The 71,298-nt window shown below is 41.3% G+C and overlaps 1 protein-coding gene and 4 long non-coding RNA genes across 5 annotated transcripts; all 5 read right to left on the bottom strand.

The window, feature by feature from the left end:
- Window positions 1-19,172: 19,172 nt before the first annotated feature.
- LOC108094563 lies at window positions 19,173-23,369 on the bottom strand. Its single transcript, XR_001771561.2, has 7 exons — window positions 22,842-23,369; window positions 22,545-22,779; window positions 21,271-22,484; window positions 20,578-21,208; window positions 20,275-20,509; window positions 20,169-20,213; window positions 19,173-20,064 (listed from the first exon to the last, which is right to left on the bottom strand). It is a non-coding gene; the product is annotated as an uncharacterized LOC108094563 (long non-coding RNA).
- Window positions 23,370-23,463: 94 nt separating this feature from the next.
- On the bottom strand, window positions 23,464-24,469 carry LOC108094562. The gene is made up of 6 exons (XM_017195175.1): window positions 24,386-24,469; window positions 24,244-24,329; window positions 24,170-24,185; window positions 24,044-24,116; window positions 23,675-23,931; window positions 23,464-23,609 (listed from the first exon to the last, which is right to left on the bottom strand). The coding sequence occupies exons 1-5, from the start codon at window positions 24,429-24,431 to the stop codon at window positions 23,712-23,714; spliced, it is 441 nt and encodes a 146-aa protein (XP_017050664.1). The 5' UTR covers window positions 24,432-24,469; the 3' UTR covers window positions 23,464-23,609; window positions 23,675-23,711.
- A 5,952-nt stretch (window positions 24,470-30,421) lies between these two features.
- LOC122319776 lies at window positions 30,422-31,125 on the bottom strand. Its single transcript, XR_006245323.1, has 2 exons — window positions 31,063-31,125; window positions 30,422-30,464 (listed from the first exon to the last, which is right to left on the bottom strand). It is a non-coding gene; the product is annotated as an uncharacterized LOC122319776 (long non-coding RNA).
- A 2,885-nt stretch (window positions 31,126-34,010) lies between these two features.
- LOC122319774 lies at window positions 34,011-35,103 on the bottom strand. Its single transcript, XR_006245321.1, has 2 exons — window positions 35,041-35,103; window positions 34,011-34,053 (listed from the first exon to the last, which is right to left on the bottom strand). It is a non-coding gene; the product is annotated as an uncharacterized LOC122319774 (long non-coding RNA).
- Window positions 35,104-36,264: 1,161 nt separating this feature from the next.
- Window positions 36,265-37,893, bottom strand: LOC122319775. The gene is made up of 2 exons (XR_006245322.1): window positions 37,831-37,893; window positions 36,265-36,307 (listed from the first exon to the last, which is right to left on the bottom strand). It is a non-coding gene; the product is annotated as an uncharacterized LOC122319775 (long non-coding RNA).
- Window positions 37,894-71,298: the final 33,405 nt, after the last annotated feature.

The following is a 71,298-nucleotide window of genomic DNA, read 5'->3' as shown; positions in this document are numbered from 1 at the left end:
CAGTCCAACTACTACTATTTCTGGCCATAGAAGTTAACAACAAGCTGACAGACGAGAACTTGAAGCGTTCTCCTGATCTGCCTGGATTACTGCACTAGCGCATGCACTTGGATAACCCAGCCAAAACTAGCTGGCTGCTCCCTGCTGCCCACTGGCTGCACTTTCCTGTGCCAGCATTTGCAAGACTTCAACCTGTGCCACCGCCCTGGACTGCTGCTACCCTAAGACCAGTGAGTCCAATATATTGTATAAACAATTTGCCGCCTGCCACACCTGTTACCACGCCCTAGAGGCTGTACTGTTTGCTACTGGCTGCGTGAATGTATTACGGGCACGCACATTACTATCCAATTTTTAAATGTTTTTAAAAAATGTTTTATGTAACAGTGACGCGCACGTATTAGTGCAAGTGTTTCCTGTCCCGTGTACATGTGATTGTCTACACTGACACAGGCATCATTGCTAGAAAATTACTCCTATACAACCCACGCATACAAGAATTTCTGGTGCCAATTGGAATCTTCATGTTTATTGACTCACACTCACATGAACAAGACGAACTGTTCCCAGTCTTAATGTGAGAGCTTTTTCCACAAGAATTGGCATAAAATTCTCACACCAGCTCATTCTACAAAACCTATACTCAAGTTATACAACGTTACGACATAACCAAACTCCTAAAGTGCAAAATCCTTATTAAGATGAATACAGAAGCTGATACTGTTTGTGGACAACGCCACTCTTCCTTGAGTCCAACTTTGACCGGAGCCGGCAAGGAAAAAGATTACAATAACAGCGGACGTACATTTACCACGTTGTGAAAACATAGAAAAATACTTAGACGAAAAAGTGAATACCGGCTGTAAAAACAAAAATAAAATGGATGATAAAATGGAACTTGATACTACTGATTGCGAACCTCATGAACCCCCTAATAAACCCCCACCTGCCCCTAAGAAAAAAGCTACTGTCAAACTAGTTATTTCCAAAGCTAAACCGGGACTACTTTCTAGTAGGAAAAGAAAAATTTTGCCGATAACTCGCAACAAGAGAAAACGTTTTAGGATGAACACCACTGCTCAGGAAAGTGAAAACACCAACCTGAACTGTGAGGAAGACAACTCTGAAATTACCACCTTGATTGAAGACGATGACATACAAACATGCTATGAAAGTGATGAAGAAGTGATTCCAGAAACACCCAAACAACCGTGCACTGATGCACAAACCTCTAATGTTTCAAACCTAATTGTTCCTTCACAAGCAAGTAAACCCCAGCTAATTCCTAAAGTGAGTAATAAAATCCCTGCTATCTTTCTGAATGATATCACCAACCTACAACCAATAATTGACTCCTTAAATATCATTGAGGGTCTTAACCAAAAATACTCAATTTCCTGCCTTAGCGGAAACCGAATTAAAATCCTATGTAAGGACTACTCCTCCCACAAACAGATACTCTCTGTACTACAGACAGATAAGTGGCAAAGCCACACCTTTCAGAAACGATCTGAACGAGGTTACAGATTTGTTATTCGACAGCTACATCATTCCACACCCTGTGAGAAAATCCGGGATCAACTAAATTATTTAGGGTTTTCTATCCGATATTTGAGCAATATTAAACACAGACGCAGTGGGAAACCACTAGATATGTTTGAGGGTGAACTGGCCCCCTCTCTTGATCACCAAAATGATAGAATCCTGAAAATTAATTCCTTGCTAAATCAGACAGTTAAAATTGAGAGGCAACTTAGGCGTATTGAACCTGCGATGTGCCACCGATGCCAAAAATATGGGCATACCAAAAATCATTGCCGACGAGAGTTTGCCTGCCTAAAATGCGCAGGAAACCATGCGACTACAAACTGCTCGCAAACAAAAATTCCAAACCCAAAATGTGCAAACTGTGGTCTTGGTCACATAGCCAGCTATAAAGGTTGTATAGAATATAAAAAAGCTGAAGCGCATCTTTTGTCATATAGAACACATATGGCCACGAAAAAGAGAGCCGGAAAGCAATCTAATCAGAAAAATTTTCAGCCTCCTCCAACGTCAACTAAAAAGCTACCACCTGCCATACCAAATTCGCCTGTTATAAAACCAGCGACTACTCACCCTGACAAATCCCTTTGGAATCTACGTGTTGATCAGAAATCTAACACTATTCAGCCAAGACAAATCTTTACTAATTCTAATCCTAATCCTATTCTCATAAATAAAAGCAACCAACAAATACAGACTCTTTCTAGAGAGATACCACAGCAGGACAAGAGCCTGGAAAAATCCTCAAAATTACTACAGGATGGTAAGCCCACTCATGAACACTGTCTCTCCTCGGAAGACTTGACGATTAGAGTGCAACAGAATACGGAAATCGTAAGTGAGATAGACAGGAAAATAAACCTGATAGTGGACTTACTACACCTACTTATTTCAAATCACAAAATCAAAATAACTCCTATAACTAATGCCTAATAAAAACAATAATAATAATAAACTCCTATAACTGATGCTTAATTAAAACAATAATAAAAAGAATAAACTAACTAAGTAAGCTAACTCGGAACTTTCAAAGATTTGACCACGGATAACCCCCAACATTTATCAACCCTCACTATCACTACCCAAGGCTAACTCACAGGACAAAACCCTAAAACACACATTAATCTAATGGTTCTCATGATTAAACTACTAAATTGGACATTTATTCCTAAAAAATGTGAACATGCCTCCTCCTAATAGGAGCATTGCTAACAACAAAATAAATGGTTAACGATCCGCACATGGCATAGAATTTGCCTGGATAAGCCAGAAAAACTATGGCTTCTCCAATGCTCATCTCCTCTTATTTTCACAGATTTCATGCTCACCGACTACAAAAACTGACCGCTGCCTGCCACTCTGGCTGCCGGCTACCCCACTGGCTCCATCTGCCCGGGCTGGCCGCTGCGTGACTTCACCCCGAGCTACTGCTCTGATCTGTCGCTAGCGGAGAATCTCCAACTCTTATGTAAAAATCCAGCTAATACAAAACTGCCTATTGCCTGCCAAATTGGCTGCCGACTGCCTCATAGGCTGTGGCGGTATTTCCTGGCTGTTGCACGGCTACATCCAGAGCTACTGCTCTGGATCGTAGCCCTTGCAGCCTGCTATAACTTTCAACCACTACGTAAATGGCTGCCACCTGCCGTACTACCAAACAAAGGTGCTCCTCTGCCAGTGGCAGTTGATTGGGCGATACCTGACGCATTTCTGGATGACCCAGCTACAGCAGGGACTGGCTGCTACCTACCACACTGGCCACCGACTGCCCTACTGGCCGCGACTGTTGGTGTCGGCTGATGTGCGACTGGATCCACTGCTGCTCTGGCTTGCTGCCCACTGCAGCGGGCCTGAGATTTTTTTACTACTGCATTGGCGAGGGAAGACCACCCCAAGCTGCTGCTCCTAATACCCACAGTGTCACAAATCTGTCCACACCGAACACCCACTGCTGTACCTGCCAGTGGCGGTCGATTGGATGGAACCTTGACGTATTTTCCTGGCCCTATGGGATGACCACACTGGCCAACGCACCGGGATAACCCAGCTACAGCAAGGACTGGCTGCTGCCTACCACCCTGGCCACCGACTGCCCTACTGGCCGCGACTGTTGGTGTCGGCCGATGTGCGATTGGATCCACAGCTGCTCTGACTTGCTGCCCACTGCAGCAGGCCTGAGACAACTACTACTGCATTGGCGAGCGGAGACCACCCCAAGCTGCTGCTCCTACTACTCACAGTTTTTCACCAATCTGTCCACACCGACTGCCCGCTGCTGCACCTGCCAGTGGCGGTCGATTGGATGGAACCTTGGCGTATTTTCCTGGCCCTCTGGGATAAACACACTGACCAACTCATCGGGATAACCCAGCTACAGCAAGGATTTGCTGCTGCCTACCACACTGGACACCGACTGCCCTACTGGCTGCGACTGTTGGTGTTGGCTGATGTGCGACTTGATTCACTGCCACTCTGGCCTGCTGCTCACTGCAGCGGACCTGAGACTCCTACTACTGCATCGGCGAGTGGAGGCCACCCTAGGCTCCCGCTCCAAAACTTACGGCATCACTGATCTGTCCACACCGGCTGCCCACTGATACACACCAGGATCTGCAATTATAACCTACCCATACTACTGTCTCTGCCCATCAGACTGGCCACGTTGATTTGCTGCTGCCTACCACACTGGACAGGCTGTTGCACGGCTACATCCAGAGCTACTGCTCTGGATCGTAGCCCTTTGCAGCCTGCTATAACTTTCAACCACTACGTAAATGGCTGCCACCTGCCGTACTACCATACAAAGGTGCTCCTCTGCCAGTGGCAGTTGATTGGGCGATACCTGACGCATTTCTGGATGACCCAGCTACAGCAGGGACTGGCTGCTACCTACCACACTGGCCACTGACTGCCCTACTGGCCGCGACTGTTGGTGTCGGCTGATGTGCGACTGGATCCACTGCTGCTCTGGCTTGCTGCCCACTGCAGCGGGCCTGAGATTTTTTCACTACTGCATTGGCGAGGGAAGACCATCCCAAGCTGCTGCTCCTAATACCCACAGTGTCACAAATCTGTCCACACCGAACACCCACTGCTGTACCTGCCAGTGGCGGTCGATTGGATGGAACCTTGACGTATTTTCCTGGCCCTATGGGATGACCACACTGGCCAACGCACCGGGATAACCCAGCTACAGCAAGGACTGGCTGCTGCCTACCACCCTGGCCACCGACTGCCCTACTGGCCGCGACTGTTGGTGTCGGCCGATGTGCGATTGGATCCACAGCTGCTCTGACTTGCTGCCCACTGCAGCAGGCCTGAGACAACTACTACTGCATTGGCGAGCGGAGACCACCCCAAGCTGCTGCTCCTACTACTCACAGTTTTTCACCAATCTGTCCACACCGACTGCCCGCTGCTGCACCTGCCAGTGGCGGTCGATTGGATGGAACCTTGGCGTATTTTCCTGGCCCTCTGGGATAAACACACTGACCAACTCATCGGGATAACCCAGCTACAGCAAGGATTTGCTGCTGCCTACCACACTGGACACCGACTGCCCTACTGGCTGCGACTGTTGGTGTTGGCTGATGTGCGACTTGATTCACTGCCACTCTGGCCTGCTGCTCACTGCAGCGGACCTGAGACTCCTACTACTGCATCGGCGAGTGGAGGCCACCCTAGGCTCCCGCTCCAAAACTTACGGCATCACTGATCTGTCCACACCGGCTGCCCACTGATACACACCAGGATCTGCAATTATAACCTACCCATACTACTGTCTCTGCCCATCAGACTGGCCATGTTGATTTGCTGCTGCCTACCACACTGGACACCGACTGCCCTACTGGCTGCGACTGTTGGTGTTGGCTGATGTGCGACTTGATTCACTGCCACTCTGGCTTGCTGCTCACTGCAGCGGACCTGAGACTCCTACTACTGCATCGGCGAGTGGAGGCCACCCTAGGCTCCCGCTCCAAAACTTACGGCATCACTGATCTGTCCACACCGGCTGCCCACTGATACACACCAGGATCTGCAATTATAACCTACCCATACTACTGTCTCTGCCCATCAGACTGGCCACGTTGGTCGGCGCATCTGGAGGCTCCAATGGAGCGGGACCTAGCTGCTGCCCACCAAAATTGGCTGCTGTCTGCCCTACCGGCAGCACCTGCCTCCGCAGGCCATTGCGTGGCTACATTAAATGCCGCTGCCCTGGATCGCTGCCACCAGCTGAATAGGGAGCCAATACTGCATAACGTCTGCACACTTGTAGACTTGTGCCATAGGTCCGCCATTCATAGGACTCCTAAATGCCTGCACCGACGTTCTGGATTCTGGGTGCCCCCACCCCGGGGCTTCCGATCCAGACTAGCCCCCTGCCACCGATCCTACAAAATTACTTACCAATGACCCGGACCAAATCTGGATAAAAAACAATTTAAAGTATGTCTAAATAAACTTTTATTTTTGATCACGTATTAAAACGCTACACAATGTAAACGGGTTTACGAAGTTAACACTTAAATTAAATAATTAACTTATCCTGTAAATTAAAAAACATTTCTAAACGTAACAAATAACCCTGAATATGTTAACCTATTACTAATAAGAAATTATGTAAATTCAACTAATGCTAAAGACATAGACTACTTAAATTACACTACCTAAATTAATCTAAATTAATCTAAATCAATTGATGCTTAAACGTAGACTATATAGTTACAGAAAAATCCCAACAATTCATAACTAACAGAACACAAAACGTACTACACAATTACTTTGATAATCTATATTCTTTATTTTGTATAATTTGTCTTATTCAAACTTTATGAGCAAATGTAAACATCTTAGCCAGTTATAATCATCGGCAACTAATTCCAATCTCTATGTGCAAATAAGCCGTTAAGTAAGGTTCCCGCAAAAGCTCTTAGACATATTTCATAAACATCTACATGTATGCTAGAAGTAAAGGAATAAAGAATAGCTGGCCGTCTTGTCAGTCTTATTAGTGCTCGCTTCCGTACGACACACACCTCACCTCACTCCACCGAAAAAATCAGCCACAGTTGAACACTCTAGTGAGGACAACCCACCTGACCCTCACTAACCCCCATACCACTTTTTTCTCATTAAGATAATCACCCCCCTGGGGAATCCTGCCTAAGGAAACCTGCTACTTTTCTGGCCTCCAACTACGTACTGCACTGGCTGACACATTTGGAAAACCCAGCTGCAACTCAAGTTGGCTCTTGCTTGCCATATTGGATGGCTACATCTAGGGCTGCTGCTCTGGATCGCTGCCTTCCACAGCCTGCCAAAGCATACAACCACTACATAAATGGCTGCTACCTGCCGTACCACCAAACAAAGATGACCCAGCTTCAGCAGGGATTGGCTGCTGCCTACCACACTGGCCACCGCCTGCCTAGCTGGCCGCGACTGCTAGCGTCGGCTGATGCACAACTGCATCTAGCTGGTGCTCTGGTCTGCTGCTCACTGCAACAGGCCTGAGACATTTTTACCACTACATCGCGGTTGACTGGATGGAACCTTGACGTATTCTCCAGGCCCTCTGGGATGACCACACTGGCCAACGCACTGGGGTAACCCAGCTACAGCGAGGACTGGCTGCTGCCCACCACACTGGCCACCGACCGCCCTACTGTCTGCAACTGCTGGTGTCGGCTGACGTACTACTGGATCCACTGCTGCCCTGGCTTGCTGCTTACTGCAGCGGGCCTGAGAACTCTTACTACTGCATCGTTGAGTTGAGGCCACCCCAGGCTCCTACTCCAAAACTTACGGCGTCACTGATCTGTCCACACAGGCTGCCCACTACTGCACACCAGGATCCGCAACTGCAATCTACCCACGCAATTGTCCCAGCCTATCAGACTGGCTACATTGGCCGGCACACCTGGAGGCTCCAATGGACTGGGACCTAGCTGCTGCCCACCAAAATTGGCCGCTGTCTGCCCTACCGGTAGCACCTACTTCCGCAGGCTATTGTGTGGCTACATCAAATGCCGCTGCCCTGGATCGCTCCCACCAGCTGAACAGGGAGCCAATACTGCATAAACGTCTGCACAAGAACCTGGAAAATTTCCTCAAAGTTACTACAGGATGACTTCATGCTCACCGACTACAAAAACTGGTCGCTGCCTGCCACACTGGCTGCCGACTACCCCACTGGCTCTATCTGCCTGGGCTGGCCGCTGCCTAGCTCCACCCTGAGCTGCTGCTCTGATCTGTCGCTAGCGGAGAATCTCCAACTTTTGTGTAAATGACCACTGACTGTCACACCTATTGTTTTGCCTCGCTCTAGCGGCTGTACTACTTGCCAATGGACGTTGTGCTTGTACAGTGCACCGCTGTGCCGCTAAAAATCCAGCTAATACAAAACTGCCTATTGCCTACCAAATTGGCTGCCGACTGCCCCATTGGCTGTGGCTGCATCCAGAGCTGCTGCTCTGGATCGCTGCCCTTTGCAGTCTGCCAAAACATTCAACCACTACGTAAATGCTGCCAACTACCGTACCATCAAACAAAGGTGCTCCTCTGCCAGTGGCAGCTGATTGGATGGAACCTGACGCGTCCCTCTGGCCCCCTGGGATGACCACGCTAACCAACGTATCTGGATCACCCAGCTACAGCAGGGACTGGCTGCTGCCTACCACACTGCCCTACTGGCCGCGACTGCTGGTTGTCGGCTGCCGTACGACTGCATCCGGCTGCCGCCCTGGCTTGCTGCTCGCTGCAGCAGGCCTGAGACATTTACTACTGCATCGGCGAGCGGAGACCACCCCAAGCTGCTGCTACTACTACCCTCAGTGTCACCAATCCGTCCGCACCGACTGCCCACTGCTGCACTTGCCAGTGGCGGTCGATTGGATGGAACCCTGGCATATTTTTCCTGGCCCTCTGGGATGACCACGCTGGCCAACGCAACGGGAAAACCCAGCTACAGTTAGGTCTGGCTACTGCCTACCACACTGGCCATCGACTCCCCTACTGGCCGCGACTGTTGGTGTTGACCGACGAGCAACTGGATCCACTGCTGCTCCGACTTGCTGCTCACTGCAGCGGGCCTGAGACTCCTACTACTGCATCGGCGAGTGGAGGCCGCTGCAGGCTCCCGCTCCAAAACTTACAGCGTCTATGATCTTTCCACACTGGCTGCCCACTGCTGCACACCAAGATTGGCAAATATTACCTACCCATGCAGCTGTCTCTGCCCATCAGACTGGCTACATTAGCCGGCACATCTGGAAGCTCCAATGGAGCGGGACCTAGCTGCTGCCCACCAAAATTGGCCGCCGTCTGCCCTACCGGCAGCACCTGTTTCCGCAGGCCATTGCGTGGCTGCATTAAATGCCGCTGCCCTGGATCACTGCCACCAGCTGAACAAGGAGCCAATACTGCATAAACGTCTGCACACTTGTAGCCTTATGCCATAGGGCTCCCACTCGTAGGACTCCTGAATGCCTGCACCGACTTTCTGGATTCTGGGCGCCCCCATCCTGAGGCTCCTGATCCAGACTAGTCCCCTGCCACTGATCCTCCAAAACTACTTACCAAGGACCCGGACCAAATTTGATAAAAACAATTTAAAGTATGTCTGAACAAACTTTTATTTTTGATCACATGTTGAAACGCTACACAATGTAAACAAAATTAACTTAACAAATAACCTTGAATATGTTAACCTATTACCAAGAAGAAGTTATGTAAATTTAACAATTGCTACCACTAAAATTACACTACCTTAATTAATCTAAATTAATCTAAATTTACAGATGCTAAAACGTAGACTAAATAGTTACAGAAAAATCTCAACAATCCATAGTTAACAGAACACAAAACACAATTACTTCATAACCTATATTCTTTAATTTGTATAATTTGTCTTATTCAAACTTTGTGAGCAAATGTAAACATCTTAGCCAGTTATAATCATCGGCAACTAATTCCAATCTCTATGTGCAAATAAGCCGTTAAGTAAGGTTCCCGCAAAAGCTCTTAGACATATTTCATAAACATCTACATGTATGCTAGAAGTAAAGGAATAAAGAATAGCTGGCCGTCTTGTCAGTCTTATTAGTGCTCGCTTCCGTACGACACACACCTCAAAAAAAACAAAGCAAAAACAAAAACCTCAAAATGCTTTAAACAGCTAAAACAATTAATAAAAATTCGCAAAAACTATTTCTAATAGTTAATAAAATGAAGGCCTATCGGAAAAATATGAAGTTCACACACAGTTAATAATTCTTTAATAAAAATGAAACTAACCCCCAAATTCAGTGAATAGAGTGAAAAAAAATCAAAGTGCTGAAATTTGAAAGTGGATAAATACGTTTCGCTAAAGTTTATTCATGTATTAAAGCCAATATCAAAAATTGCCCTTAAATAATTTAAGGTTCAATGTTCGTGATTGCATAATTCCTTAAATGTCTTATGTAATACTCCGACACACACGTATATGTGCAAGTGTTTCTTGTTACGTGTATATGTATATATGTATGCCTACACTGATACAGGCAACTTCGAATATGAAAACTCATGTATGAGTAGAGCTTCTGACTTTGGCACCATATATGGTCATCTTTTCGCCAAGTCTCTCTATTCCTTAAATGGCAAACTGTTCCTATGCCTACGTGAGCGACTAATAAAAAGAAAAGTTATATATGTGTGTGTGCTGCAGAACGAGAGAACTTAAAAGATCACTACTGATACACATCACGTGATTTCTCCCCATGCTACATATACTATGGTCTTAACCAAATTTTAAATGTGTGCAACTTAACCTAAAACAGAAGCAAGCAAATTTTGCAAAGGCTGCATACAACAGATAAATCATAAAATATAAAAATTACACCTTATTCCTATTATCCTATGGAGACCTAATACAAATAACTTGGATTAATCTGCTAACACCGCACCACAAATAAAATTTCTACTACATTGTTTTCGTATTTTCCAAATTATAGCATTCAGTCCAACTACTACTATTTCTGGCCATAGAAGTTAACAACAAGCTGACAGACGAGAACTTGAAGCGTTTCTCCTGATCTGCCTGGATTACTGCACTAGCGCATGCACTTGGATAGCCCAGCCAAAACTAGCTGGCTGCTCCCTGCTGCCCGCTGGCTGCATTTCCCTGTGCCAGCATTTGAAAGACTTCAACCTGTGCCACCGCCCTGGATTGCTGCTACCATAAGACCAGTGAGTCCAATATATTGTATAAACAATTTGCCGCCTGCCACACCTGTTACCACGCCCTAGAGGCTGTACTGTTTGCTGCTGGCTGCGTGAATGTATTACGGGCACGCACATTACTATCCAATTTTTAAATGTTTTTAAAAAATGTTTTATGTAACAGTGACGCGCACGTATTAGTGCAAGTGTTTCCTGTCCCGTGTATATGTGATTGTCTACACTGACACAGGCATCATTGCTAGAAAATTACTCCTATACAACCCACGCATACAAGAATTTCTGGTGCCAATTGGAATCTTCATGTTTATTGACTCACACTCACATGAACAAGACGAACTGTTCCCAGTCTTAATGTGAGAGCTTTTTCCACAAGAATTGGCATAAAATTCTCACACCAGCTCATTCTACGAAACCTATACCCAAGTTATACAACGTTACGACATAACCAAACTCCTAAAGTGCAAAATCCTTATTAAGATGAATACAGAAGCTGATACTGTTTGTGGACAACGCCACTCTTCCTTGAGTCCAACTCTGACCGGAGCCGGCAAGGAAAAGATTACAATAACAGCGGACGTACATTTACCACGTTGTGAAAACATAGAAAAATACTTAGACGAAAAAGTGAATACCGGCTGTAAAAACAAAAATAAAATGGATGATAAAATGGAACTTGATACTACTGATTGCGAACCACATGAACCCCCTAATAAACCCCCACCTGCCCCTAAGAAAAAAGCTACTGTCAAACTAGTTATTTCCAAAGCTAAACCGGGACTACTTTCTAGTAGGAAAAGAAAAATTCTGCCGATAACTCGCAACAAGAGAAAACGCTTTAGGATGAACACCACTGCTCAGGAAAGTGAAAACACCAACCTGAACTGTGAGGAAGACAACTCTGAAATTACCACCTTGATTGAAGACGATGATATACAAACATGCTATGAAAGTGATGAAGAAGTGATTCCAGAAACACCCAAACAACCGTGCACTGATGCACAAACCTCTAATGTTTCAAACCTAATTGTTCCTTCACAAGCAAGTAAACCCCAGCTAATCCCTAAAGTGAGTAATAAAATCCCTGCTATCTTTCTGAATGATATCACCAACCTACAACCAATAATTGACTCCTTAAATATCATTGAGGGTCTTAACCAAAAATACTCAATTTCCTGCCTTAGCGGAAACCGAATTAAAATCCTATGTAAGGACTACTCCTCCCACAAACAGATACTCTCTGTACTACAGACAGATAAGTGGCAAAGCCACACCTTTCAGAAACGATCTGAACGAGGCTACAGATTTGTTATTCGACAGCTACATCATTCCACACCCTGTGAGAAAATCCGGGATCAACTAAATTATTTAGGGTTTTCTATCCGATATTTGAGCAATATTAAACACAGACGCAGTGGGAAACCACTAGACATGTTTGAGGGTGAACTGGCCCCCTCTCTTGATCACCAAAATGATAGAATCCTGAAAATTAATTCCTTGCTAAATCAAACAGTTAAAATTGAGAGACAACTTAGGCGTATTGAACCTGCGATGTGCCACCGATGCCAAAAATATGGGCATACCAAAAATCATTGCCGACGAGAGTTTGCCTGCCTAAAATGCGCAGGAAACCATGCGACTACAAACTGCTCGCAAACAAAAATTCCAAACCCAAAATGTGCAAACTGTGGTCTTGGTCACATAGCCAGCTATAAAGGTTGTATAGAATATAAAAAAGCTGAAGCGCATCTTTTGTCATATAGAACACATATGGCCACGAAAAAGAGAGCCGGAAAGCAATCTAATCAGAAAAATATTCAGCCTCCTCCAACGTCAACTAAAAAGCTACCACCTGCCATACCAAATTCGTCTGTTATAAAACCAGCGACTACTCACCCTGACAAATCCCTTTGGAATCTACGTGTTGATCAGAAATCTAACACTATTCAGCCAAGACAAATCTTTACTAATTCTAATCCTAATCCTATTCTCATAAATAAAAGCAACCAACAAATACAGACTCTTTCTAGAGAGATACCACAGCAGGACAAGAGCCTGGAAAAATCCTCAAAATTACTACAGGATGGTAAGCCCACTCATGAACACTGTCTCTCCTCGGAAGACTTGACGATTAGAGTGCAACAGAATACGGAAATCGTAAGTGAGATAGACAGGAAAATAAACCTGATAGTGGACTTACTACACCTACTTATTTCAAATCACAAAATCAAAATAACTCCTATAACTAATGCCTAATAAAAACAATAATAATAATAAACTCCTATAACTAATGCTTAATTAAAACAATAATAAAAAGAATAAACTAACTAAGTAAGCTAACTCGGAACTTTCAAAGATTTGACCACGGATAACCCCCAACATTTATCAACCCTCACTATCACTACCCAAGGCTAACTCACAGGACAAAACCCTAAAACACACATTAATCTAATGGTTCTCATGATTAAACTACTAAATTGGACATCTATTCCTAAAAAATGTGAACATGCCTCCTCCTAATAGGAGCATTGCTAATAACAAAATAAATGGTTAACGATCCGCACATGGCATAGAATTTGCCTGGATAAGCCAGAAAAACTATGGCTTCTCCAATGCTCATCTCCTCTTATTTTCACAGATTTCATGCTCACCGACTACAAAAACTGACCGCTGCCTGCCACTCTGGCTGCCGGCTACCCCACTGGCTCCATCTGCCCGGGCTGGCCGCTGCGTGACTTCACCCCGAGCTACTGCTCTGATCTGTCGCTAGCGGAGGATCTCCAACTTTTGTGTAAAAATCCAGCTAATACAAAACTGCCTATTGTCTGCCAAATTGGCTGCTGACTGCCTCATGGGCTGTGGCGGTATTTCCTGGCTGTTGCACGGTTACATCCAGAGCTACTGCTCTGGATCGTAGCCCTTTGCAGCCTGCCATAACTTTCAACCACTACGTAAATGGCTGCCACCTGCCGTACTACCAAACAAAGGTGCTCCTCTGCCAGTGGCAGTTGATTGGGTGATACCTGACGCATTTCTGGATGACCCAGCTACAGCAGGGACTGGCTGCTACCTACCACACTGGCCACCGACTGCCCTACTGGCCGCGACTGTTGGTGTCGGCTGATGTGCGACTGGATCCACTGCTGCTCTGACTTGCTGCCCACTGCAGCGGGCCTGAGATTTTTTTTTACTACTGCATTGGCGAGGGAAGACCACCCCAAGCTGCTGCTCCTACTACCCACAGTGTCACAAATCTGTCCACACCGAACACCCACTGCTGTACCTGCCAGTGGCGGTCGATTGGATGGAACCTTGACGTATTTTCCTGGCCCTATGGGATGACCACACTGGCCAACGCACCGGGATAACCCAGCTACAGCAAGGACTGGCTGCTGCCTACCACACTGGCCACCGACTGCCCTACTGGCCGCGACTTTTGGTGTCGGCCGATGTGCGATTGGATCCACAGCTGCTCTGACTTGCTGCCCACTGCAGCAGGCCTGAGACAACTACTACTGCATTGACGAGCGGAGACCACCCCAAGCTGCTGCTCCTACTACTCACAGTTTTTCACCAATCTGTCCACACCGACTGCCCGCTGCTGCACCTGCCAGTGGCGGTCGATTGGATGGAACCTTGGCGTATTTTCCTGGCCCTCTGGGATAAACACACTGACCAACTCATCGGGATAACCCAGCTACAGCAAGGATTTGCTGCTGCCTACCACACTGGACACCGACTGCCCTACTGGCTGCGACTGTTGGTGTTGGCTGATGTGCGACTTGATTCACTGCCACTCTGGCCTGCTGCTCACTGCAGCGGACCTGAGACTCCTACTACTGCATCGGCGAGTGGAGGCCACCCTAGGCTCCCGCTCCAAAACTTACGGCATCACTGATCTGTCCACACCGGCTGCCCACTGATACACACCAGGATCTGCAATTATAACCTACCCATACTACTGTCTCTGCCCATCAGACTGGCCACGTTGATTTGCTGCTGCCCACCAACTGGTCTACATCCAGAGCTACTGCTCTGGATCGTAGCCCTTGCAGCCTGCTATAACTTCAACCACTACGTAAATGGCTGCCACCTGCCGTACTACCATACAAAGGTGCTCCTCGCCAGTGGCAGTTGATTGGGCGATACCTGACGCATTTCTGGATGACCCAGCTACAGCAGGGACTGGCTGCTACCTACCACACTGGCCACGACTGCCCTACTGGCCGCGACTGTTGGTGTCGGCTGATGTGCGACTGGATCCACTGCTGCCTGGCTTGCTGCCCACTGCAGCGGGCCTGAGATTTTTCACTACTGCATTGGCGAGGAAGACCATCCCAAGCTGCTGCTCCTAATACCCACAGTGTCACAAATCTGTCCACACCGAACACCCACTGCTGTACCTGCCAGTGGCGGTCGATTGGATGGAACCTTGACGTATTTTCCTGGCCCTATGGGATGACCACACTGGCCAACGCACCGGGATAACCCAGCTACAGCAAGGACTGGCTGCTGCCTACCACCCTGGCCACCGACTGCCCTACTGGCCGCGACTTTTGGTGTCGGCCGATGTGCGATTGGATCCACAGCTGCTCTGACTTGCTGCCCACTGCAGCAGGCCTGAGACATCTACTACTGCATTGACGAGCGGAGACCACCCCAAGCTGCTGCTCCTACTACTCACAGTTTTTCACCAATCTGTCCACACCGACTGCCCGCTGCTGCACCTGCCAGTGGCGGTCGATTGGATGGAACCTTGGCGTATTTTCCTGGCCCTCTGGAATGAACACACTGGCTAACTCATCGGGATAACTCAGCTACAGCAAGGATTTGCTGCTGCCTACCACACTGGACACCGACTGCCCTACTGGCTGCGACTGTTGGTGTTGGCTGATGTGCGACTGGATCCACTGCCGCTCTGGCTTGCTGCTCACTGCAGCGGACCTGAGACTCCTACTACTGCATCGGCGAGTGGAGGCCACCCTAGGCTCCCGCTCCAAAACTTACGGCATCACTGATCTGTCCACACCGGCTGCCCACTGATACACACCAGGATCTGCAATTATAACCTACCCATACTACTGTCTCTGCCCATCAGACTGGCCACGTTGGTCGGCGCATCTGGAGGCTCCAATGGAGCGGGACCTAGCTGCTGCCCACCAAAATTGGCTGCTGTCTGCCCTACCGGCAGCACCTGCTTCCGCAGGCCATTGCGTGGCTGCATTAAATGCCGCTGCCCTGGATCGCTGCCACCAGCTGAACAGGGAGCCAATACTGCATAAACGTCTGCACACTTGTAGACTTGTGCCATAGGGCCGCCATTCATAGGACTCCTGAATGCCTGCACCGACGTTCTGGATTCTGGGCGCCCCCACCCCGGGACCTCCGATCCAGACTAGCCCCCTGCCACCGATCCTACAAAATTACCTACCAATGACCCGGACCATATCTGGATAAAAACAATTTAAAGTATGTCTAAATAAACTTTTATTTTTGATCACGTATTAAAACGCTACACAATGTAAACGGGTTTACGAAGTTAACACTTAAATTAAATAATTAACTTATCCTGTAAATTAAAACACACTTCTAAACGTAACAAATAACCCTGAATATGTTAACCTATTACTAATAAGAAATTATGTAAATTTAACTAATGCTAAAGACATAGACTACTTAAATTACACTACCTAAATTAATCTAAATTAATCTAATTCAATTGATGCTAAAACGTAGACTATATAGTTACAGAAAAATCCCAACAATTCATAACTAACAGAACACAAAACGTACTACACAATTACTTTGATAATCTATATTCTTTATTTTGTATAATTTGTCTTATTCAAACTTTATGAGCAAATGTAAACATCTTAGCCAGTCATAATCATCGGCAACTAAACTCCAATCTCTATGTGCAAATAAGCCGTTAAGTAAGGTTCCCGCAAAAGCTCTTAGACATATTTCATAAACATCTACATGTATACTAGAAGTAAAGGAATAAAGAATAGCTGGCCGTCTTGTCAGTCTTATTAGTGCTCGCTTCCGTACGACACACACCTCAAAAGTCTTGTCAGTCTTATTAGTGCTCGCTTCCGTACGACACACACCTCATTCACTAAAGATTGACGCAACTACAACTGACACTGAGAGGTCCTGGACAAGGACTTTGGAAGAGAAGGCCCAAACATTCGCTACACACCTCGAGTCACGGTTTATTCCAAATGAGAGGAACAATACTAATGACAGAAATTTGATACTCGACCAAATAAACAAATATCAAACTTTTAGGTCCTCAATTAAAAATAAAAAAGCCCTCAGACCTGTCACCCTGTCCGAACTAAATCAGCTAATTGACGTTCTAGAGCCACTCAAAGCACCAGGATATGACAATATCGACAACAAGCTCATAAAAATACTTCCCATGAAAGCCAGACTCTACCTTTTGCTGATTTACAACAACATCCTTCGAACAGAACACTTCCCCTCACAATGGAAGCACGCGGTAATTACCATGGTCCTTAAGCCAGGCAAATCACCATCCGACACAAAATCCTACAGGCCTATTAGTTTACTCTCCGGGCTATCTAAGATTTTTGAACGGATATTATTGACAAGACTTTTTGAAAATGATGCCTTCTCGAAAGCCATCCCCAACCATCAATTTGGTTTCAGGAGGGAACACGGAGCTGAGCACCAGCTCACAAGAGTCACACGTTTTGTCCTTAAGGCGCAGGAAGACAAAGAGGTTTGTTCCGCTACATTTATAGACGTCACGGAGGCATTTGATAGGGTTTGGCATGAGGGTCTACTGGCAAAACTGGGTAAGCTACTGCCAAGCAACCTTTATTATATTATGGAAAGCTACCTGAGGAACAGAACCTTCACTGTCAGAATTAACAGTGAAACTACTTCTAGACTGGGCAAAATTGCAGCTGGAGTTCCGCAGGGAAGCAACCTTGGCCCCATTCTATACTCTGTTTTCACCTCTGACATGCCGATCCCTTTCATACCCCCGAAATTCCCTTCCCTCTACTTCCCTAATTTCTTTCCCAAGGAGTTAATGCTGGCCACGTATGCAGACGACACCGTAATCTGCACTCGAGCCAGCACGGCTAGAGAAGCAACCTCCCTCAGCCAAAGGTTAGTAAATGAATTCTGCGAATGGGCCAAACAATGGAATATAAAAATCAACGGGGCTAAAACCAGCCATATTCTATTCACCCTCAAAGGGGGACTAGCAAATAGACATACCCCTCTGTTGGTGGACGGCCAAAAAGCAGCAACAGGCAACAAACAAAAATACTTGGGCGTCATTCTAGATAAAAGGCTTTCATTTAGACCCCATGTTGCCCTACTAAAGGCCAAAATACTGTCGGCCTACAAAAAAATGGAATGGATTCTGGGCCCCAGAAGCAAACTAAATAAAAACACCAAGCTGCTTCTATTTAAACAAATTATCTCCCCTATTTGGCACTACTGCATTGCAGTATGGGGCTCACTCGCGTCGCAAACCAGCGCCAAAAAGATCCAAGGATTGGAAAACAGACTCATCAGGAAATCCATCAAAGCCCCCAGATACACTAAACAATCGGACATCAGACAAAGGTATAACATCAAGTCCCTCCCAGAAATCTTTGACCAGGCTAGCAAACGTCTTGCAGACTCCATTGCCTCCCACCCGAACCCCCTAATTAAGGACCTCCTCCTCAACCCTTATGTTCCGGAGAGACTGGTAGCAAAAAGGAAGAAATATTTGGAGCAATACCACAAATATCTTCTGCCTAAACGGCCAAATACTCCTGCACCTACAGTTCGAAAAACCTCGAAATTCTCGCTCACTACGACTGAGATTAGGACCATAAACAAGGAACTACGAAATGAACGAAGAAACAGCCTTCCTACTCTTCTCCGACGCAAGGACGAGAAGGAAGAAGCGGAGGAAATTCATGCTGCTAATAAGGCGTCATACGAAAGACTCCTAGCCTTAAGGAGGAACCCCCTGACAGGTGGGGGGAGGGTGCCATTAACGGATACAACAAATTATATAAACAGAATAGAATCTCCAAAGTTGACCTACTAGACAAAATGGAGGGACAGCCACTGGGAATAATTCGCATTATCATCCCTGACTACCTGATACACCTACCTAACCAAAAGTTGTATTATTCTAATGATTGGGCCAACCTTAGGCCCCACCCTCCATAAGACTATTTGCTCAACTAACTTACATCTAACTTGCCTACCAATGAAATACTCTACACATATAATTATGCCGCTCCGCTGCCAACAATCGTATCTTCCGTATGTCCTGCTGCCCTGCTGATGGTCTGTCCTTTTCTTCTTTCCTGTGGACAACAAATAATAAATAAAACTGTTCAAGGAAAAAGAACGGTATCAACAGACCATACTCAACCTACAGAGCGATCCTCAAACGTAGGTAAAACCCACTCAGTGCCCCTGACTTCCATTTTTTCTGTCTCTTATGTGAGCTGACAGGAATGAACTGAGCAAGACGACAGAAATCACATCCTTTCCTGAACCCGCTGGCTGAAGCATCTTGGCCCGAAAATGACATAAACTGATTGCTTCCTGTGATTGCGAGATAGGTTGAAGGGTTTGCGGTCTTCTCTGTCTTGATAACTTTGAAATAGTCTGTGCGGGGGCTCCTTAATGGTGTGAGGTTATAAAATAACACCTAAATAATAGGAAAAAGGGGTGATTAGGAAACAAAAATCTGGCAAATAATAATAAATGAAATACCAACCTGATGCTAACATAGAAACTGTTCTCAAATTGCTGAAAAACTAAACTTAAAAACATTTACCTCTCACGTAAGAAGAGTCCTCGTCAGACGCAGCTCTCCCAAGCCTGGGGTCCTTACTGTGCCAACTCAGCTCTCCCCAATACGGAGTCCAAAATCCTTGCTATAGACACGCCGGCTGAATGAGGGTCCCTTCCTAGACAGCTCTCCCAAAAACTTGGGGTCCTGACTGCATTTCTAGGCTCTCCACACTGCCGAACACAGAAATTGTTTATCTATTACAAATACTAACTCACCTGCATATATTACGAAGTCCTTAGAAGCTCGCCCAGATACATCGTCCGGCGTCCTCATGCCTTCCCTGGCTCCTGGCGCTCAACTCGCACTGGATGGATTAAATTGCGCAGGGTACGGGCCTCCTCTACCCACCCCGTCTGCTGCGTTAAAAATGTTCCTTTTTGTGGGCACTTAATCCTGGTTCGCCAACACCGTCGACTGCAGCGTGGGAGTCCTTGGCCTTCAAGCGGTTTATCCTAAAAGAAGAAAATAAATTATCCAGTGTATATTTTCTTTTATTAGTCTGAAGCTTTTCCCATACTAATCTGCTGCATGAAGACTGCCGTCCGGAAATACTCACCTTGGTACCTATCAGCATGGTGGCTGCCTTACTTTGCCACTGTTCCTGAAAAAATAAATCAAATAAATAAATTAGGGAAATCAAAACAAACCACAATCAAACTCACCTGTTCGCTGGCTCGGGCGAATCCTGCAAGCACAGCCAGAATAGTGGCTGCTGACTGAAAAAACATTGCCAACACCACGACGAAGTCCACAAGGGCTGATGCTGACCACGGCAAGCGTCTGGCCGACAACAAATTTGCCACTTGCGCTCTGTCGGTTGCAGGAAAGATCTCCGACCTCTGCTTGATGCTGGTTTACCGACCGTGCTGCTCCACTTGCATCATCATCCAACGAATCCTGAAATTACAAAAAAAGCGTATTGAGTAGCGTGCATTTTTTTTTTGCAAACACTTGAAATTACCCACCTGATGAATCCCTCACGCCGGCTGTTGCTTGTACTTCCTGTCTCCCTTGTACATCCGGATCGATGCACACTAGCCAGTGGTGGCTCAAGGAACTGCTGGAAAATTACTCCCTACGCAAAAAGAGGCCTTGTCAGACACAGCTCTCCCAAGCCTGGGGTCCTTACTGTGCCAACTCAGCTCTCCTCTATTGTGGAGTACAAAAATAATTTCTGCTATGCATGCCTGGCGAATGAGGGTCCTTACCTAGACAGCTCTCCCAAAAATTGGGGTCCTGACTGCATTGCTAGGCTCTCCTCATCGCCGGCTGCACAACGGCCTCTTAAATGGCAAGGAAATTTGGACTCACCTGCCTCTGTCTTGCTGAAGATCTCCCGAATGTTGCTCCCTGTTGGCAGCTGTAAATTGCAGCGAGGGATTGACCGGCTTTTGATCAGCCATGCCCGGTTCCTTAATGGAGGGAGGACTCCTGTCTGATTCCCACTCACTCCGAAATTTCGGCTGCATTGCTCTGCAAGCGGTCACCAATATTCCGATCCATCAGCTCCTGCAAAGGTAAAGCCACATCTCCATATCGTAGCGACGGCAGCGTGGGAAGGTGACTGCGGCGTTGATCCTTTAAAATCAACTTTACCTGAAAAATAAATAAAAATTAATCAAAAAATAATTAGGGAAATCAAAACACAATCAACTCACCTATTCGCTGTTTTTGACCGGATCCCGCAAGAACTACCAGAGCAGCGGCTGCAAACTGGAAAGGCATCGCCAGCACTGACCGCGGCAAGCGATTGGCCATAAACAAATTTGCCACATGTGGTCTGCTGGCTGCAAGAAAGACCTCCGACCCCTGCTTGGTACTGGTCAACTGACTGCGCTGCTCCGCATGCATCATCAGCCAACAAATCCTGAAATTACAAAAAATTTTTATTGAATGGCTTGCATTTTTGGTAAACAATAGCTGCATTGCTTAAACTTTCCAAAAATTGATCTTCCTGGCGCCCGTTGACTGCAGCGAGGGACATTCCACAGAAAACCTGCCACATGCAGCCTCTTCCTGGCGAGAGGATCTAGGCCGAGCTCCCTCTTGGAGTCAGCACTCTGGCATCATTTTTCCAAAACGCCCTTCCAACGCCAGACTCTCTCTAGCTGCTGACTGCTGCTCGCCAGCCCTAAATCCTCACTGCGGCGAAATCTGAAAATAGAAAACATATTAATACATGAACGCGATAAACGAAAATACCAACCTGAATGCGGATACGAAGGGATCTCAAATTTGCTGAAGGAAAATTAAATTAAATACAAATAATTTTTCACGTAAAGAGGATCCTCGTCAGACGCAGCTCTCCCAAGCCTGGGGTCCTTACGGCGCCGACTCAGCTCTCCCCAATTCGGAGACCATAATGCCTTGCTATTTGCATGCCAGGCAAACGAGGGTCCTTACCTAGACAGCTCTCCCAAAAATTGGGGTCCTGACTGCATTGCTAGGCTCTCCTCATCGTCGGCCGCTAAACAGCCGCTTGTAAGGGCGAGGGAATTCGGACTCACCTGGCTCTATCCTATTGGATTTCTCTTGAACGTGGCTCTCCGCGGGCAACCGTTGACTGCAGTTAGGTTTTTGGCTGATTTTGGAACTGCCACTTCTGGCTTCCGATCTGGAGAAAGGACTTCAGCTTGACGCCCGCTTGACCCGGCACTTTGGCTGCACTGCTCTACATGCGGCCACCCAACGCCGGACTCTCTCGACATCGACTGCTGCACGGGACTCCCTCATCCTCCTCAAGCTGATCCCTCAAATAGGGAAAATATTCCGCGTCACCGGTTCCTGCAAAGGAAAAGCCACATCTTCTTGTCATAGCGACGGCAGCGTGGGAAGGGGACTGCGGCGTTGGACCTTCTAAATCATCTTTTACCTGAAAAAAATAAATCAAAAATAAATTAGGGAAATCAAAACAAACCATAATCAAACTCACCTGTTCGCTGCTTCCGACCGGATCCTGCCAGAACTACAAGAGCAGCGGCTGCTGACTGGAAAGCCATTGCCAATGCCACGATGGGGACCAAGGGCTGATGCTGGCCACGGCAAGCTTTTTGGCTGACAGCTAATTTCCCACTTGTGGTCCGTTGGCTGCAGGAGAGATCTCTGACCTCTGCTTGCTGCTGGTCCTCCGACTGCGCTGCTCTGTTTGCATCATCCTCCAACGAATCCTGGAAATACAAGAAATATGTTGAATAGCGTACACTTTTTGTAAACTATTTAAAATACTCACCAGACGAACCTCCCAAGCAGGCCGTTGCTTAAATTAATTATAAATATTTTCTCACATAAAGAGGGTCCTTGTCAGACGCAGCTCTCCCAAGCCTGGGGTCCTTACGGCGCCGACTCAGCATTCCCCATTATGGAGACCAAAATGCCCTGCTATTCGCATGCCAGGCAAACGAGGGTCCTTACCTAGACAGCTCTCCCAAAAAATTGGGGTCCTGACTGCATTGCTAGGCTCTCCTCGTCGCCGACCGCACAACAGCCGCATAAATTAAAATTCCACAAATTCAGACTCACCTGCCTCTGTTCTAGTGGTGCCCTGCTAAAGGTGGCCCTTCCTGGGCTCTCCGTTGGCAGCAGCGAGGGACAGCTGGCAGAAAATCTGCTATGCGATTCGCTTTTGGCTGGCGAGTGGACTCTAACTTGACTCCGCTGGTACTGCACATTGGCGGCGTCGCCCAAAAAAAAAAAGGCATCTGATGGCCGGTCTTGTCTTCTCCTCCGATTGCGGCGCTGGATTCAACGGCCCTCATCTCACTGGATTCTGGAATAATAAAATATATTACATCAAGGAAAATGTTTACTAGCTTAACGCATAATTTAAAGAATATGCATTTCCTTGCCGTATCGACTGTTGCGAGATACTACAGACTCCGGCGCGAGACGCTGACTGCAGTGCCGATGTCCAAAAAGCCATCACTCAGTTGATCCTGAAGCCAAAAGTAAATAGATCAGCATACATCCCAAAAGATTTATCCTGCTAGACGACCAGCTCCTGCAAAGAAAAATAAAATCAAACGACACAAACAAAACAAGGAAGCAACTTAAAAAATTCCTGACCTTCAAAATGAACATCTCCTGGTCGTTTTGATCGCTGCTAGTGGCTCATGACTGCAGCGTTTGACTCCGACGGCGGCGGGGGACTCCGGACCGCGGCGTGGGACTCCGACTGCGGCGTGGGACTCCTTCTGCGGCGTGGGATCCAGACTGCGGCGTGGTAACCAAGCCAGAGACTGCTTAGTCCAAATTTTTCCAATGGCTGGCCTCTATGAGCCACCCGTTGCTCGCGGTGGCAAGTTACAACAACCTCCAAAAACCTGCAAAGAAACAAATTCAAAACAAATTAGTCAACATCAAAACAATAATATATTAATACTTACCCGACTGTCCGACTATTCCACTACTCCATGTACCTTATTTTGCACTTACCTACTAATAAGACCGACTAGATCCTGCAAACACTTCCAAAGAGACGGCTGACGACGGATGCATCTCCTAAAAGCTAGAAATAATTATCATTGGTACCTGAAATTGAAATTAAATAACCACACTTACCTGCATACTGACACAGCTATAAGATAAATAATAATTATTAATATATTCAAAAAGTAGGAAATTACTTTACCAACCTTTTCTGACAAATTTATCTGCGCTTTGGGTTGCAGCTCTTCCAACGTAAACATAAACAAAACACACCAATACCAAGAAAGCGTCTCTTTGAAAAACTGCAGATGCAATATTTAAAACATGTGCAAAACAAGCCCTACTCACCAATGCTGCAGCCACCGCCTTCATTCCGAGAGTCCATTCCGTCCATTTAGTAAATTTTTAGAGTCCATTCCTTCCATTGTTTCTCATTTTCTGCAATTTAAATCAAAAAAGCCAAATGTAAACAATAGAAATCCAACAGTGTGACCAAATCGACAAACAGTCGAGAATCCAGCAGCCACGGTCTAAAGATCACCCAATTTCCAAACCACCCGAAAAATTAGAACAACCACCTGTTAAATTAAGTAGTATTTTTAGTATTCTTTTTTTATTGTTACGTTTCTGTTAAGCTACATTTTTCTATGTTTCTCTGTAAACTGCAATGTTAAATCTATGTTAAGCTAACATGTAAACTACTTGTACCTATATGTTACACCTCTGTAATAAAAGGGCAATAAAAACCCCACAACTTAGGAAGGGACAACCAGTCTCCTCCCAAGTTTGTGCCAGTTTACTTTAAAAAAATGGCAACCCTACGAACAGGTGGCAACCCTAAAAGTACGGTCACACTAAGGGTGGCAACCCAGGATACGGTCACACTAAACGGGGGGCCTAAAAGTATGCAATAGTAAAAATCGCGGGACGGTGGCGCTTCCTAGTGGGCGAAAGTGGCACTACTTCAAACCGAAGGTGGCGCCACCTAGTGTCCGGAAGTGGTACTAAAATGCCCAACAGTGGCGCCACCTATTGGCCAAAATTGGTACTAAAATGCCCACAGTGGCGCCACCTAGTGGCCAAAATTGGTACTAAAATGCCCACAGTGGCGCCACCTAGTGGCCAAAAGTGGTACTAAAATGCCCGACAGTGGCGCCACCTATTGGTCAAAACTGGTACTAAAATGCCAAACAGTGGCGCCACCTAGTGTGTCAAATTGGTACTACCGCGCGCGACGGTGGCGCTTTCTAGTGTGTCAAATTGGCACTCACCGTGCGCCCAACACGTATGCTACACTTTTTGCCACATCCGCCGATGCGCTCCTGCCGGCAACTATCAAAATTACTTTATACTGCGCCTTATTGCAGTGCCTGTCGGGGGCGGTGGATGGCCTAGCAGCTTAAGCGCGACACCACGAACCGAAAAGACCTGGGCTCGAGTCCAGGCAAAGGCAATTACAAAAAAAAAAAAAAAAAAAGATTTTTCTGAAGTAGATTAGATAGAGGGATTAGATAGAGGGATTCGATAGTAGGAGGAACTGTGCATGCCCTTAGACAGCTGCAGTCCAATACCCTGTCCTCATCCTAGTGTCCACATCCTCCACCCGAGTGTGTCGCCGGAGGATCAGGTGCCCTCCAGGAGAAAGTGGATGAGCAGGTGCCCTCCAGGAGTAGGCGGATGATGGCCTGGTCTGGCAACCCTACGAACAGGTGGCAACCCTAAAAGTACGGTCACACTAAGGGTGGCAACCCTAGGATACGGTCACACTAAACGGGGGGGCCCTGGGGGCTACACAGTGCGAAAACAGCGGTCTGGCAACCCTACGAACAGGTGGCAACCCTAAAAGTACGGTCACACTAAGGGTGGCAACCCTAGGATACGGTCACACTAAACGGGGGGCCCTGGGGGCTACACAGTGCGAAAACAGCGGTCTGGCAACCCTACGAACAGGTGGCAACCCTAAAAGTACGGTCACACTAAGGGTGGCAACCCTAGGATACGGTCACACTAAACGGGGGGCCCTGGGGGCTACACAGTGCGAAAACAGCGGTCTGGCAACCCTACGAACAGGTGGCAACCCTAAAAGTACGGTCACACTAAGGGTGGCAACCCTAGGATACGGTCACACTAAACGGGGGGCCCTGGGGGCTACACAGTGCGAAAACAGCGGTCTGGCAACCCTACGAAGAGGTGGCAACCCTAAAAGTACGGTCACACTAAGGGTGGCAACCCAGGATACGGTCACACTAAACGGGGGGCCTAAAAGTATGCAATAGTAAAAATCGCGGGACGGTGGCGCTTCCTAGTGGGCGAAAGTGGCACTACTTCAAACCGAAGGTGGCGCCACCTAGTGTCCGGAAGTGGTACTAAAATGCCCAACAGTGGCGCCACCTATTGGCCAAAATTGGTACTAAAATGCCCACAGTGGCGCCACCTAGTGGCCAAAAGTGGTACTAAAATGCCCGACAGTGGCGCCACCTATTGGTCAAAACTGGTACTAAAATGCCAAACAGTGGCGCCACCTAGTGTGTCAAATTGGTACTACCGCGCGCGACGGTGGCGCTTTCTAGTGTGTCAAATTGGCACTCACCGTGCGCCCAACACGTATGCTACACTTTTTGCTACATCCACCGATGCGCTCCTGCCGGCAACTATCAAAATTACTTTATACTGCGCCTTATTGCAGTGCCTGTCGGGGGCGGTGGATGGCCTAGCAGCTTAAGCGCGACACCACGAACCGAAAAGACCTGGGCTCGAGTCCAGGCAAAGGCAATTACAAAAAAAAAAAAAAAAAAAGATTTTTCTGAAGTAGATTAGATAGAGGGATTAGATAGAGGGATTCGATAGTAGGAGGAACTGTGCATGCCCTTAGACAGCTGCAGTCCAATACCCTGTCCTCATCCTAGTGTCCACATCCTCCACCCGAGTGTGTCGCCGGAGGATCAGGTGCCCTCCAGGAGAAAGTGGATGAGCAGGTGCCCTCCAGGAGTAGGCGGATGATGGCCTGGTCTGGCAACCCTACGAACAGGTGGCAACCCTAAAAGTACGGTCACACTAAGGGTGGCAACCCTAGGATACGGTCACACTAAACGGGGGGCCCTGGGGGCTACACAGTGCGAAAACAGCGGTCTGGCAACCCTACGAACAGGTGGCAACCCTAAAAGTACGGTCACACTAAGGGTGGCAACCCTAGGATACGGTCACACTAAACGGGGGGGCCCTGGGGGCTACACAGTGCGAAAACAGCGGTCTGGCAACCCTACGAACAGGTGGCAACCCTAAAAGTACGGTCACACTAAGGGTGGCAACCCTAGGATACGGTCACACTAAACGGGGGGCCCTGGGGGCTACACAGTGCGAAAACAGCGGTCTGGCAACCCTACGAACAGGTGGCAACCCTAAAAGTACGGTCACACTAAGGGTGGCAACCCTAGGATACGGTCACACTAAACGGGGGGCCCTGAGGGCTACACAGTGCGAAAACAGCGGTCTGGCAACCCTACGAACAGGTGGCAACCCTAAAAGTACGGTCACACTAAGGGTGGCAACCCTAGGATACGGCCACACTAAACGGGGGGCCTAAAAGTATGCAACAGTAAAACTCGCAGGACGGTGGCGCTTCCTAGTGGGCGAAATTGGCACTACTGCAAGCCAAAGGTGGCGCCACCTAGTGGTCAAAGGTGGTACTAAAAATACCAGACAGTGGCGCCACCTAGTGGCCAAAATTGGTACTAAAATGCCCGACAGTGGCGCCACCTATTGGCCAAAATTGGTACTAAAATGCCCGACAGTGGCGCCTCCTAGTGGTCAAAAGTGGTACTAAAACGCCCGACAGTGGCGCCACCTAGTGTCCGTCAGTGGTACTAAAATGCCCGACTGTGGCGCCACCTAGTTTCCGTAAGTGGTACTACCGCGCGCGACGGTGGCGCTCTCTAGTGTGTCAAATTGGTACTACCGCGCGCGACAGTGGCGCTCTCTAGTGTGTCAAATTGGTACTACCGCGCGCGACGGTGGCGCTCTCTAGTGTGTCAAATTGGTACTACCGCGCGCGACGCTGGCGCTTTCTAGTGTGTCAAATTGGCACTCACCGCGCGCCCAACACGTATGCTGCACTTTTTGCCACATCCGCCGATGCGCTCCTCCGGCAACAATCAAAATTACTTTATACTGCGCCTTATTGCAGTTCCTGTCGGGGGCGGTCGATGGCCTGGCAGCTTAAGCGCAAGACCACGAACCGAAAAGACCTGGGCTCGAGTCCAGGCAAAGGCAATTACAAAAAAAAAAAAAAAGATTTTTCTCAAGTAGGTTAGATAGAGGGATTCGATAGTGGGAACTGTGATATAAATAAGAGGTCGAATTGCGCGGCGGTGGCTGTTCTGAAACTATAGTCGCTCTCAAAAGGCGGCTACTCTAAAACTATGGTCACTCTCAAAAGGTGGCTGCTATGAAACTACTGGTCGCTCTCAAAAGGTGGCTGCTCTGAAGCCATGATCACTTTCAAAAGCTGGCTGCTATGAAACTATGGACACACTAAAAAGGTGGCAATGTGCTCAACATATTGTTCTATCAGATAAAAATATTAAAACAAATCTTACATGTAAATAAGAGGTCAAAATTGCACGGCGCGCGCAAAAAAGTGATTTTATACCGAAAAATTCGACCACATTCGGTTGTTGAAAACGCTGTAACTCCGTTAGTTTGACTCTAAAAGACTCAAAAATTTTACACAATGTGCTCAACATATTGGTCTATCAGATAAAAATATTAAAACAAATCTTACATGTAAATAAGAGGTCAAAATTGCACGGCGCGCGCAAAAAAGTGATTTTATACCGAAAAATTCGACCACATTCAGTCGTTGAAAACGCTGTAACTCCGTTAGTTTGACTCTAAAAGACTCAAAAATTTTACACAATGTGCTCAACATATTGGTCTATCAGATAAAAATATTTAAAAAAATCTTACATATTAATAAGATGTCAAAATTGCGCGGCGCGCAAAAAAAGTGATTTTATACTGAAAAATTCGACCACATTCGGTCGTTGAAATTGCTGTAACTCCGTTAGTTTGACTGTTAAAACGCTGTATCTCCGTTAGTTTGACTATAAATGACTCAACAATTTTACACAATGTTCTCAATATATTGGTCTTTTTGAAAAAAAATGTTTAAAAATTGAGAAATACAAATAGACGGGGAACTGCGTGGGGAGCGCATTTAAAGTACTTGTAGACGTTAAAATTCGGTCTGTTAAAACGCTGTAACACATCAATTGATGACGTGCGTCACTTATTTTAAAAAAATGGTACTCACCCTATAGTGTTTGGAGGCACTGCATCCTATAGGCCACTAAACGCAGGAAGGGATCAGCATTAACTGCAACGGGAATGAGTTAAAAACATAATTAAATTTGGAAATAATAAGTGCAACAATACGTTTAAAATGTTTAATTATAATTACCGATGACGTGGCAATATTAATGTAATGTAATGTTAATGTAATGTGAATGTAATTTTAATAACATTAATATTACCACGTCATCGGCATTATAGCTGTAACTCCGTTAGTTTGACTCTAAAAGACTCAACAATGTTACACAATGTGCTCAACATATTGGTCTATCAGAAAAAAATATTTAAAAAAATCGTACACATAAATAAGAGGTCGAAATTGCGCGGCGCGCGCAAAAAAGTGATTTTTTACCGAAAAATTCGACCACATTCGGTCGTTGAAAACGCTGTAACTCCGTTAGTTTGACTCTAAAAGACTCAAAAATTTTACACAATGTGCTCAACATATTGGTCTATCAGATAAAAATATTAAAACAAATCTTACATATAAATAAGAGGTCGAAATTGCGCGCCGCGCGCAAAAAAGTGATTTTATACCGAAAAATTCGACCACATTCGGTCGTGGAAAACGCTGTAACTCCGTTAGTTTGACTCTAAAAGACTCAAAAATTTTACACAATGTGCTCAACATATTGGTCTATCAGATAAAAATATTAAAAAAAAATCTTACATATTAATAAGATGTCAAAATTGCGCGGCGCGCAAAAAAGTGATTTTATACTGAAAAATTCGACCACATTCGGTCGTTGAAATTGCTGTAACTCCGTTAGTTCGACTGTTAAAACGCTGTATCTCCGTTAGTTTGACTATAAATGACTCAACAATTTTACACAATGTTCTCAATATATTGGTCTTTTTGAAAAAAAATGTTTAAAAATTGAGAAATACAAATAGACGGGGAACTGCGTGGGGAGCGCATTTAAAGTACTTGTAGACGTTAAAATTCGGTCTGTTAAAACGCTGTAACACATCAATTGATGACGTGCGTCACTTATTTTAAAAAAATGGTACTCACCCTATAGTGTTTGGAGGCACTGCATCCTATAGGCCACTAAACGCAGGAAGGGATCAGCATTAACTGCAACGGGAATGAGTTAAAAACATAATTAAATTTGGAAATAATAAGTGCAACAATACGTTTAAAATGTTTAATTATAATTACCGATGACGTGGCAATATTAATGTAATGTAATGTTAATGTAATGTGAATGTAATTTTAATAACATTAATATTACCACGTCATCGGCATTATAGCTGTAACTCCGTTAGTTTGACTCTAAAAGACTCAACAATGTTACACAATGTGCTCAACATATTGGTCTATCAGAAAAAAATATTTAAAAAAATCGTACACATAAATAAGAGGTCGAAATTGCGCGGCGCGCGCAAAAAAGTGATTTTTTACCGAAAAATTCGACCACATTCGGTCGTTGAAAACGCTGTAACTCCGTTAGTTTGACTCTAAAAGACTCTAAAATTTTACACAATATGCTCAACATATTGTCCACTCCCGGATGCAGTGCATCATAGCTTGACTTGGCATGAACTTGAAAGTGGCGGATACTGCGTGGGGAGCGCATTTAAAGTACTTGTAGACGTTAAAATTCGGTCTGTTAAAACGCTGTAACACATCAATTGATGACGTGCGTCACTTATTTTAAAAAAATGGTACTCACCCTATAGTGTTTGGAGGCACTGCATCCTATAGGCCACTAAACGCAGGAAGGGATCAGCATTAACTGCAATGGGAATGAGTTAAAAACATAATTAAATTTGGAAATAATAAGTGCAACAATACGTTTAAAATGTTTAATTATAATTACCGATGACGTGGCAATATTAATGTAATGTAATGTTAATGTAATGTGAATGTAATTTTAATAACATTAATATTACCACGTCATCGGCATTATAGCTGTAACTCCCTTAGTTTGACTCTAAAAGACTCAACAATGTTACACAATGTGCTCAACATATTGGTCTATCAGAAAAAAATATTTAAAAAAATCGTATACATAAATAAGAGGTCGAAATTGCGCGGCGTGCGCAAAAAAGTGATTTTTTACCGAAAAATTCGACCACATTCGGTCGTTGAAAACGCTGTAACTCCGTTAGTTTGACTCTAAAAGACTCAAAAATTTTACACAATGTGCTCAACATATTGGTCTATCAGATAAAAATATTAAAACAAATCTTACATATAAATAAGAGGTCGAAATTGCGCGCCGCGCGCATAAAAGTGATTTTATACCGAAAAATTCGACCACATTCGGTCGTGGAAAACGCTGTAACTCCGTTAGTTTGACTCTAAAAGACTCAAAAATTTTTCACAATGTGCTCAACATATTGGTCTATCAGAAAAAAATATTTTAAAAAAATCGCACATATATATAAGAGGTCGAAATTGCGCAGCGCGCGCAAAAAGTCTTTATACCGAAAAATTCGACCACATTCGGTCGTGGAAAGCGCTGTAACTCCGTTAGTTTGACTCTAAAAGACTCAAAAATTTTACACAATGTGCTCAACATATTGGTCTATCAGATAAAAATATTAAAACAAATCTTACATGTAAATAAGAGGTCGAAATTGCGCGGCGCGCGCAAAAAAGTGATTTTATACCGAAAAATTCGACCACATTCGGTCGTTGAAAACGCTGTAACTCCGTTAGTTTGACTCTAAAAGACTCTAAAATTTTACACAATATGCTCAACATATTGTCCACTCCCCGGATGCAGTGCATCATAGCTTGACTTGGCATGAACTTGAAAGTGGCGGATACCTTCCTGCATGAAGTGGACTCCAGGATGCAGTGCATCAAAACCCGAAGAGGTGGGTAGAAGTTTTTTTTTTTTAACCAAGTGATGACGTGGTCTTTTGTAAATGTAATGCAATTATTTAATTAAATATGTTAATTAAATTAATATGGCCACGTCATCGAGATCAATAATTTTAAATTTTTAACGTTTTCTTGCACCTATAATTCCCAACTCGTTCTGGCTGATTCGTAGTGGGATACCCCTTGATTTTGGTTAATTTCTCAAGTTCTCCGGGATGACCGGCAGTTTCTCTAAGAAACTCTCTCAGGTCTCTAGAAGTGTGTGTTTGTGCGTGTGAGTTGGTGATGTGGTTCCAGAGTGAGAGAGGGAGTATCCGGCCGACTCCTCCTACTGGAGTCCACTCCAGGATGCAGTGCATCATGGGTCGACTCCTCCTACTAGAGTTCACTCCCGGATGCAGTGCATCAAGGGTCGACGGCCCCTACTGGAGTCCACTCCCGGATGCAGTGCATCATAGCTTGACTTGGCATGAACTTGAAAGTGGCGGATACCTTCCTGCATGAAGTGGACTCCAGGATGCAGTGCATCAAAACCCGAAGAGGTGGGTAGAAGTTTTTTTTTAAGCAAGTGGTGACGTGGTCTTTTGTAAATGCAATGCAATTTTATTTAATTAAATATGTTAATTAAATTAAGATGGCCACGTCATCGACATCAATAATTTTAAATTTTTAACGTTTTCTTGCACCTATAATTCCCAACTCGTTCTGGCTGATTCGTAGTGGGATACCAATTTTGGCCAATTTATCAAGTTCTCCGGGATGACCGGCAGTTTCTCTAAGAAACTCTCTCAGGTCTCTAGAAGTGTGTGTGTGTGCGTGTGAGTTGGTGAAGTGGTTCCAGAGTGAGAGAGGGAGTATCCGGCCGACTCCTCCTACTGGAGTCCACTCCCGGATGCAGTGCATCATGGGTCGACTCCTCCTACTGGAGTCCACTCCAGGATGCAGTGCGTCATGGGTCGACTCCTCCTACTGGAGTCCACTCCCGGATGCAGTGCATCAAGGGTCGACTCCTCCTACTGGATTTCACACCGGATGCAGTGCATCAAAACCCGAAGAGGTGGGTAGCAGTTTTTTTTTTTAAGCAAGTGATGACGTGGTCTTTTGTAAATGTAATGCAATTATTTTATTAAATATAACGCTGTAACTCCGTTAGTTTGACTCTAAAAGACTCAAAAATTTTACACAATGTGCTCAACATATTGGTCTATCAGATAAAAATATTAAAAAAAATCTTACATATAAATAAGAAGTCGAAATTGCGCGGCGCGCGCAAAAAGTGATTTTATACCGAAAAATTCGACCACATTCAGTCGTTGAAAACGCTGTAACTCCGTTAGTTTGACTCTAAAAGACTCAAAAATTTTACACAATGTGCTCAACATATTGGTCTATCAGATAAAAATATTAAAACAAATCTTACATGTAAATAAGAGGTCAAAATTGCACGGCGCGCGCAAAAAAGTGATTTTATACCGAAAAATTCGACCACATTCGGTCGTTGAAATTGCTGTAACTCCGTTAGTTTGACTGTTAAAACGCTGTATCTCCGTTAGTTTGACTATAAATGACTCAACAATTTTACACAATGTTCTCAATATATTGGTCTTTTTGAAAAAAAATGTTTAAAAATTGAGAAATACAAATAGACGGGGGAACTGCGTGGGGAGCGCATTTAAAGTACTTGTAGACGTTAAAATTCGGTCTGTTAAAACGCTGTAACACATCAATTGATGACGTGCGTCACTTATTTTAAAAAAATGGTACTCACCCTATAGTGTTTGGAGGCACTGCATCCTATAGGCCACTAAACGCAGGAAGGGATCAGCATTAACTGCAACGGGAATGAGTTAAAAACATAATTAAATTTGGAAATAATAAGTGCAACAATACGTTTAAAATGTTTAATTATAATTACCGATGACGTGGCAATATTAATGTAATGTAATGTTAATGTAATGTGAATGTAATTTTAATAACATTAATATTACCACGTCATCGGCATTATAGCTGTAACTCCGTTAGTTTGACTCTAAAAGACTCAACAATGTTACACAATGTGCTCAACATATTGGTCTATCAGAAAAAAATATTTAAAAAAATCGTACACATAAATAAGAGGTCGAAATTGCGCGGCGCGCGCAAAAAAGTGATTTTTTACCGAAAAATTCGACCACATTCGGTCGTTGAAAACGCTGTAACTCCGTTAGTTTGACTCTAAAAGACTCAAAAATTTTACACAATGTGCTCAACATATTGGTCTATCAGATAAAAATATTAAAACAAATCTTACATATAAATAAGAGGTCGAAATTGCGCGCCGCGCGCAAAAAAGTGATTTTATACCGAAAAATTCGACCACATTCGGTCGTGGAAAACGCTGTAACTCCGTTAGTTTGACTCTAAAAGACTCAAAAATTTTACACAATGTGCTCAACATATTGGTCTATCAGATAAAAATATTAAAAAAATCTTACATATTAATAAGATGTCAAAATTGCGCGGCGCGCAAAAAAAGTGATTTTATACTGAAAAATTCGACCACATTCGGTCGTTGAAATTGCTGTAACTCCGTTAGTTCGACTGTTAAAACGCTGTATCTCCGTTAGTTTGACTATAAATGACTCAACAATTTTACACAATGTTCTCAATATATTGGTCTTTTTGAAAAAAATGTTTAAAAATTGAGAAATACAAATAGACGGGGAACTGCGTGGGGAGCGCATTTAAAGTACTTGTAGACGTTAAAATTCGGTCTGTTAAAACGCTGTAACACATCAATTGATGACGTGCGTCACTTATTTTAAAAAATGGTACTCACCCTATAGTGTTTGGAGGCACTGCATCCTATAGGCCACTAAACGCAGGAAGGGATCAGCATTAACTGCAACGGGAATGAGTTAAAAACATAATTAAATTTGGAAATAATAAGTGCAACAATACGTTTAAAATGTTTAATTATAATTACCGATGACGTGGCAATATTAATGTAATGTAATGTGAATGTAATTTTAATAACATTAATATTACCACGTCATCGGCATTATAGCTGTAACTCCGTTAGTTTGACTCTAAAAGACTCAACAATGTTACACAATGTGCTCAACATATTGGTCTATCAGAAAAAAATATTTAAAAAAATCGTACACATAAATAAGAGGTCGAAATTGCGCGGCGCGCGCAAAAAAGTGATTTTTTACCGAAAAATTCGACCACATTCGGTCGTTGAAAACGCTGTAACTCCGTTAGTTTGACTCTAAAAGACTCAAAATTTTACACAATGTGCTCAACATATTGGTCTATCAGATAAAAATATTAAAACAAATCTTACATATAAATAAGAGGTCGAAATTGCGCGCCGCGCGCAAAAAAGCGATTTTATACCGAAAAATTCGACCACATTCGGTCGTGGAAAACGCTGTAACTCCGTTAGTTTGACTCTAAAAGACTCAAAAATTTTTCACAATGTGCTCAACATATTGGTCTATCAGAAAAAAATATTTTAAAAAAATCGTACATATATATAAGAGGTCGAAATTGCGCAGCGCGCGCAAAAAAGTCTTTATACCGAAAAATTCGACCACATTCGGTCGTGGAAAGCGCTGTAACTCCGTTAGTTTGACTCTAAAAGACTCAAAAATTTTACACAATGTGCTCAACATATTGGTCTATCAGATAAAAATATTAAAACAAATCTTACATGTAAATAAGAGGTCAAAATTGCGCGGCGCGCGCAAAAAAGTGATTTTATACCGAAAAATTCGACCACATTCGGTCGTTGAAAACGCTGTAACTCCGTTAGTTTGACTCTAAAAGACTCTAAAATTTTACACAATATGCTCAACATATTGTCCACTCCCCGGATGCAGTGCATCATAGCTTGACTTGGCATGAACTTGAAAGTGGCGGATACTGCGTGGGGAGCGCATTTAAAGTACTTGTAGACGTTAAAATTCGGTCTGTTAAAACGCTGTAACACATCAATTGATGACGTGCGTCACTTATTTTAAAAAAATGGTACTCACCCTATAGTGTTTGGAGGCACTGCATCCTATAGGCCACTAAACGCAGGAAGGGATCAGCATTAACTGCAACGGGAATGAGTTAAAAACATAATTAAATTTGGAAATAATAAGTGCAACAATACGTTTAAAATGTTTAATTATAATTACCGATGACGTGGCAATATTAATGTAATGTAATGTTAATGTAATGTGAATGTAATTTTAATAACATTAATATTACCACGTCATCGGCATTATAGCTGTAACTCCCTTAGTTTGACTCTAAAAGACTCAACAATGTTACACAATGTGCTCAACATATTGGTCTATCAGAAAAGAATATTTAAAAAAATCGTATACATAAATAAGAGGTCGAAATTGCGCGGCGTGCGCAAAAAAGTGATTTTTTACCGAAAAATTCGACCACATTCGGTCGTTGAAAACGCTGTAACTCCGTTAGTTTGACTCTAAAAGACTCAAAAATTTTACACAATGTGCTCAACATATTGGTCTATCAGATAAAAATATTAAAACAAATCTTACATATAAATAAGAGGTCGAAATTGCGCGCCGCGCGCAAAAAAGTGATTTTATACCGAAAAATTCGACCACATTCGGTCGTGGAAAACGCTGTAACTCCGTTAGTTTGACTCTAAAAGACTCAAAAATTTTTCACAATGTGCTCAACATATTGGTCTATCAGAAAAAAATATTTAAAAAAATCGTACACATAAATAAGAGGTCGAAATTGCGCGGCGCGCGCAAAAAAGTGATTTTTTACCGAAAAATTCGACCACATTCGGTCGTTGAAAACGCTGTAACTCCGTTAGTTTGACTCTAAAAGACTCAAAAATTTTACACAATGTGCTCAACATATTGGTCTATCAGATAAAAATATTAAAACAAATCTTACATATAAATAAGAGGTCGAAATTGCGCGCCGCGCGCAAAAAAGCGATTTTATACCGAAAAATTCGACCACATTCGGTCGTGGAAAACGCTGTAACTCCGTTAGTTTGACTCTAAAAGACTCAAAAATTTTTCACAATGTGCTCAACATATTGGTCTATCAGAAAAAAATATTTTAAAAAAATCGTACATATATATAAGAGGTCGAAATTGCGCAGCGCGCGCAAAAAAGTCTTTATACCGAAAAATTCGACCACATTCGGTCGTGGAAAGCGCTGTAACTCCGTTAGTTTGACTCTAAAAGACTCAAAAATTTTACACAATGTGCTCAACATATTGGTCTATCAGATAAAAATATTAAAACAAATCTTACATGTAAATAAGAGGTCAAAATTGCGCGGCGCGCGCAAAAAAGTGATTTTATACCGAAAAATTCGACCACATTCGGTCGTTGAAAACGCTGTAACTCCGTTAGTTTGACTCTAAAAGACTCTAAAATTTTACACAATATGCTCAACATATTGTCCACTCCCCGGATGCAGTGCATCATAGCTTGACTTGGCATGAACTTGAAAGTGGCGGATACTGCGTGGGGAGCGCATTTAAAGTACTTGTAGACGTTAAAATTCGGTCTGTTAAAACGCTGTAACACATCAATTGATGACGTGCGTCACTTATTTTAAAAAAATGGTACTCACCCTATAGTGTTTGGAGGCACTGCATCCTATAGGCCACTAAACGCAGGAAGGGATCAGCATTAACTGCAACGGGAATGAGTTAAAAACATAATTAAATTTGGAAATAATAAGTGCAACAATACGTTTAAAATGTTTAATTATAATTACCGATGACGTGGCAATATTAATGTAATGTAATGTTAATGTAATGTGAATGTAATTTTAATAACATTAATATTACCACGTCATCGGCATTATAGCTGTAACTCCCTTAGTTTGACTCTAAAAGACTCAACAATGTTACACAATGTGCTCAACATATTGGTCTATCAGAAAAAAATATTTAAAAAAATCGTATACATAAATAAGAGGTCGAAATTGCGCGGCGTGCGCAAAAAAGTGATTTTTTACCGAAAAATTCGACCACATTCGGTCGTTGAAAACGCTGTAACTCCGTTAGTTTGACTCTAAAAGACTCAAAAATTTTACACAATGTGCTCAACATATTGGTCTATCAGATAAAAATATTAAAACAAATCTTACATGTAAATAAGAGGTCGAAATTGCGCGGCGCGCGCAAAAAAGTGATTTTATACCGAAAAATTCGACCACATTCGGTCGTTGAAAACGCTGTAACTCCGTTAGTTTGACTCTAAAAGACTCAAAAATTTTTCACAATGTGCTCAACATATTGGTCTATCAGAAAAAAATATTTTAAAAAAATCGTACATATATATAAGAGGTCGAAATTGCGCAGCGCGCGCAAAAAAGTCTTTATACCGAAAAATTCGACCACATTCGGTCGTGGAAAGCGCTGTAACTCCATTAGTTTAACTCTAAAAGACTCAAAAATTTTACACAATGTGCTCAACATATTGGTCTATCAGATAAAAATATTAAAACAAATCTTACATGTAAATAAGAGGTCGAAATTGCGCGGCGCGCGCAAAAAAGTGATTTTATACCGAAAAATTCGACCACATTCGGTCGTTGAAAACGCTGTAACTCCGTTAGTTTGACTCTAAAAGACTCTAAAATTTTACACAATATGCTCAACATATTGTCCACTCCCGGATGCAGTGCATCATAGCTTGACTTGGCATGAACTTGAAAGTGGCGGATACCTTCCTGCATGAAGTGGACTCCAGGATGCAGTGCATCAAAACCCGAAGAGGTGGGTAGAAGTTTTTTTTTTTTTTTAACCAAGTGATGACGTGGTCTTTTGTAAATGTAATACCCCTTGATTTTGGTTAATTTCTCAAGTTCTCCGGGATGACCGGCAGTTTCTCTAAGAAACTCTCTCAGGTCTCTAGAAGTGTGTGTGTGTGCGTGTGAGTTGGTGATGTGGTTCCAGAGTGAGAGAGGGAGTATCCGGCCGACTCCTCCTACTGGAGTCCACTCCAGGATGCAGTGCATCATGGGTCGACTCCTCCTACTAGAGTTCACTCCCGGATGCAGTGCATCAAGGGTCGACGGCCCCTACTGGAGTCCACTCCCGGATGCAGTGCATCATAGCTTGACTTGGCATGAACTTGAAAGTGGCGGATACCTTCCTGCATGAAGTGGACTCCAGGATGCAGTGCATCAAAACCCGAAGAGGTGGGTAGAAGTTTTTTTTTTAAGCAAGTGGTGACGTGGTCTTTTGTAAATGCAATGCAATTATTTAATTAAATATGTTAATTAAATTAAGATGGCCACGTCATCGACATCAATAATTTTAAATTTTTAACGTTTTCTTGCACCTATAATTCCCAACTCGTTCTGGCTAATTCGTAGTGGGATACCAATTTTGGCCAATTTATCAAGTTCTCCGGGATGACCGGCAGTTTCTCTAAGAAACTCTCTCAGGTCTCTAGAAGTGTGTGTGTGTGCGTGTGAGTTGGTTAAGTGGTTCCAGAGTGAGAGAGGGAGTATCCGGCCGACTCCTCCTACTGGAGTCCACTCCCGGATGCAGTGCATCATGGGTCGACTCCTCCTACTGGAGTCCACTCCAGGATGCAGTGCGTCATGGGTCGACTCCTCCTACTGGAGTCCACTCCCGGATGCAGTGCATCAAGGGTCGACTCCTCCTACTGGATTTCACACCGGATGCAGTGCATCAAAACCCGAAGAGGTGGGTAGCAGTTTTTTTTTTTTAAGCAAGTGATGACGTGGTCTTTTGTAAATGTAATGCAATTATTTTATTAAATATAACGCTGTAACTCCGTTAGTTTGACTCTAAAAGACTCAAAAATTTTACACAATGTGCTCAACATATTGGTCTATCAGATAAAAATATTAAAAACAAGAAAGGAAGCTAGCTTCGGCAAGCCGAAGCTTATATACCCTTGCAGTCATTAAATATGTCAAACAAAATACATAAAGGCTAACAACATCGAATCTATGACGATTTTTCTATTATTTACCATATTGTTCATATGACAGCTATATGATATAGTCGTCCGATTTTGATAAAATTTAATATGTAACTCAAGACTCATTAGAAAACTCTATATTCCAAAAATCATGATTGTCTGATGAAAAACAACGAGGTTATAATTTTATTTCCGTTATTTCTATATAGATTTTTTGATCTCTCCTATGGCAGCTATATGATAGAGTTATCCGATTTTGATAAAATTTAATACAAAATTCAATAGCAGTTAGAAAACGCCATCTGGAAGAAATCAAGTCGATCTGATCAAAAACAACGGAGTAAGAATTTTTTATTTCATTCTCTTGTATGGGAGCTATCCGATATAGTTGGCCGATCCGGCTCGTTCCGACTTATATACTGCGTGCAATAACTACACAACTTTTGGGAAAGTTTCAGCAAGATAGCTTCAAAACTGAGAGACTAGTTTACATAGAAACAGACAGACGGACAGACGGACAGACGGACAGACGGACCGACGGACCGACGGACAGACGGACAGACGGACAGACGTACATACATATTTCGATTCAGATGGTGATGCTGATCAAGAATATATATACTTTATGGGGTCTGAGGTGTCCTTCACTGCGTTGCAAACTTCTGACTGAAATTATAATACCCTTTTGCTCTGCAAGGGTATAAAAATCTTACATATAAATAAGAAGTCGAAATTGCGCGGCGCGCGCAAAAAAGTGATTTTATACCGAAAAATTCGACCACATTCGGTCGTTGAAAACGCTGTAACTCCGTTAGTTAGACTCTAAAAGACTCTAAAATTTTACACAATATGCTCAACATATTGTCCACTCCCGGATGCAGTGCATCATAGCTTGACTTGGCATGAACTTGAAAGTGGCGGATACCTTCCTGCATGAAGTGGACTCCAGGATGCAGTGCATCAAAACCCGAAGAGGTGGGTAGAATTTTTTTTTTTTTAAGCAAGTGATGGCGTGGTCTTTTGTAAATGCAATGCAATTATTTAATTAAATATGTTAATTAAATTAAGATGGCCACGTCATCGACATCAATAATTTTAAATTTTTAACGTTTTCTTGCACCTATAATTCCCAACTCGTTCTGGCTGATTCGTAGTGGGATACCAATTTTGGCCAATTTATCAAGTTCTCCGGGATGACCGGCAGTTTCTCTAAGAAACTCTCTCAGGTCTCTAGAAGTGTGTGTGTGTGCGTGTGAGTTGGTGAAGTGGTTCCAGAGTGAGAGAGGGAGTATCCGGCCGACTCCTCCTACTGGAGTCCACTCCCGGATGCAGTGCATCATGGGTCGACTCCTCCTACTGGAGTCCACTCCAGGATGCAGTGCGTCATGGGTCGACTCCTCCTACTGGAGTCCACTCCCGGATGCAGTGCATCAAAGCCCGAAGAGGTGGGTAGCAGTTTTTTTTTTTTAACCAAGTGATGACGTGGTCTTTTGTAAATGTAATGCAATTATTTAATTAAATATGTTAATTAAATTAATATGGCCACGTCATCGAGATCAATAATTTTAAATTTTTAACGTTTTCTTGCACCTATAATTCCCAACTCGTTCTGGCTGATTCGTAGTGGGATACCCTTGATTTTGGCCAATTTCTCAAGTTCTCCGGGATGACCGGTAGTTTCTCTAAGAAACTCTCTCAGGTCTTTAGAAGTGTGTGTGTGTGCGTGTGAGTTGGTGATGTGGTTTCAGAGTGAGAGAGGGAGTATCCGGCCGACTCCTCCTTCTGGAGTCCACTCCAGGATGCAGTGCATCAAAGCCCGAAGAGGTGGGTAGCAGTTTTTTTTTTTTAACCAAGTGATGACGTGGTCTTTTGTAAATGTAATGCAATTATTTTATAAAATATTATTTTATTTTATTTCAGGTTTTTGGTTGTGTGTTTGGCTGCTTGCAGAAAATAATTGGTGACACCATCTTACTTGTAACTTGGAGTTGGATATTAGGATGTAGTGCACCAAGTTTTTTTCGCAGTGAGTACATCAATTAGACAGTATATAATTAAGTTATTAATTTTAAGATCAATCAAGAGCAAAAGATAAAGATCTGAAATTATTCAAGAACAATAAGAAAGAAATTCAAAAGGTGATTTTGTTCAAATAATGAACTTGAAGTACTCCTAAATCAAACACAATTAATTATCTAAAACAACTAGGGTCATCTTATAATAATATATATAGTAAGAATAGTTGTAAGAATGCGGTTACCGGAGATATATGCTGATACCTCCAAAATGGACTGAAGAACAGGCTGCAAGATCAAGGATTAATGGCGAGATCTTCTATTGAACTCCACTCCAGGATGCAGTGCATCAACTCATTGGGGTATGTATTTTTTTGAGTAATTGATTTGTATTGAATAATTTAACTAATATTTTGAAATCCTTCTTTTCATTACAGGTGATGACTATAACTTCCTTCTTGGAGTGAACTTCAAGATGCAGTGAATCAATAACCCAAAGAGGTAAATACCTTTTTTTACTAACAAATCAATACTAACTCTTACTGTAACAAAGGTTTTGCAACAAATTACTTATTTTATTTTATGTTTCTTATTTAATTTCAGGTTAAAGTGTAAAGTGTAAAGTTTGTGGATAAAGTGGTTGCAGTTATTATATTACTTCAAGAAGACGAAAGATTGCAGTGCATCAAGGCTTTTCGCAGTGAGTACATGAATTAGACAGTAAATAATTAAGTTATTTATTTTAAGATGCCAAATACGATTTAAGGAAGGTTAGCTTTTTTGACAAAGAAATCAAGAGCTAAAGTTAAAGATCTGAAAGTATTCAAGAACATGAAAGAAATTCAAAAAGTAAATTTTATCAAATACTGAACTTGAAGTACATAAAAATAAAACGCAATCAATAATTTCAAACAGGAAGGGCCATATTATATTGAAATACTTAGTAAGAATAGTTGTAAGAATGCGGACATATATGGAATGCTGATACAACCTAAATGGACTGGAGAACAGGCTGCAAGATCAAGGATTAATGGCGAGATCTTCTATTGAACTTCACTCCAGGATGCAGTGCATCAACTCATTGGGGTATGTATTTCTTAAATAATTAGTTTGTATTAAATATTTAAACTAATATTTTGGAATCCTTCTTTTCATTATTAAACAATTAATTTTTATTAAATAATTGAACTAATATTTTGGAATCCTTCTTTTTAAAACAGGTGATGACTATACCTTCCTTCTTGAAATGAACTTCAAGATGCAGTGAACCAATAACCCAAGGAGGTAAATATCTTTTTTACTAACAAATTGATTCTAACTATTATTATTTAACAAATTATTTATTATATATTTTTTCTATTTAATTTCAGGGTGAAGTGTTAATGGTGCGGATTAAGTGGTTGCAGTGATTATCTTATTGAACTCCACTCCAGGATGCAGTGCATCAACTCATTGGGGTATGCATTTTTTGGAGTAATTGATTTGTATTGAATAATTGAAATAATATTTTGGAATCCTTCTTTTTATTACAGGTGATGACTATACCTTCCTTCTTGGAGTGAACTTCAAGATGCAGTGAACCAATAACCCAAGGAGGTAAATATCTTTTTTACTAACAAATTGACTCTAACTATTATTATTTAACAAATTATTTATTATATATTTTTTCTATTTAATTTCAGGGTGAACTGTTAATGTTGCGGAATAAGTGGTTGCAGTGATTATCTTATTGAACTCCACTCCAGGATGCAGTGCATCAACTCATTGGGGTATGTATTTTTTGGAGTAATTGATTTGTATTGAATAATTGAACTAATATTTTGGAATCCTTCTTTTTATTACAGGTGATGACTATACCTTCCTTCTTGGAGTGAACTTCAAGATGCAGTGAATCAATAACCCAAAGAGGTAAATACCTTTTTTACTAACAAATCAATACTAACTCTTACTGTAACAAAGGTTTTGCAACAAATTACTTATTTTATTTTATGTTTCTTATTTAATTTCAGGTTAAAGTGTAAAGTGTAAATTTTGTGGATAAAGTGGTTGCAGTTATTATATTACTTCAAGAAGACGAAAGATTGCAGTGCATCAAGGCTTTTCGCAGTGAGTACATGAATTAGACAGTAAATAATTAAGTTATTTATTTTAAGATGCCAAATACGATTTAAGGAAGGTTAGCTTTTTTGACAATGAAATCAAGAGCTAAAGTTAAAGATCTGAAAGTATTCAAGAACATGAAAGAAATTCAAAAAGTAAATTTCATCAAATACTGAACTTGAAGTACATAAAAATCAAACACAATCAATAATTTCAAACAAGAAGAGCCATATTATATTGAAATACTTAGTAAGAATAGTTGTAAGAATGCGGACATATATGGAATGCTGATCGGAACGAGCCGGTTCATGGGTAGTTCATAAAGTCGATGTTGTAAAAATCATGCTCGTGGAATAAAAAACAACAAAGTTATGATTATTTTGTCATTATTTCTATGTATATTTTTTATCTTTCCTATGGCAGCTAAATGATAGAGTTATCCGATTTTGATAAAATTTAATCCAAAATTCAATAGTAATTAGAAAACGCCATCTGGACGAAATCAAGTCAATTCGATGAAAAACAACGGCGTAATAATTGTTTTTCCTTTATTTTTTTTGACCTCTTGTATGTGAGCTATCCGATATAGTCGGCTGATCCGGCTCGTTCTGACTTATATTCTGCGTGCAATAACTACACAACTTTTCGGAAAGTTTCAGCACGATAGCTTTAAAACTGAGAGACTAGTTTACATAGAAACAGACAGACGGACCGACGGACAGACGTACAGACGGATTTCGATTCAGATGCTGTTAAAGAATATATATACTTTGTGGGGTCTGAGGTGTCTCCTTCACTGCGTTGCAAACTTCTGACTGATATTATAATACCCTTTGCTCTGCAAGGGTATAAAAATCTTACATATAAATAAGAGGTTGAATTGCGCGGCGCGCTCAAAAAAAGTGTTTTATACCGAAAATTCGACCACATTCGGTCGTTGTAAACGCTGTAACTCCGTTAGTTTGACTCTAAAAGACTCAAAAATTTTACACAATGTGCTCAACATATTGGTCTATCAGATAAAAATATTTAAAAAAATCTTACATATAAATAAGAGGTCGAAATTCCGCGGCGCGCGCAAAAAAAGTGATTTTATACCGAAAAATTCGACCACAGTCGGTCGTTGAAAACGCTGTAACTCCGTTAGTTTGAGTCTAAAAGACTCAAAAATTTTACACAATGTGCTCAACATATTGGTCTATCAGATAAAAATATTAAAAAAAATCTTACATATAAATAAAAGGTTGAAATTGCGCGGCGCGCGCAAAAAAGTGTAACTCCGGGTAAGGTCAAATCATGCGAAAAAAGCCATGTTTTTGTGATTTTTTTCCTGACGACACAGTTAAAATTTATTTATTCAACCAACGGTATATTAAAGTATGACATTAGAAGAATGTTTTATCAAATTTAAAAAAAAAATATGGCAATGGTAGCAATTGTCTGGACGTGTCGCCAAAAAAAGTTAAATTGCGGTGCCCCTCATAACTCTTCATCATTTTTTCGAAGACTTTGAAGTGAAAAACACAATTTTTTGGGAAGAAATCGGTTAATTTGTCATTGCGAAATCAAAATTATGAACAAAAAAAAAAAACTCGACAGCGTTACCTCGTAAAATATGTACAGAAATAGTGTTTAAAATTTCAAAAGGATCGTTTTGAAGTTATGAGGGGTACCGACTTTGAAAACGTGAGTTGTGGGAAAAACGCTTTAAAGTTTTAAACACAAAAAAATCCAGTGTAAAACGAAAATCCGGCAGGTAGAAAAATACTAATAACTTCGTCAATTTTGCTTTAATTGACTTGAAATTTTGACACAATATTCTTCAGATATTATGCATTCAATTAAAAAAAAAAAAAAAAAAAAAAAAAAAAAAAATTTAATACCTTGTGTTAAAAATTTGAAAAGGATCGGTTGTCACTATTTGGCCTTATTGCAACCGAAAATCCACTAAAAATATGGTGTTTTTAACAAAATTGTCAACTAATCTTTTCCAACTCAGTTTTTATCAACTTACTCAAGGATAAGTTAATTTGCATTCAGTGGCATAGATAGTTGGGCTTCTCAGCTTCCCAAAACTATACTTTGTTTGGTTGTAAGTCGTTTTTTCCTTAACAACAGACAAATTACCATTAAAAAATGTTTGTTTTTACCAAAACAAAATAATATTGGTCAGAAAACGCAGTTTTTTTTTTAAATATCTAAGGAATAATCTTCCAAATGTGGAATGGCATAAATCGTTGAATTCGCAATAAAATTTCCAATCCAATGGCATTCACACCTAAAATTATTGAAATTTTTTAGGTTGTGATATACTTTCTTATGGGTTAGTTTTATTAAGTTTATGAATTTGTTCTTTAATATTTTTAACTAGAGAAACAGTTAAGAGGTATAATAATTATAAAAATTTATTTTTATTAAATATTATAATTTTGCTATTAATATTAGTTTTAACATTTAGAAGAATACGATTATTTACATTTTAATTACAACTTTATTTTTAATTTTAGGTTGAGGTTATCAACCTGAACGGTTACAAGATGGAGTTTATTTATTATTTTATACATTATTAGTATCTTTGCCTACATTGATTGGTATTTTTTATGTAATAAATAAAACAGGTTCAATATTTTATTGATATATTGACACTTTTCACCACTTTTGCGTATTGTAATCAATAAATTACCACAATAAAAAGGAATTTTCTTTACAGAAAAAGAAAACTGCTTACACGTCGCTCTCTCTGACTAAGAATGGGTTTGCTGAAAATAAGCCTAAATTCGCCAAATCTAAGTCCATAGCTTTTCCAATTTTAATCGGATTTTGAAGTGCCACACTTCTAAAAGATTGTATTTCAATTCTTTAGCAATCTGCATCATTAGGTACTTTTTATACCCTTGCAGAGCAAAGGGTATAATAATTTTGGCCAGAAGTTTGCAACGCAGTGAAGGAGACACCTTAGACCCCATAAAGTATATATATTCTTGATCAGCATCACCATCTGAATCGAAATACGTCTGTACGTCTGTCCGTCTGTCCGTCTGTCCGTCTGTCCGTCTGTCTGTCTGTCCGTCTGTCCGTCTGTCCTCCTGTCGGTTTCTGCCCAAACTAGTCTCTCATTTTTAAAGATATCTTGCTAAACCTTCCCAAAAGGTGTGAAGCTATTGCACGCAGTATATAAGTCGGAACGGGCCGGATCGGGCGACTATATATGATAGCTCCCATACAAGAGATTGAAATACAAAATTCTAACGCCGTTGTTTTTGATCAGATCGACTTGATTTCTTCCACATGGCGTTTTCTAGTTACTATTGAATTTCGGGTTAAATTTGATCGAAATCGGATAACTCTATCATATAGCTGCCATAGGAGAGATCAAAAAATATATATAGAATTAATGGAAATTAATTGATAAGGTGATTGTTTTTCATCACACGACTATGATTTTTTGAGTATCATGTTTTTTAACTAGCCTTGGTTCACAAAAAAAATTTTCATTAAAATCGGACAACTATATCATATAGCTGCCATAGGAAAGATCGAAAAATCTATATAGAATTAACGGAAATAAAATGATAACATCGTTATTTCTCATCAGAAAATCATGATTTTTGGAATATAGAGTTTTCTAACGACTTTTAAATAACAAATAAAATTTCATCAAAATCGGACGACTATATCATATAGCTGTCATATGAACAATAGTCAAAAATATGAAAAATTAATAGACAAGTCGTCGTAGCTTCGATGTTGTTTAGCCTTTGTGTATTCTGTTCGAAATATTTGATGACTGCAAGGGTATATAAGCTTCGGCTTGCCGAAGCTAGCTTCCTTTCTTGTTGATTATTTTGTCGTTTTTTTTTCAATTTTTAATGTTACAACCTGGTTTGGCATATTCTACATACATCTGCACGATGTGTGTAGAATACGGAGAAAACTGTAATATTTATTTTCTGCGTTTTAATAACTCCAACGATGTAGAGTAAAAAAGTGAATATTTTCAGTTTCCAACGGATGACGACTCCGACTTCGATGGATAAGTTATACACAATTATTATCAAGTAAATATTTTTGTTTCCATTCACGCAATCGTGATGAATTAAAATTGAATAAAACATGAGAACTTCCGCAATATTATTTACTTAATTAGTTAATATGGGTCAAATATTTTTTAGGCACTTTTCTACAAAACCGTGTAGAAAACTTATAAATTTCTATGTAATCTACCTGGCGTAATCTACGGCAGGTATTCTACATGCTAACCCAGGTTACAACCCATTTCCAAAAAATGTAATCTACTTGGCGTAATCTACGTCAGGTATTCTACATGCTAACCCAGGTTACAACCCATTTCCAAAAAATGGGTTTGCTGATAATTGACCAAAATTCACTAATTCTAAGACCATAACTTTTCGAATTTACGGGGTAGCAAGGCTTTTTAAGGTTGTAAGGCAGGAAGGGGGAGGTCCAGAAAGCCAGAACAATCGTCGAAACGAATATTGTCCGGCTTGTGAGGGTACAGTGATTGCTGCGTATGAAAAAATGAATAACTTGCAACACAATTGCATCGGAAACCCGCAAAAAGGTAAATGATTACGTGGCATTCCGTTAATGTAATTTAATAATTACATAATTCTTTTTATTTATTTATTTATTGTTTTAGAAAAGCAGCTACAGCACAGGAGTGGCGCGACTTAAACTTGGACCAAGAACTTAATTAATTCTGTTATTTATTTAGAATTGAGATGACAGCGTATTTGCCAAGCGAAATTAGAAATTTTCTAAAGCAGTAAGGCCTACTGTATAATAAATCAAAATAAAATAAATAAATCGAAGTATAGTCTTAAAAAACGAGAAGCCCAACTATCTATGCCACCGAATGCAATTTATTTGTAATTTAACTGATCCTTTATTTAGTTGATAAAAACCAATTTGGAAAAGATTAGTTGACAGTTTTGGTAAAAAAAAACTATATTTTCAGTTTCGGTTGTAATAAGGTCAAATAATTTAACGGATCCACTATCACAAATCGGAAAAATGGCTTTTTCGGACAATGGCCTAAAACCAGAACTTAAAAGCGCTTAACCTGTCTTAATGATGTTTGATTTGGGATTGGTATACTTCAAAATTCTTGTTACATAGTCCCCTAAGAAACCGCATCCTCAGTTTGGTTTCGATTTTTAGGTCGATTTTTTTCACATTTTTATACCCTTGCAGAGCAAAAGGGTATTATAATATCAGTCAGAAGTTTGCAACGCAGTGAAGGAGACACCTCAGACCCCATAAAGTATATATATTCTTGATCAGCATCACGAGCAGAATCGGAAAACGCCTGTACGTCTGTCCGTCTGTCCGACTGTCCGTTTCCGCGCAAACTAGTCTCTCAGTTTTAAAGCTATCTTGCTGAAACTTTCTCAAAAGTTGTGTAGTTGTTGCACGCAGTATATAAGTCGGAACGGGCCGGATCGGGCGACTATATAGGATAGCTCCCATACAAGAAATTGAAATACAAAATTCTACCGCCGATGTTTTTGGTCAGATCGACTTGAATTCTTTAAGGGGTTATATCCAGTTGCGAGGCCGAAAAAATTACCTTTTTTGTAAATTATTTCTGGAGTGGCTTTTTATTGTATATATACGTGTTGTATATTAAAAGTTAGATAATTTCTTATAGTTTTAGAATACATTTTCAAAAAAAAAATATATTGGTTTCCGTCGATCCTGTAGAGGATCTTCTGAGGGTCCACTTAAAAAAGGCGTTTTGCGGTGAGGAAGATATCTCTGATCCAAATTATCAGAAATACAAAAAACCAAAAGGATTACGCAAAGAATAGACAAATGCTGGTAATGAGACTTGGGATTTTCAAAATTTGGATTTTTGACAAAATGGCGGCTTCCCAAACATAAAACTTTGTTTTTGGCACAAAAATTTCAACTTTGAAGTGGCAAAAAAAATCGAAATTTTTGTCGGAGCCGAAATTCCAAGTCTCATTACCTGAAAAAAATATCTAAGAAGAGAATGTGAAAGTTTCAAGTCAATCGGACAAGCCGTCTCTGAGAAATTTTCCTCACCGACTTTGAAGACATCGTTTCGAGAAAAACGCATTTAAAGTTTTGGCTACTAGTTGAACTACGTGGGAGACGTCTTTATAAATACACTCATTACTCCAAAACTATTTACCGGAATACTGTGAAATTTTCAGACAATATTCTTAGATATATATACATTCAAAATTGGCAAAAAAAAATTCGATTTTTTCAAAATTCCAACTGGATATAACCCCTTAAGATAGCGTTTTCTAACTACTATTGAATTTCGGATTAAATTTTATCAAAATCGGATAACTCTATCATATAGCTGCCATAGGAGAGATCGAAAAATATATATATAATTAATGGAAATAAATTGATAACATCGTTGTTTTTTATCCCACGAGCATGATTTTTTAAATATCAAGTTTTTTAACAACCCTTAAATTGAGAAAAAAGTTTCATAAAAATCGGACTACTATATTTTATAGCTACCATAGGGAAGATCAAAAACTCTATGAAGAAATAACGGAATTAAAATTATAACTTCGTTGTTTTTCATCAGACAAGTATGATTTTTGGAATATAAAGTTTTCTAACGACTCTGGAATTACGAATTAAATTTGATCAAAATCGGACAACTATATCATATAGCTGCCATATGATCTATAGTCGAAAATATGGAAAATTAATACAAAAATTGTCACAGCTTCGATGTCGGTTAGCCTTTATGTATTTTTTTTTACATATTTGATGACTGCAAGGGTATATAAGCTTCCTTTCTTGTTATCATTTAACCCCTGTCAAAACTGCGTTGCAAACTTCTGACTGAAATTAAAATTCCCTCTGCAGGGGTATACCAATATTAGTAAGTAAGAAATCGCCATTTCTCCGCTTCGACGCTTGCCTTCATCAAGCATTGCCAGTATAGGATCCTTAAAACAATCAAAACAAGACATGTTTATATATGCTGTAATGTTACCATTCACCAAATATAGAAAGTAGGATAGAATCGACTTTTTAAAAAGAGGAAACAAAAGGAAATGTACAGTGCTGAAATCACGAAAGCAACAATTTGCTTGAGTTTTTTTGGCATTGATTTGGCTAGTTTAAATTGTGGATATCTGCTCGCTAGTCAAACATGTATTTGTTTACTAAGCGTTGAGAAATGTTTCCCCTCAACTGCATTACAAACTTCAGACTAAAATTATATTGCATGACCCCGAATGTTCCGCCATTATGTTATGTTGAGAATCCCTTTGACCGAGTTAAGTTTTTTGCTCTGGACAGTTGTTGAACATGATTTACATTGCTTGCCACAGCGATTGACAGCCGTTTTATGGCATGAGGAGTTGTTGGCAATCGGAAATAACTGGTGTGTGTGGACAGTTTATCTAGATTCTAAATTAAATTAGGCTTTAAATCACTTCCAACCTTGCCTTCGTCAGTACTTACTTACTTACATGGATCAACATATATATGTACACATGTACAGAATGAATTGGTGTGTAACCTTCGTCCAAAGGTTATCTTGATTGGCACAGGAAGTGTAAAGGTCTCGTATTGTGATGATCTGAAGCTTAACTTTCCAACTGCGTCCTCTTTTTATTCCAATGTAAATGTGATTTGAGAAGAAGCCTTCAACTATGTATGACACTGTTTTGTATACCATCGCGGTGATAATATCCAATCAAGGTTGATATGTGGCTCTGTAGATGTGTTCTTTGTCATTGTCCATGTTCGGACAGCAGTAAGCCGGAAACCAAAGTTTCCCAGAAATTGAATATTATTGTATCGCCATCACAAACATTATCAGTTCATAGGCACGTCATCGCATCACTCTCGACGTTGGCTTCAGTGTTCACTTGCCGCTTAGATTATGGAATGTGTGAATTGGACATGACATATACAAAATATGCATATGTATATTCAAAAATACATTCATATTTATTTTAAGTAACTTTTCCAAAGGACTTGTAGCTATTGCAGGTAGTATATCCACAAGTCCGAAGCCAAACGGATCCCCCAAAATCAGACTACTATATCTTATAGTTACCACAGAAAAAATCAAACAGCCCTTATAATATTTAAAGAAAATGAAATTTTAGCCTCGATGCATTTTAAAATAGAATAGTAGTTTTTGTTTTTAGTAGTTTATCAACTTTTGTATATACATACATATACATACATATATATATATAAATATAATATTTATAAAATATTTTTTACAAAATAATACCAAATTTAAAAAATTTTTTTTTGAAAGGGCATAACAGCTTGGTCTTGCCGAGGCAATATTTCTATCTTGTGATAGCACAAAGCAAATATCCTTATTATCTTATCCTAGAGCTATTTAGTGCCACCATTGACAATCCGCAGTACAGGCAATTTGCTCTTTTCTTGACATATTTACATACATTTTTGTTTAGTTTCTGCTCAGCAGTCAGCTTAATTGTTCAATAATCGATGCTTATCTGTCATTAAACGGCTTTCGTTCTTGCTTATAAAAGTATTGTTTTATTTGTTTCGCTCTTCATTCTGCGTGATATGTTTGGGGACCAAATTAACAGTGTGGTAAAACACTAATTTTGTCTAAACAATCTCAAAAAGGCCGAAATCGTTGTAACGACTTATAGACTGCGTCATAGACCAATGGGAGAAATAATAAAAAATTAATAGTCCGTTGATCAATTTATTGAAATTATGAAAACTGTGCAAAATTAATATTTTTTACATATTGCGAGGCTCATTGCGAGGACAATTGTTCAAAGCAGCACTCTTATAAAAAGTGGCAATGGTACAAAGATTTTTGGCTGGGATCTTAAAGCAATTAAATTTATAATCCTTCAGAGATCATGACTAGAGTACGCTGGGAAGTGAATAAACATTTTCTACCATAGATACCTCCAAATAAAATAGGCATAGTCTGCCCTAAACAGTAGGGAAGAAAAAATCCTAAGCAACCTACGTGGCGTTTCGTTCGGTTTGATCAAGGCTCAACACATTTCCAAAGATTCAAAAAAACAAGAAAGGAAGCTAACTTCGGTGAGCCAAAACCTTGCAGTCATCAAATATGTCAAACATAATACATAAAGGCTAAACAACATCGAAGCTATTACGATTTTTCCATTAATTTTCTATACCTTCGACGATTGTCAAAATGACAGCTATATGATATAGTCGTGCGATTTTTAAAAAATTTACTTTGAAATTCAATAGTAGTTAAAAAACACCATCGGGAAGAAATCGAGTCGATATGATCAAAAATAACGGCGTAATAATTTTGATTTTCGATCTCTCTTATTGGAGCTATCCGGAATAGTCGCCCGACCCGGCCCGTTCCGACGTATATACTGCGTGCAATAACTACACAACGTTTACACCCGGACACGTCTAGTGGGATTCTTTACTTTATGGGATCTGAGGTGTCCCTTTCACTGCGTTGCAAAATTCTGACTGAAATTATAATACCCTCTGCAAGGGTAAAAAAAATGAAATGCAATGAATCAATTTGAAAAGCGAGGGATAGTTGGTGTGTAAAAAAAATCGCGGACACACATACGAGCACTGCTGGAGGCCCAAATAGACAACTGCATTTGGAGTGTGTCCGTAAAGCTCGCAAATGAATAAATGCGGCCAAAATGCTGGATGGCTGACTTGTAGCCCGCAATTGAATAACGCTCGTAGCAAGAACGAAAGGGGGTTGAGAGTCCCATCAGCAGCGATTTGTGCGCTGAACAATGTCAATGGTGGATGCCTTTCTACCTGTATATGCCCTTCCTTGCGAGCTGTTATTCATTTAAGAATACTCTTCCTTTGACACACCTCACATGACAGTCTGAAAAATACTTGGCGATTGAACAAGATCGGCGAAAGCAAGGAGACAAAATTTCTTTGGAATTCCGCGCCTGGATCGGAATCATTTTTGTTCAGAAAAATCATAGCCGACATACGCATAAACAAAAGTTCGAAGCTAACAGAGTGCTGCAGTTACAAGTGATGAAGAGTATGCTGATATCGCCATGGCTGTGCTGGGAGACGTGGGTCGTCTTTTTTGTTCTTTCTGTCATTCTTGAAGTGAGTTGTGCTTGTGTTCGTGTCTGCATTTTTCAATTTATATGAACAAAACATTTTAATTTCAGAAATTTAATTAAACAACACTCGCGATGCGATAATGCCATACGTGTCGTTGTGCATTCTCATTGTCCGCTGGCGTTGAAGTTGCCGGGCTGGTTGTTTTTACTGGAATCGATGTGTGGTGGAGAACCAGCGCAAATTGTTCATGAAATGGTACCAATAATAAATCAGCAGGGTATGATAGCCGTACTCCCCGATCCTCACCATCGCTAGCCCATTATCCCCTTCAGTTGCTCATAAGCAGACGTGAGAACGGTAGACACGTGTGCTGGCATGCGTCATCTAAAAAGATGATTAGACTGCTAACAGCAGCCTCTTCGCCTAAAATCCATAATCGGTAGTTAACGAGGTGTGCTGCGTTGTTTTTTAAGCGGGTTGCAACTTGTAACGCCCGATCTTTATACCTCACAAATGGTTAACTGGTGGTGGACAAAACCGGTGCATGACAATTTTCTGGAAGGGTCGGTCGGCACTTTACGTCTCACAGCAAACGAAATTAATAAATTGGAAAAAAGCCTTGCCCTTTTTGAATAAGCATGTTTTACACAATTTAAGTGCTTATTTGTGCATGAATATAGATAACCTCTCGGTTAATTAATTACAAAATGGTAATATAGAGATCAAAGCGATTAAACGTCCACTCACTTATATACATATGGTTACTATTTGTGTCGTCTTCCACTTAAGTTGGCACGGACACAGTGGGAACAGCGGCAGCGCTGGTGCGGTTCTTGTTGCCGACAGGCTTGTCGGTCCGAAAGGTGTTGCTCAGACTCACAGGAGTGAAACAAATCCTTTTACTTATAATTCATTAATTTCTGTATTTAGATTTGAGCGCCCCGTTTTTTGTCAAAGCTTACTGAACCCAACACCCAACACCCAACCAACCCCCTTCACCTATTCTGTTTTCCAGCTCAACTTCCCTCTAGCCCGTTCAACGGTCTCAGCGGAAGAACAGTAAGGGGCTATGTCCGCAAAGGAGCGTGTGAGGGAGGAACAAGTCTGTCGTTCCACTGGAATTGTGGTGTGTGATGTATATATTTAAAGGCTGCTGAGCGGGCAGTTTGAAATAGGTTCGTTCATTTTATTCCCAAAAAAGTCTAGAATTGGTTAAATCAAATCCTAACCCAGTTCTTTGTGAAATTTGTGAAAACTTTGAAACAAAAGTTTTTACTGGATAGCTGTACTGCAGAGGAGTTATTTTCGAATAAAATTATATTGCCCCGCGTTGGTTGGCAAATTCATTTTTCAATAGCATCCCAATGGGCACAAATTTGCAATTTCCAAAGTGTATGTTAGTGTAAATGTTGGGCGAAAGGGTTTCTGTTATCAGTGGCATCATATGATGGCTTTATTGCATGTAGCTCGACGGGAGAGGCGGCAACTGACCAAGCCTGCTAACAAAGGAAAAGAGGCATCAACAACGTTTGCCTTTAACGTTAATTTATGCCACTTTTGTAAAAGCGCTGAGTGGTATGATACGTGTGCATTTACTTGGTGGAGCGGCACAGCAACAGCAGGCGCTCCGGCAGATTCCGAAGTTCCAGCCGGAGTAGTGGCTCGAACTAGCTTTTGACTAAAACTTTAATCGCTTTGTCAAGGGTATATAGCTACTTCAAAGTGTCGACAATAGTTATTTAGGGCGCTTTATTTGGTCAACTAAGGATTCTGGGGAACGACAACCTAAACATTTGACCTTCTATCTCCGATGGCATGAAAAGGAGTACACGGAGAACGACAGCTATTTGCCTGGTTCCACATCGTCCGCTATAAGGAGTCGAAGACAGTGGAACCCAGGCTCGGTCCAGGACAGTGACGCATCGCTAGTGTGCTCATCAGTAGCCCGTCCAAGCATCCTTTGCTCGACGGCCATGAAGGCAAGGGTATGTCCCAAAAACAGCAAGGACCGTTGTGGCATGTACGAGGGCACTCGGGTCCAGTGCACCAACGTTCGTCAACGTGCGCCTGCCTTGCGCCTGGAGTGTAATCGGGAGCATTAGTCCTGCGCATGACGGGACGAGGACGATTTCCGTATAGATGCCGCACGTTGCGTCTGACTGTCGAGAACCTGTTGCTAGAGAGCGAGCAACAGTTGAGAGCTTGGCAGGCGCCTGTGTGCGTGAGCACACTTGCAAGTGTGCGTGGATGGATGGGCGGATGGGGAGGTGGACTTCTGCACTTGGAGCGGTGAGCCGGATAGCAACAGGATAGCAACAGGGGCTCAAGCAACAGGCTGTAGCTCTGCCCGGCTGCCGACGGGCCTGCACGCAATAACCTGTTTGTCGCAGTGCTATGCTCCGAAAGTTAAGGTTGCCAAACTTCCAGAGGGCGAGTATCCTTAAGGGAACATGTATGTCTGTGTGCTCAAGAGGACGACGGACTGCCCGACTGCCTTGAGGTGTCCGCAGTGAGTGCCCGACAAATTTAGGCTCCCGTCCCTGCAAAGCAAATGAGGCTGGGTACTGTAGGCGGATTATTCTTCTGCCCGGAGACTGGAATCAGGTGCAGGTATGCTTAAATCAGCGCCAGCCCCCAGGATGCAGCAGGGTGCTGTTTGTTGTCTTGCATCCTGCGCGATATTGCGGATGGCGCTTAGTCGGGCAAAAGGGGCTCGGAGTGCTGAGAGTTCCATCCGTATCTTTTCGTTTGCAGTAGTGAGCCGTGCCCTCAACATCGGGAACGGCTTTCTCTTGTTTTGCTTCTCTGAACAGAGAAATGCTGCCTGCTGCGGAAGCGGATGTGTCCTCTATGTCTGCATGGGTATGTATGCAGCAGAACGCTGGAGTCGGGGTCGCTGCGTGGGTGCGGCTCGCAGACGTAAACGTGGAGAATGCACGCGCATGTGTTGAACGGTGGGGATACCCGCGTCTCCTGCCTGTTGCATACGACTTCTGCATTTGATAACGCGCAGCAACAGGCTGGTACTGGCCACACCACCTGAACTGTGTGGTTCAAGTGCGCCACCGCAGACTACAGGCTGTCGGGGCCATTGGCGCTGGAATGGTGATGGCAAGGCAACCGGGGTGTAACGGTTCGCACCTTAAAGAAAATCTTTTAAAGCTGCGTTAGCCTGTGTGACCCTCTGGCGTGCCCTTTTTATCCCTGGCAGGGCTTCTCGCAACCTCGCTAATTACCCAACTGCAGGAACAATCATCATTTGTCTGCTCGGCTGATGTACTAGTGTCTGCGGATCATTTTTTATATCTTTCTCTCCGAGTATTGTGCTCCCCGGATGAGTCTTTTAGTGATTACTGGCGGTGTATTGGTGTTCTTGGAAACTTTTCACTCACGCTTTGGTTTTTAGTCGCACACTTCGCCACACACTACCCCACACCAGTGCATCTTCATGCCGTAGCCGTGGCACGGGTTTTGCTGCTCTGCTTTTGCCACTGCTGCCTGTTGCTAGTTGCCTGTTGCGCGATGTGCAGGCCCACCAAATGGCCTGGGCGAGGACAAGCGAAGAGGCCAGGCTCAGACTAGCATGGCGCTCTTCCGCCAATATATAGTGTTTGGAATGGGAAAAGAGAAACGCGCAAGTCGGTCGATGAGGCTGCGTGTCCACGTTGCAACGTGCAAATTTTAGTCGTGCAACTGTCGTGTTCCAAGGCAGTCTACCACACAACGTGTGGTAAACAGTTATCAACATTGGGTTAAAGTCGCCTAATATACTACAATATCATAGTTGATTGCGATTTTGTTGTTTTTTTTTTGTGTGCAGTGATTGATTTTAATCGTCGTACGAAGCTTGTATCAGATACACAGGTAATAAAGTACATGAATCATAGTTCACCATTGACGCGTCAATGAGGTAAAATACACAATGTATATCCAAGACAACCCAAATATCCGCAATGTTGTTGGTCAATACGCTAGGAACATAAAATTTTAATGTCAGGGTCGCAAAATAATTGCAATACTAAATTAAAAGTTCAATAATTATCTACCATATCAATCAAACAAAAACAGGAAGCCAACTTGGCAAAGCCGAAGATCAATACCATAGCATTTCAAAATAATTAAATACCAGACTATATCCGTAATTCATTCTTATACCCTTTCAGAGAGTACGGACTCTATTAAATTAATATTACCCTGTCGATATATCAATTTACGTCAGTGAAACAATTATAATTCATAGCGTTCGGGATCGCACAACTATTTTATCACTTCGTTGTCTTACAACTTACAAGCCAGGTTGGTACGCCGATAGGGGCTTTGTTTGGTTGTCCGTTGTTGGGTGATAAAACAGAGGCCGTCGATATCGGCAAATACATCTCGGCTTTTAACAGTCTTTATAGTACGTGAAAGAACGTCCGAATAAACACGTCTTTCTTTGTTGAGTTGATATTTCAAACTGATTTTATTTAAGAATATGTTCTACTTAAATAGCTAACATGAGATTTACAACTATTCTTATCTTTAAGGGCGATAGAGGAGATAGCAATTACTCCGATCGCACTTATCCCTAAACATGTGGTGACCACTCGCAGGGGGTCATTTTACAACCTTTTTATCTCGTTGTTTTAGGTATGCACACATGTGATGCATTTGGTGCGGCTACAATTCCGCTACCTAAATATACATTTGTATATATGCGTGTTCATGTTTGAACATACTGCCAAAGGCCGGCAAGAATGATATATTTTTAATATATGAATAGTTATGATTTAACGATTTAGTGGACTGTAATTATTTATTCAATTTTATTTTTTTAACTCAAATCTTGCTCTTTTTGTGCATATATATTTTTCAGCTTAGACATGTAATTCTCTTATAGCTTAACTCTAACATTGGTTTGATTTATTCTTTCTTAAATAATAAAATACTTCGTGTTCTGATGAACATTCTGCCAAAGGCCCGGCAAGCTTTACAATTATTTTTGACAATTGTGCAAACAACGGTTTAGTGGACTGTAAATTTATTATTTTTCAATACATTTTTTTTTTTTTAACTTAACTATTTTACTTTAAATTCCTTGCAACGGGCCTGCGAAAGTTATGGCTTGTAATCTTTGCCTAACAAAACATTTTTTCACAAGGTATATTATAAAAATTCCCAAAACTATTAATGACAATATAAGACCAGCATGTCCGGAAATATGATGGAAATGTAAATCCTTTAATTGTGGATGGTTTTCTTTAAGCTCTTTAATTTCTTTCTTTAATTTATCAATTTCAATTGTGTGATTTAATGGCGTTAACTTTAACGGATCCCACATTATTTTCGGAACTTCACTAACCTCTCCTATGTATGGTGTTGACAGTGTCTCTTCACTTTCCGATTGAATATTATGATGGGCTATAAACATTTTTTCATCCGTTCTTGCTGTACAATACGGTGCAATACTTAAAATCCCTTGCTCAGGCAGTTCAGACAACTCCATTTGAGACCCAGAACATTTTACTCTTATTTTAGTACCTATCGGAACCTTAAACAACCAACTACTTTTCTTTTCCAACTCTACCCAGTAACTTGTGGCATCCACTACTGTTTTGTATACACAATTCGAAGCTCTATTTGGTTTTAACGGCTGAACTTCACATGCGTTGTCATTCGCGGAGTTCCAGGGCCAACTTCCTTGGCATATCCTTTTATTTTGTTGCCATTTTTGGCATTGATTTAAAGTTGCTTCGCTCATTATGTGATAAGAATCGATTTCAAAATTATAAATTAAAAATTCGGAAGTTATGTGTACCATTATTATTTTATCTACATTCCTAATAGGCAACGGAATTAGTCTAAACAATTTAGACGGATGCCTACTGAACAAAGGCACTTTTGCAGTGATGATTAATTTATTCTCTATAAACAATCCTCTCGCTGTTAATAAGGTATATACCTCCTTGAGTTCCGTTCCTGATCTTTTCCCTGGCATTATTAGATTTTCCGACAAATTTTCCTGAATCTTGGCAATCTCAATTTTTAGCTGATTTGGCCTAAGTATGTTTGTGTTTAGTCTGCCGTGATTAATATCAATTAAAAGGCTTATAATCCCTGATTGAACTTTTTCACCTTCTTCAATCAAGGAGTGAAGCTGTTTAGTTATCATAAAGAATTTTATCGATTCTTTGTAAACATAGTAACTCTCTTTAAGAACTTCTGTCATGTTTTCAATTCTTACTTGCATACTTTTAAAATTAGCGTTAACATCCTCGGTTGTTCTTTTTAATAAATTAGTAGTTGAGTCAACAACTGACGTTTGCTTTTGAACCAATTTATCCATGTTCCTCTGATTATCTAATAAGTTTTTCATATCTTCCTCTAACTGTTCCCTGTCATCTTCATCCATTATACCAAATAAAATATGATACAACGAACCTATAAACTCTAAGGGAGCACGTTTGGTTCTGGATCTTGGTTCCATCATAAATAATTTATTATTCTCTTCTAGTTCCATTAATTGGCTTTGCATATTATCCAAAACTAGATTGCATTGATCTTCGAAGCCATGAAGTTTTTCACAAACTCTTCTCATTTCCTTTATCAATGCTTTACCTTTATAAATCATTTTAAAATATGCCTCCATGTTATAATAAATCACCAAATTCCAAGACGTACTTACAATTTCTACATCTCCTAGGGGATCTAAATATATTGCCGCAGTGCTATTAATTCCTTGTACCTCAAACCCATCCTTTTTTGTTTTTATCGCTGCGGCACTTGACATCTGGCACAACAAAGCAAGCAAAACCAATATTACCATGCTACTAAGCTTAGATAACCTAGGGGAAACTCTTTTTATGGTCGGAGTTGCAGTTGCATCCTCTGCTTGCTGTACACCAATTAAAGGACAAATCTTGGTAATCGGTCTTGTAAATGATGCTTCTGAGGTTTTTACTTTGACAACCCTAACTTTGTCGTCTCTACCTTTATGAACTTCCTCTACTTTTGCCATTGGCCATCTAGCTGGGTGACAATTTTCATCTTTTAAGAGCACTACCTGCCCCTTTTCTATATTTTGACTACCTTTTTTCCATTTATACCTCTGCTGCAACGTATATAAATAATCCTCCTTCCATTTGACCCAAAAATCTCTTCTCATTTTGCGAATTAACCTCCACCTATCCAGGCTAGGAACCTTTTCATCATCATCTATTGACTCCACTATATCCAACGTAGGTCGACCTATTAAGAAATGTCCGGGCGTTAGCACCTCATTATCATCGACATCTTCTCCCGTCGTATATAGCGGTCTAGAGTTTAGTACTGCTTCGATTTGGCATAATAAGGTTGACATTTCTTCGTATGTCAATATACTATCTCCAATGACTCTTTTTAAATGATATTTAACCGACTTAACACCTGCTTCCCAAATACCTCCAAAGTGAGGTCCTGCCGGCGGGATAAAATGCCACTGAATTTTTTCGGTTTCCTTTTCTGCAGCTACTCTGGAATTATATTGTATGGCTTTTAGTAATTCTTCATCTAATTTTCGTGCAGCTCCTACAAAATTAGTACCATTATCCGAATATATATTGGCACATTTTCCTCTTCTAGCTATAAATCTTTGTAATGCTGCTAGAAATGCATCAGAAGTTAAATCACTCACAACTTCTAAATGAATTGCCTTAGTTGCCATGCATACAAACACTGAAATATAACCTTTAAAAGTTTTTTGACCTCGATTTTTCGAACATTTTAGGTGATACGGCCCTGCATAGTCTATACCTGTATTTAAAAATGGGTATGCTACATTCACTCTGCACTTCGGCAGGTTACCCATTATTTGTTTACCTGTACATTGCCTATATCGCGCACAAGTGACACACTCTCTCAATACTTTCTTCAGAGAATCCCTTAACCTAAATATCCAATACTTCCTTTGGATTTGGTTTCTCATTAAATTGATTCCACCATGCATTGTCTCCTTATGAGCCTTTTCAATTAAAAGTCGTGACACGTGGCATTTATCTAATATTATCGGGTGCTTCACATCAAATCGTAACTTGCTATTTTGCAACCTACCACCTACCCTTAGAATACCATCTTTGTCTAAGAACGGATTCAGCCCTATAACCTTACTTTTCTGCTCTATTTCCTTATCGGCTCGTAAGCATAATATCTCTGCAATAAAATGTCGTTCCTGCTGTTTTTTAATAATTAATAATCGGGCCTTTTTTAATTCATTTACAGTCAGACAATGTGGGTATGACATCTTCTTGACTTTCATGGCGATAAATCGTAATATCCAAGCTACGACCCGTTCCAACTTTTGAAAACTTGAATATTTATCCAGCAACTTAGAAATGGTGTCTTCGGATTTTACTATCACCGTATTTACTCTTACTTTATCATCTATTTGTAACTTGGGCCAGTTGTCCTCCGGTGTTGAGAGCCATTTGGGCCCATTCCACCACAGCGAACAATCTTTTAATTTTGTAGCACAGATGCCTCTTGAGGCAATATCTGCTGGGTTATCCTCAGATCTTACATGATTCCATGCTGTATCTTTTACTTTTAAAATTTCGTCAGTTCTACGTCTAATAAATTTATCCTTGCAGTTCTTATTTCGTATCCATCCTAATGTAATGGTAGAATCACTCCATGCAAAACTCGTTGTTATGCCAGGAATAGCTTCTTTCGTTCTACTCATCAATAGGCTCAAAAGATGGGCTGCGCAAAGTTCTAACTTAGGGATTGTCTTCCTATTTTTCTTAGGATTTACTTTACTTTTGCTTGCTATTAATGTAACGGATTCTCCTACTTTTGCATATACGACTGCTGCATACGCCTTTTCGGAAGCATCAGCGAATCCGTGTAGCTGAACCGTTATGCTAGTCTGCGTTTTTAACCACCTGGGAACCCTAATGTCTTCTAATGATTTTAAATTTTTCTCGTACAGATTCCACTCAGCTAAATCGTTAGTAGATAATTCTTTATCCCAATCGTTTTCTTCTAGCCAAAGCCTTTGCATAAATAATTTTCCCACTATAGTCACTGGCGACAACCATCCTAATGGATCATATATTCTTGCGAGGTTTGATAACACTAACCTCTTATTTATTTTTTTATTGTTTTTCAACTTAACTGCAAATTTAAACTCATCTTTAAAAGGTTCCCATTGAAGACCCAAAGTTTTAACTGATTCCGTTTCCTCTATGCTCAGTACTTTATTTTCACCCGCATTTTCAACTGTATCAATAATTTCTTTCTCATTGGAGATCCATTTTCTTAAATTCATTCCTACTTTCTCCAGCTCCATTGAAATCAGGCATACTATTTTCTTGGACTCTTCAATGCTGTCTGATCCAGTCATTAAATCATCCATATAGAAATCGTTTATAATCACATCTTTAATTGACTGATCCTGACATCGATTTCCTATCTCAGCTAACACCCTGGTTGCTAAATACGGAGCTGATGCCGTACCATATGTAACTGTGGTTAGCTTAAAATCTTTTATTTTGTTTTTGGGGGAATTTCTCCAAAGTATATGCAAATATTCTTGATCTTTTTCTGAAATATTAATTTGTCTGTACATTTTTTCAATGTCTGCTGAAACAACATACTGCCATTTACGCCATTTTAAAATGATATCGAAAATATCTTTTTGAACTCGAGGTCCAATCCACATAATGTCGTTAAGGCTTTTATTATTTGTTGTTTTTGCAGACGCATCAAAAACCACTCTTAACTTTGTTGTTAAGCTCTCATCCCTAATTACGGCTTGATGCGGCAAGTAATACTTTCCTTCAGACTTAGATTCGATCATATGACCTAAGTCTATATATTCAGTAATAAAGTTAGAATATTGTTGTTTTAGATTTTCATTTTTGCTTAATTTCTTCTCTAAATTTAAAAATCGTGCCATTGCTTGGTTTTTTGAGTCCCCTAAAACCTTATCGTCTTTAAAGGGCATTGAGACTACATATCGACCTGATGAATCATTTTTTGTTGTTTTTATAAAATTTTCTTCGCATATCTGAAATTCTAAATCCTCTTTACTTTCTTCTTCTAATTCCCAAAACCTTTCCAAATCTGTACACTCGATCACAGTTGCCACTATTGTGTTACTGCCTTTTGATTTTGTGCAGCCTGACACTATCCACCCGAACTCAGTATTTTGACCTAGGAGTCCGTCTATTTTCTTAACTCCTCTTTTAAAAATGTGCGCGTTTAGATCTGCACCTATTATTAGGTCTACTCTACTTGGCTTATGAAATTCGGGATCAGCAAGTCGGTATTTGTCCCACTTTGTCGTGTCAATCTTAACCGCTTGTACTGGTAGTGCCTTCATTAATTTTGGAAGAATAATTGCATCTACTTTCAAATTATTTTTATTCTCTTGATTTGTTTTTATTTGCAAGCTAACTTTGTGCCTTGAACTGCATGTTTTTACTGAGGAAACTCCACTAATCTCCGTATAATTTTTAATTTTTGGTAATTGGAGAATTTGTGAAGCTTCCTCTGAAATTATAGTACTTTGAGACCCACTGTCAATCAAAGCCCTTAATTTTTCATAGCCTCCATTTTTTGATTTGACCTCAATTATGGCTGTGGCTAATAATACGTTCTCCGTTGTCCTGCATGTGTTCACTTTTTCTGGAACTTTAACATGAAGTAAAGTATGGTGAGGTTTGTTGCAAGTCAAGCAAAGCTGCTCGCTTGTGCATCTCTTAAAACTCTTATGTTTTAAACATTTTGTACAAATTTGATTTTTTCTTGCCCAGTCAGTTCTCTCTGCTGGGTTCATTCTTTTAAATTTGAAGCACTGGACTAAATAATGTCCCGGTAATTTACAACACGCACAATTTTCGCTGTTATTATTCTGCGTTGTATTTACCACTTTCTTTACAGGTTTCTCTCCCTGTGACAATGATGATATGGAATTGAGCCTTTGCTCTAAAAATTCCATCACATCCGAAAGCGCTTGGATTTCTTTTGTCTTTTTGACATGACTTTCATATAAATTTAATGATTCTTTATTAAATTTCCGAAGGATTATGTGGGCGAAAATGGCATCCACCTCTTCGGACAATTGTGCCTTCAATTTCATAATATATATTGACTCATTAATTGAGTCAATGAACTTTTTAATCTGCCTATCCGATTCTAAATTTAAATTGGGCATATCCAAAAGCCTATTCATATGTTCCGAGAATATCTTTCTTTTATTCTCGAAACGCTTGGTTAAAAATTGCCAAGTGGCTTCATAATTTTCGCCCCCGCCTAACAATAAATGAGTGACAACACTCCTGGCTTCACCTTTTAAGGCTGACTTTAAATAATTAAATTTAAGAGATGGACTTAAATCCTCTCTTGAGTGGATTAGCTCTGTGAAAAGTTCGTAAAACAGATCCCACTCTTTGGAATCACCAAAAAATGTGGGAATCTGTATTTTAGGCAGGGTTGGTAATTCCTCTGCCTTCACCACCATCGACACGTCAGCATGCCTATTGACTACGCTGGATCGATTTTTAATGGCCGTTAGTATATTTTGCGTATCAAACTCGATATCGCTTATTATGTCGTCAAACACAGAACTCTCGAAATAGGTATTACCCTGTTCAATTAGGTTCTGTATCTTACTCCATAGAAACTCAATTTTGTTTTTCCTTATCGTAAGGAAATCTGGACTATTGTCTATGAGAGTAGACGTCTCATCTAAGTATGCTTTCAAAATGCCTACCTGACTTCGAAATGTCTGCTCTATCCTGGACGCGTTTGAAGTGCCTGGCAACTCGATCTCTATTTCCATATTTTTGGTCTTTGAAACGTTTGCCGTGGGAATAACCTGTCCCTCTGGCTTATTAGTCTGAGACTCTTTTTCAACCCTTAATTTTATCTGAGCCAACACCATCATAATGATATCATACTGCTTGGTATTAAAATACTCATGATCGACAACGCCGATCTTTAAAAGGGCAGTATGGTTAGTAATAAAGAGTTTTTGAAGCTCTTCTAATCGTCCTACGTCTAGCTCTGTTAGCCCTATTTTTGCCTCTAAACGTCTTATTTCCAAAATAATCCCGGACTGCTTCTTTAGCAAATCTATAGTTTTTTCCGAAATCATTATTATTATTTTCTTAGGGATATATGTATATGTAAAAAAAAAAAAAAAATTTTATTGTGACTTAGCTGCTTCCGTTGCCGTCGCCAGAGTAGTCGTTTTTTGCTGTTGCTGCTAAGGTCGCCGCCGCTTGTCCAGTCGCCGCTCTTCGTTGCAGCGATATTTTTTGTTGCTGTTGTTGCTGCTGAAGTCGCCGCCGCTTGTCCTGTCGCCGCTCTGTCCTTGCAGTGGTATCTTTATTTGCTGTTGTTGCTGCTGAAGTCGCCGCTGCTTGTCCTGTTACCGCTCTGTCGTTGCAGCTGAAGGTGCTGCGTCGCTGGTTTTTTTTTTTTTTTTTTCACTTTTCGTTTAAATGCTTAATTGCATTTATTTCCCGCACAATGTCGCTGATGTTTAAGGGCCTCAAGCACGCCTTACACGACACTGTTAATTTTTTAAGCTACCTTTAGTTTATTTCTACCAGAAGGTGCTTTTTTGTTATATGTATCTCTGTTCCTTACCTCGGGTGGGGGGTAACAAGAGATTTTTTTTTTTTTTTTCGCTACCTTAAGCTGCGTGTGTCTAGCACTACATACAGACTTTCAGGTGCTGGTTGATCACTCTGAACCTCTTACCACAGGGGGAAAGTTGCAGAGTTTCGAAGGATCAAAATGATCGGCTCGATTGACCAAAATGAAAGAACGTCCGAATAAACACGTCTTTCTTTGTTGAGTTGATATTTCAAACTGATTTTATTTAAGAATATGTTCTACTTAAATAGCTAACATGAGATTTACAACTATTCTTATCTTTAAGGGCGATAGAGGAGATAGCAATTACTCCGATCGCACTTATCCCTAAACATGTGGTGACCACTCGCAGGGGGTCATTTTACAACCTTTTTATCTCGTTGTTTTAGGTATGCACACATGTGATGCATTTGGTGCGGCTACAATTCCGCTACCTAAATATACATTTGTATATATGCGTGTTCATGTTTGAACAGTACGGGTTGCCGTACTATAAAGACTGTTAAAAGCCGAGATGTATTGATTTATACAGATAAGCTCTTTTATGTCACAGTGCCAGTAAATTAACCGGTAACCATCCATATCTATCAGCCCCACTAAGCCACCCAGTATCGACCCTGACAGACTATCGTCCAGTTAATGCTGCAGTTTTGTCTGTTTTTTGATATAAGTGGGTTTTCAACTGCCTGTCGGACCTCAGGAAAAACAGACTGCAATGCTTGCAGAGGCTAATTAATCTAAAAGCTTTTTATACGGTGATTACCTAATCGTCGTTCATTGTGTTTTAGTAGTTATCTTGTACTTACCGAAATTTTTCTGAATATTGAACTCCTGAATAAACTTTGAGCGGAAGAAGAAAAAAATAATATCTGCGCAATTAGAATAAATCTATTTGAAGTGCAACGCGGCTGGCAGTGCTATTCATCCGAAATAATATGCGATGTCGGCGGCGGTGGTGAGGACGAAGACGGAACGAACATGCAGCCTAGAAGGAAATCGGGAAAAACGCAATAAAAACAAATTTCGTATATACATATATATACTTTTTTTTATCTCGGCTTGGAGGAAATGGCGCTTTGCAGCCAAAGTAAACACAACTCGTGCCATCATACGACCGCCTACTTTGCGCGGCGCAATAGCTTACAAGCGAAATGTTAAAAAGACAGTCCAAAGCAGTGCACGTTTGTATGTTAAACAGTATGTACGTATAATACGTATGTAGCTTCGTGCTTGCCCGGGAAGCCGGCAGACTGGGTGGGAAAAATCAACCAAAAATAATGCTAAATCATGGATGAAGTGGATTCCGGGCACAGCTTGTCTGGCCCGCGCCCGTGGCATAATTGCATCGAAAGCAGGCGAAGGTCCTGTTATTTGGCCCTTCATGGGCAGAAAAAGGCGAAGAGCGAGCTTGGCGAGTGCGACGGCTAGCAGCAGGAGGTCGGAGTCCGAAACTGACGTGACCGGGCTTGGCACCGGGAACGGGACCGGGACCGGGATCCAGGACCAAGACCACAAACAAGTCCAGGTCAGGGACTAGCAGTAAGCCATAAGCACAGCGTCACGTGGTGCGAATGATCGTTGCCATATTGTGCAAATGGCTGGCTGGCTAGGACGCAACCTGAGGCCGTCCGCCTCCACAGCCTGGACCCCTGGGCGCCCCCAGCTGCCCCCCACTCCTTCGCTGCGAGTGGGTTCGGTTGAGCCAACGTGTTACTGTTTGTGTGTACCTATGTGTCGCGGCGCTAAAAGGAAATGGTGACTGCTGCAGCGCAAAATGCTTTTAGAATGGTTGCCAATCGATTTTGGCACGGATTGGTAACAGAAACAGAAACAGGAGCAGGAGCAGCGCCACCACCAGAACCAGGAGAAGGAGAAGGAGAAGAGAAGGAGAAGTAGCAACTGGCAACTGGCAATTGGCAGTGGCCGAACCATATACCTGCCATAGGGTACCCATAAGGTCAGGCGACGATAAGCGGCTGACGCCGCATGCAGAGAATGTACGATTTAAAATTGATTGCGAAACATTTGCACAGAATTGTGTTTTTGCTGCTCTGCTCTTTGTTTGACTTCGAAAGCAATGTCGGCCGCCTCGACATGCAAAACAGGAAACAAGCTAGATATTAAACCAACAACAATAGCTACCATTTTGAAGTGCAGCAAAAATGAAACTCAAATTGTGCGGCTTTTCAAAAACAAAATACTGACACAGGACCAAGAGCTGCCCGTCGCCACGGCAATGTGGTGCCATTGGCATGAATTTGCTTAGTACATTATATGTTGGACTACATGAATCAGTTCGAGGTCTTGGGCGGGGAATAATAATATTAAAAAACCACCTTAATATTGGGGATAAATTCTCTGGATGGTTAAGAACTTTTTTCCGCAAAAAAAAAAGTTCATGCTTCAAAAAAGCACACTTATCTGTTCTATTATTTTGCCTAACGTGAGAAACGGATTTGTTTTTATTATACAAATTATTATGGTACTGACCAGGGGCGGACGCAGGGGACGCAGGGGACGCAGGGGGTGTCCGGGGGGTCCGGGCCCCCCCCCCCCCCCAAAATCTCAGACTTTTTATACCCTTGCAGAGCAAAAGGGTATTATAATTTCAGTCAGAAGTTTGCAACGCAGTGAAGGAGACACCTCAGACCCCATAAAGTATATATATTCTTGATCAGCATCACCATCTGAAACGAAATATGTATGTACGTCTGTCCGTCTGTCCGTCTGTCTGTCTGTCCGTCTGTCCGTCTGTCCTCCTGTCGGTTTCTATGTAAACTAGTCTCTCAGTTTTAAAGCTATCGTGTTGAAACTTTTCCAAAAGTTGTGTAGTTATTGCACGCAGTATATAAGTCGGAACGAGCCGGATCGGCCGACTATATCGGATAGCTCCCATACAAGAGGTCAAAAAAATAAAGGATAAAAAATTATTACGCCGTTGTTTTTGATCAGATCGACTTGAATTCTTCAAGATGGCGTTTTCTAACGGTTATTGAATTTCGGATTAAATTTTATCAAAATCGGATAACCCTATCATACAGCTGCCATAGGAAAGATCAAAAAATATATATAGAAATAATGGCAAAATAATCATAACGTTGTTGTTTTTTATTCCACGAGCATGATTTTTATAACATCGACTTTATGAACTACCCTTGAACCGAGAAAAAAATTTCATAAAAATCGGACAACTATATCATATAGCTGCCATATGAAGAACAGTCGAAAATATGGAAAATTAATAGAAAAGTCGTCATAGCTTCGAGGTTGTTAGCCTTTATGTATTTTGTTCGATTTGTTTGATGACTGCAAGGGTATATAAGCTTCGGCTTGCCGAAGCTAGCTTCCTTTCTTGTTTCAAATTCCCTTACAGCAAACGGCCTTTCAACCATATAAACTAAAAATTTTTTTGATCGGACCCCACCAAACGAAAAAATTTTTGATCGGACCCCCCAAAAATTTTTTCTGCGTCCGCCCCTGGTACTGACATTGTGTGCAAAAGAAAAAAATGTGGTGCTCTTTGTGAATAAAATTCTACCATTATTATTTATCATAAAAAAAATAATCAGTTCGGAAAATGAACAAAGAGCATTAAACAGAAATTCAATTTAAGTAATTTAATTTAATTAATTTGATGATTTAAAGACTGTATTTTTATTGTACCTCTTCATGAATACTATGAAAATGGTGTAGCTTTTCGTAAAAACTTACATATAACAAGGCAGTCACACAATTCTACCGACAATGGCAGTGGGAAGCGAAAAGAATTTTGGCTTGGATTAGCACCATGGTCCTTGAACTTGTTAAAACCTTCCCTTGTGTATATGTACGTATTCAAATAGCGTGGCATAACTAACTACACTGCAGATAAAATTTACAATTGAAATAAATGAGCAAGGACGAACAGGATGGGAATTAATGGGCGACGTCTGGAATAGCAACAAGAAGTAGCGCAGACGACCTTTATTGTATTTGCATACTTCAAGCAGGCCGGTACATTGAATATAATTTGTGGTCAAATTGTGTTTGTCTTCTTCGTATGACCAAGAATATTTCACAGATAGAGAGCGCCTTGGCTGCGGATTACGGTGTTCTGCAGTCAACCTTTTTTTTTTTATGTGCCACGTAGAGCTGCTATTATCCCTCGCTAGTGAATTTGTTAGACTTCCGCATTTAAAAACACCTTGTAAGGGGTTGATTACAGAACTGCTGAGTTCAATGCATCTTTGCGATTGGATGACACGTAACGCCCTGGTCTGGGGTGTAGAATAGACCTCGAGTTCATCCGGGAAACCGTTTTTATATATTTTTCTAATTAATCTTCTTTTCTTTGTGCC

The sequence above is a fragment of the Drosophila ficusphila genome, unplaced genomic scaffold (assembly GCF_018152265.1).
Source record: "Drosophila ficusphila isolate 14025-0441.05 unplaced genomic scaffold, ASM1815226v1 contig_198, whole genome shotgun sequence".
In the NCBI taxonomy this organism is placed as follows: Eukaryota; Metazoa; Arthropoda; class Insecta; order Diptera; family Drosophilidae; genus Drosophila; species Drosophila ficusphila.
Note: the sequence above shows the minus strand (reverse complement) of the source record. Positions and strands in the feature narration are given on the sequence as shown.

Bases quoted from the DNA above. Each gene is read 5' to 3' on its own strand.
- LOC108094562 (XM_017195175.1), bottom strand. From the start codon at position 24,431: ATGGACGGAATGGACTCTCGGAATGAAGGCGGTGGCTGCAGCATTG. The intron at 24,330-24,385 runs GTGAGTAGGGCT...AGTTTTTCAAAG, and splicing joins AGGCGGTGGCTGCAGCATTG to AGACGCTTTCTTGGTATTGG. The intron at 23,932-24,043 runs GTAAGTGCAAAA...GTTTCTTTGCAG, and splicing joins CTAGTCGGTCTTATTAGTAG to GTTTTTGGAGGTTGTTGTAA.